General features: G+C 41.4%; 1 protein-coding gene across 2 annotated transcripts; it reads left to right on the top strand.

The window, feature by feature from the left end:
- Nucleotides 1–12,763: 12,763 nt before the first annotated feature.
- LOC126353181 (uncharacterized) lies at nucleotides 12,764–59,203 on the top strand. 2 transcript variants are annotated; one of them, XM_050002746.1, is made up of 7 exons: nucleotides 12,764–13,354; nucleotides 17,109–17,237; nucleotides 32,472–32,527; nucleotides 50,481–50,559; nucleotides 50,648–50,776; nucleotides 50,981–51,182; nucleotides 51,421–52,568. In XM_050002746.1, exons 1-6 carry the CDS (start codon nucleotides 13,127–13,129, stop codon nucleotides 51,176–51,178), a joined length of 819 nt encoding a protein of 272 aa, XP_049858703.1. In that variant the 5' UTR covers nucleotides 12,764–13,126; the 3' UTR covers nucleotides 51,179–51,182; nucleotides 51,421–52,568. The 2 variants fall into 2 exon arrangements, with proteins under 2 accessions (XP_049858703.1, XP_049858702.1); XM_050002745.1 differs by lacking the exon at nucleotides 51,421–52,568 and adding an exon at nucleotides 58,849–59,203 and having other exon boundaries at nucleotides 12,984–13,354.
- The last annotated feature ends 12,886 nt before the right edge of the window (nucleotides 59,204–72,089 follow it).

The following is a 72,089-nucleotide window of genomic DNA, read 5'->3' as shown; positions in this document are numbered from 1 at the left end:
TTATAAAAGAACTCTACTTCTTTGGCTGTACATGCCGTGGCCAAAATCGCAAACGTACTGTTATAATAATGCTATGTTCTTAATAGACAGAGGCAAATTTAATAAAACGTACCAATGTTTCCCCACTGGAGGGCACTCTTATCTACCATCTCATCATGCCTTAACTGTCCTGAAAAGGAAGTTACATATGGGTAACCGAGGACTTATTCCAGATCAGTATGTGTCACTTATCACCGAATCTCGCTGTCTTGGTCGCTTTAACGTTTATGTGGCACAAACAAGAGAAACAGAGAAATTTTATAACATGTCGCATCTTTTTATGTAATAAGGTCATCATCTTCCTCAAAACAATGGGAAGAGACACTAGAAAACAGGATGAAGTATCGTTTGCTTCTTATTAGCTTCTGTGCTATAAGTGCAGCTCAAAAAAGAAAAGGGGAGTAGTTGCTAGGTCCTATGCCAGAGGACTCAAATTCCATACATTTACACTAGTGAAAACCAAGAGGTATTTTGCCAACAATATTATCGGTCTTCCTCAAACAGAAGTATATGATGGGAAAGTTCCTATTAACAAGAAGAAGAGACTATGAAGTATATTGCAGTCTGACAGTATCAACTTCTTATAACAAGCTTAAGACATAGCTATAGGAGAAGTGAATAAAGATTAGTGAAAAGTGACTAGAATCAATCATTTCTGTAACATGTTTTGCACTGATTTTTCTATAAACTTAATATAATTTTCTGGACAAGTGGTCAGTCATCATTCATAAGATGTTTTATAATACCTTTTGTATGTGCTTCAAGCAGTTTTGTGAACACTTAGAGTTATGAAGATAGTGTTAACAATATTCTTTGATTTAGGTTCAAAAACATTCAGAAATTGTAATTTATTTGGTTATCGTCTAAATGTATTTCATATCATGGTTATGTATGGTAATTTTACTGTGGTAGTATGCTCCAGACAGATATATACATTTTACATTCAATTTATTGCACTCAAATACTATCATCCATTAAATAAATGTTTTTACTTTTCCTGTAATTTAAACATGTGCCTTAAATAAAGTTATTCCCTTATTTATTGCTACAACAGGTAACTCTGTAATAAAAATTACAATAGCAGCAACAAATATTTTTCAAACTAGTTAATATTAGCCTCATACATTCCAGCAAATGAATTGTTTCACATAGAAGAAAACGAGGTAGTGGGATATTTTTTCTTCTACCTGAATATTTTATCAAAGGTAAGTTTGTCCCCCATTAGAAATAAGCAATTCCAGACATACCACAGCCTAACGTAACAGTGGTTACACTTCACCTCAGTTTTGTTGCCTAGTGCCCCATCAGTGCGTCAAGCAGTCAATAAGTAAAACTATTGAGTTCGCTGCGATCGTGAAGTGAACAGTTGTTTATTTTTCTTTGTGCGATGGGTTTTACAAACGAAAGCGTCTGTAGCACAATAAATTGCAGCAACAACAAGAAGAAGACATCTCATCTGTCTTTCTGTGGGTTTCCTAAGGAAGCTTAGAGGTATACACCATCATGTTAATAAACTGTATCATCGGGATTCACTTGCAAACTGGAAATGTGTTAATGATTAATGTTTCGTTTTAGGAGAAGAAAATGGATAGTGAATAACGGATGAGAAGATCTTATAAGAAAAAGACCCTGCTTACCTTTATAATAATGTTAAGTTTTCTTCGCTACACTTCGATCAAAACCAGTTCATGTAATAAACTCGTGTGGAATGCAGTCACCCACACTTTTGACATCCCAAATAATCCACCTCAACTGGCGGTGAAGAGGAAACTGCCACAAAGGTTCGACAATTCGTCTAAAGCTGTAAAACAGTCCTATGGCATAGAAGCTGCCAGTTCAACTCTGCATACATCAGTGCCTGACTCATCTGAATCGTCAATATACAACTGCTTGGATGATGAAGTGGTTAAGTGCAGTTATTCATGTCTTACAAAATTGTGTGAAGTGTCAGGTCGTGCAAAACTATTACAGGACAAGGGAAGTGCCTATCATTTTAAGTGGAATAGAAACAGGAACTGTTGCAGAAAGATCAACTGAAAAGTGACAAACAAATTTGATCAGCCGCACGGGGTTGCCATGTGGTTTAGGGCATCTTGTCACGGTATGCACGGCTGCCCCTGTCAGAGATTCGAGTCCTCCCTTGGGCATGGGTGTGTTTGTTGTCTTTAGCGTACGTTAGTTTCAGTTAGGTTAAGTAGTGTGTAAGCTTAAGGACCGATGACCTCAGCAGTTTGATCCCATAATTTCCAATTTTCCAAATTTTGAAGACTATAGGAATCCAATATTTAAAAACAGATGCCCTTGACTTGGTGTTAAGCACATTAGCATGCATTTTAAAGAGAAACGTGCTGCAAGATGAGCTGACGAAAATAAGCTGTTTGCTGTAAATGTATTATATTACACCACTCAGGCATACAGGTTTCGTCATACAAATAAAATGTGGGATAAGTGATGAGATATTCCGCCTTTTAAAGTGGAAGATACAACACTTCTCCGAAACTGATAAACTAGTGAATATTTCATTGGACAAAATATCTCTAATGGAAAATTTAACATATGGCAGTGTTGTTGGCTTTGAGAACCTTGGGTTTACACGCACAGCATATTTCTCCCGCTATTTGGCAGTAACTTGTCCCACTTAGAATAATATAAAGATGAAGGTCGTACTTGTGGCAACAGGTGACAATAATTAAAACACAGTAGGGCTACATAGCGACAAATGGGGCGTTGATCCCTTTTTTATGTAGAGATACATGATGTGCTTCTTACGTGTGACTCTGTGTGTTTATATTCCTTTGATATCAACGTGGTAAGCTGCTGTTCTGTCCAACGACACCAGTGTTCTTTCACGAATGTGCTATAGCTTGCCACTGGATTGATGACTTTTATCCTAACTTGCGCTTATTTTAGAATCTTGTTAGAAATATCTCTGCCTTCTGATGTTACACAAACTCTTAGAGGCAAAAAAATAATTCAAATATTTCTTAAAACACGTAGGAAAGGGATGCAAAACCAACATTACACTTACGACGCAACTGATGATCTCCTTTTCGCCGCTTGGAGCGCTAGTGTCGCTCCAACTGTCAAACGGTAACAACTTTTACAGAAGTGAGTGTTGCGACTGTTAAGGCCGATTCACACTTAATAGAACGTCTCCGACACGTCTAAACATTTACCCCTGCGTTTCTAATGGCGCTGTCGACACTCGACGTCACCGGCCCGGAACGTCTCCGTAACGTCACCGTCACGCATTCTTTTGGAGAATGTTTCCCGTTCATGACGACAAGTGGACGTGATGTACATCTCTGGTTCTTGCAAAGGACCGCCTGCAAGTTTGCTCGAACCATGTAAATATTTGGAAAGAGTGAAGTTATAGAGAGGAGAAGTTCAAACGATTTGGTTATGTAAGAATCAATTTTTTATTGCTCAAATTTGCGCTTTGTTATTTATTCTAATTACATGTATCTTCCTGTGCTTGTTATTTGATTTTATTTCGTTTTTTGTTGAGAGAATGGACTTCGACGAGTATTTAATAGAATTAGTTCATTCACACTCAGAGCTGTACAACATGAGCGATCGTAGATACAGTGATTCCCTTAGGAAAGAATCACTGTGGAAGGAAATTGGATTAGAGATGGGGCGTCCAGGCAAATGAAACACTTTCTAGTAAGGAATTTTGAATGGTACTCACATGTATGTGCAAAAGTTTTCAGTACAACGATAAATATCTACGAGTGGACTATCGTATGCAATGTGCCATGCTAAAAACTTTATATACTACCTTTTTTTAAGCTTTACAAACGCCAGCAACATAAATACACAGTGCTAATTAACTGAATTTTTGTTGTATTGGCTTGAACCTAGCATTTCAGGACCTGTTAAATTGTGTACTGCACGTGGATCCTGTTTAGAACAGCAGATAGTTTGTCAGATTTTTTGTGCTGAATATTTCCAGTATTTTTCTTGCGCAGTATTCGGCAATTTAGCAGAAATTTTTATACTGTACAGTGTACAAATCCGAAAAGTAAAAGACGTGCTTCATAAAATGCAACACTGTTCCCGTAATTTCAAAACATTCCACTCTGTTAATATTTCTGTAAAGAACACTTCGTGTAGCAAAGCTGGAAATTTCCAGTGAATGAAAATGGACATGAGGCCACACATATGCGCATCTTTTCAATTACAAAAGTGTTATAGCTGTTTTCAACAGAAGGAAGCAACACTTGTAATGTATAAAAGGCACATTTCTGGGGCGTTATTTGTAATTTGAGACAGACACATTTCTGAAAGTCTTTATTATTTCCTGTTACTGGAAAGTTATCAAAAAAACCTTTAAAGGGATCACATAATGTACAGTCACTGACTGCATTAATTCATTTGTAAAAATGAAGCTATGTGACAATGAAATACATAGGCAATCATTCTGGTAGCTAGCTTTTAAAGAATCTCTGTTTGTCCTATTCCATTATATATTTGGAGCCAGAAATAGTCCACAGGATACAAATATGTTTGTTTGTAGTTTTATACATTACTACATTAAGCTTATAAAGTTTCTTGAGCTGTGTGTAGGCTACAATTGAAATTTTTGTAGTGTGTGTTTACACATGAAAAATTTTGAACAAAAATATGTTTTTATAGATACTTGCCAACTGCATTTCTTTGTTAGCAACAATACTATAAAATATAGCAAAAGTTATATTATGGTGTTGTTAGGAAATATCTCATTTCATTTGCAAAAGTGCTGCAGAAAATTAGCACAGTATAAGGCGATGTGCTGCTTAACAGTGTAGCAAATGAAAACTACCTCATACTCCTGGAAAGCTATAAAAATAAAAGAAAGCAAACCATAGTTCGTGTTCTCGTTAAATGTTTGGAGTGTCTCAAAGTCATTTTTTAAAAATCTTTTGACTACTCCATGCACTCTGTTAACGATTGTATATGTTCTCTGATTTCAGGCCCTGGATGCAAGCGACCATGGGTATCACTGAGAGACCAATTTTAAAAATGTGTTGATAAAAAGACAAAGAGTGGCCAAGGTGCCATACCCAAGAAGCCGTGGAAGTATAGGGAGGTTACGGCTTTCCTGCGCCCAGGAGCGGGAAATAGTTACTAATGTGACTGTTGACATCTGTTCAGACAAGGAAAAAAACAAGGATATGTCTTTATCGCTATTCTGGGCAGTGAAATTGACAGTGATTCTAGGCCAGAGACAATTAATGTGCAAAAACGTAATGCAAGAGGCATAAAGAGGAGAATTGCAGAATCTGCATCAGCTTCTCTGATTAATTATATTCTAACAACACAGACAAAGGAAAATCATATTGACAGTTTTCTTTCAGGGATAATTGCCTGTATAAAAACATTGTCCCCAATGTGACAGATAAAAGCTGAAGATGAAATTTATGGAAAGGGAGCATGTACTGGAACGTATAAATGATAATTCACCTTGAACAGTGTTATTTGTTACAACCTGTAATATTGATTGTATGTATAAATTGAATTAAATAAAAAATCTTTTGAAAATGTAATTCTGTCTTACCAACCAAATTTTTGACATGATCACCTTTCCTTAAACCCAAAGTATTTTCTGTTGTGTTTGACTTATTTATGCTGATGAGTAGTGTTTTAGAGAACCAAAAATCCTAGTCAATAGTCACTTAACATCATACTAAAAAGGGATTTTCTTTCAAGCTAGGCTAGGCTCTGTTTTGATAGACAGAGTTTGGGGAGGGTGGAATAGCTTGAGAGATGAAGACATACTTATTAATCATGTTAATCCCTTACAGTGACAACAAATTTTTTCTAGTGATATGAATTCCTTTTCATAGTGAGAATGTATATGCTCCTAATGATATTACTTTTTCACTCCAATTCAAAGCAAAACATATGTGGAAAATTGTATTGCCCAAGCCTAATTTCCAGGTTAGGGATGGGGAAGAATTGCATCTGGCCCTTAGTTATGAATAAATAATTATGAATAAAACACAAAACTGTACTATTTCAATTTCTTTATTGCTTCCCAATGAAGCAGGAACCTACCAGAGTATTAAATGGTTGAATACATGACACCCCTTTTCCCCAAACTTTAACTTCAATTACTCGCAGCTGAACACTTCAAGTGATCTGCTACTAGGAAAGAGTTCCAGAATAATTTACACACAAACATAGGCAGTCACTCACTGTAACATATAGTGGAATTACGTTCTTTTAAAAACAAAGAGAGGATATAAGAACTCTCAGCATTGCAGCGTGTCAGCAATCGTAAGTATCGAAATAGAATAATTTACACACAAACATAGGCAGTCACTCACTGTAACATATAGTGGAATTACGTTCTTTTAAAAACAAAGAGAGGATATAAGAACTCTCAGCATTGCAGCATGTCAGCAATCGTAAGTATCGAAATAATGATGAAAAATCCGCCTCGATTGCACAAACTACCTGGTGTTTACCTAGGTTTCAGAATGGGTAACCATACTTGAAGAAGGCGTGGTGCACACCAGGTAGTTTGAGCATTCAAGGCAGATTTTTCATAATTATTACAAAGAAAGGAAGTTGTTTGGAAACTTTTTGAGCACACATTTAAATTACTCCCATGGGAGTCCACCAGTAGGGGAATTAAAAAAAGTCTTTGAACTGTTCCCTCACAATAAAAGCAGATGATGTAGCAGAACCACCTCGTCCTGCAGCATGAGGGTCCCATCTGCCGCTTCAAGTTTTGCTGGAACATTCTCTTTAATGGAGTTATGTAAAATACATATCGTGTCGTTGTAACTATCCTGTCCACATTCTCTCACATTGCGTTAATTCTCCTAAAAAAATTCTAAATTTCTGTGCCAATTGCCCAAACGCATTTTCAGAGACTCGACGAGCTCTGGACAGCCTGACATTAAAAGCAGTCATGCTAATATCTCCACTTGCTTGATTTTCAGGTACAGTCTTAATATATAATGTTTTAATGGGAAGGCCTCATTACTGACAATCACATGTGGCACTACAACATCAGTAAGTCTCTTATCTTCTGGCACTAGCAATTTGCCAAGTTCCAAAGCTTTCCCCAACTTGGAATGGGCAAATATGCTCCCATCACTATTTTTACTGTAAGACCCACTTATAGTTGGCATCAACTAGTGCAAGAAGAACTATAGAATATATTTGTAATTAAAAACTGGGATCCACTGTTTGGAGGAGCCACAACCGCAATATGTTTCCCCATCAATTACACCTATACAACTGGGAAAATTCCAGACATCCCTAAACTGTTGTGCTATGCGTTTCCAGTCGTTTTCTGTTGGAGTTGGAATTACTTCAGGCAAAATTGTATCAATTATAGCCTGGCAGAAGTATTTCACTATATAATGGAGAGTTCAATGTCCAAGTTTGAAGCTGATCACCATTGTCAGAAAGGAGTCACCAGTTGCCAAGTACCTGAAAATATTAGTCATGAATAATCAGCCATATAGAAAACTTATCTAGTATAACTTACAATGTACACAACTTTTCACTATTTGCTATGTGACAGAACATGCATTTACATTAGTACACAAATTGAATTTGCAAAAGTTTTGACGTTCCATGGTTCCCATCTATCAGAGTTTATCTATACTGCAGAGAGAGAGAGAGAGAGAGAGACAGACAGACAGACAGAGACAGAGATACAGAGAGTGTGCAAACTCAGGCAAATTTCTTGTACAGATGGTGGAGCTTTAGCGAGTGTAATAGTGGCCTTGATAGAGTTAACAAGTATTACATCAAGTCCAATGTGGGACTTACCCAAGAAACTATCCCATATTGGTTCAAATGGCAAAAATTTATAAACTGACAACAAGAGGTATTTTACAAGCCACTTATTTTTCGCAAAGTACTTCTTGAGAACTAAAAATGAGTTAAAACATAGAGTGGGAAAAAAAGGAAACAGACGCAGTTACTTGTATTTTCCTCAAGTTTCACATGTGGAATAGCATTAACTAAAACTGTACAGTATCTTAAGTCTAGGTGGTTAGAAAATTTAAAAACATGTTTAATACAAGTAGTTTACGACAACCTGCGCATAACAGAAGTGACTCGAGGCCTTTTTTGTAATCGTGGACTGGATCTTATTTAGCAAGAAAAAAACTGCTGTTTCGACATTCTAAAATACTTGAAGAAGGACTGTTGCTCGTCTTCCAGCTGCTTGTATAGCGTATGGAACTCTCTGTCACTGTCTCTAAATTTCAACATATTTATAACCCACATCCTTCTCCACTGCATTTCTTTTTCTTCATCAAGTGCTATCGCGATCACTGCCAAACTTCTTAAATTTATTAGATATTGACTCTAATTAGTCCTCTGTGAGATTATAAAGCTGATCTTTCAATCAAATATGCAATACACCATATTGCCAGGAACACACATTTTAAGAGACCATTTATTCAACAATGTACATAACGAAGAACGAGGAGAAAACATAAACTACCCTACATATAACACATCAAAGAGTAAAATATGAATGTTCCCAACACCCCCACAAGTTCTTGAATTGTCAATTCGTGAACTATGAAAGTCCCACAACTTGACAGCACCACTGATGTTTACCTTTAGGCAGTGCCTTTGTCAAAAAAAATCAGCTTGCTGCTTATCGGTACTTACAGGTTCACACCGAATTTTCCTGTTTTATTTAAATCACGAATATAGTGGTGCCTCACGTCAATGTGTTTTGTTCGGGCGTGATGCACACCATTTTCACTCAGTGCACTGGCACCTCTATTATCACAGGATACACTTACTGGTTTTTTACTATGAGTAACACACAATTCACGAAGCAATCCTTGAAGGTATACCGCTTCTTGCGCTGCTGATGATAGAGCCATATACTCAGCTTCTGTAGTTGATAAAGCGACGGTTTGTTGTCGTTTTGGAGTCCAGGAAACTGCTGTCCCAGCTAACTTCTTCCACTTTTTTGGAAAGCTAGTCTTACATTGACTGTGCCTTTAATGTATCGGATAATTCGTTTGACCGCTTCCCAGTGGATTTTCCGATAATTAGAATCGAATCTGCTTGGAACCCCCACAGCATATGCAATGTCCTGTCTTGTGCTTTGAGCTAAATACAATAGTGATCCTATGGCTTTCTGATAAGGAATGTTATGTAACACAAGGTTTTCCCCATCTGTCAATTTATTTTCACGTTTTTGCAGCTTTGAACCAGGTTCAAATGGATATGCAACCAGATTACAATGTTCCATGCCAAATTTCTTGAGTATTTGCTGCATATCTGCTTTGATCAATACTAATCGTCCCTTGTTTCCTCTTTCGTTTTATTCTCATGCCAAGACACCAACTACGTTCACCAAGATCTCTCATCTGAAACTGATTCATTAATCCTTTCTTCAATTCCTTCTTTCATCTGTTATTTCTATTAGAGAAAATGATCGAGTCGTCTACATAAACCGCTATAATTAGTATATTTTGTTTCTCAATTCTGAAGTAAATGCAGGAATCATATTCTGACTTCTTTAGGTTCATTTTATCTAATGTCACATCTAATTTCATATTCCAAACGCGTGACGCCTGTTTTAGACCATAAATTGCTTTCTTCAGCTTGCAAACCTTCATCTCCTCCCCCTTCTTCACGTAGCCTTCAGGTTGACGAATGTAAACTTTTTCATCGAGATCATCATAAAGGAACGCTGTTTGAACATCCATATGTTGAATGTCAAGATCAAATTCAGCTGATAAAGCTAACAGGGTGCGAAGTGAAGATTGATGAACAACAGGCGAGTATGTTTCATTAAAGTCTATTCCTGGTATTTGGGGATAACCTTTCGCTACAAAACGAGCCTCATAACGTTCAATTTCACCATTCGACGTTTCTTTCACCTTGAACACCCATTTCGAATTAATTACCTTCCTGCCTGGTGGTAAATCAGTCAAAATCCATGTTTTATTTTCAAGTAAAGATTTATATTCATTATCTAAGGCTTCCTTCCATTTTTCCCAGTCATCACAATTCATTGCTTCTTCATACGAATTTGGTTCAGAAATACAAGCAAGACAAGCAAAACCATCATTAAAATATTTAGTATTTGGTTTTCTTTCACGTGATGATTTTCTAATTTCTGGCTGCGCAACTTCCGTGTGACAATGTACATTGCTATTTACTGTTTTCTCACAGTCACTTTGTGCTAATTCAAGATAAACGGCATTTCTGTCAACTTCAGCAGGTTGTGTCAATTCAGCTGCCTCTTCAGTGATGTTAGTTGGCTCTAGTTGGCGCTAGTTCACGACTGTCTATACAATTATCGTCAAATGGGTTACTGTTTGCAATACTGTTTCCACAAGTGCACTTTGAGTTTTCGATGAATTGCATGTCACAGGCTTTCACAACTGTCTTTGATGAATTTGGATCAATGAGACGATATGCTGTAGAATCTTCGCGATATCCAACAAAGATAAGTTCCTTAGATTTGTCTTCTAATTTCGTCCTTTTTTTCTTTTGGTATATGTACAAATGCTCGACATCCAAAGATTCGTAAATGAGTCAAAATTATCTGACGACCACTCCACAATTCCTCAGGAGTGACATTCTTAACAGCTTTTGTTGGAGATCGATTCTTCAAATACATTGCTGTGTTTACAGCTTCAGCCCAAAATTGTCTACTTAGACCTGCATCTGTTAACATTGATGTTGCTTTTTCAGTGATTGTCTGATCTAAGCGTTCTGCAACACCATTCTTTTCTAGCCTGTAAGGAGTTGTTGTTTCATGTTGAATTCCATTCGTCTTTAAAAATAACTTCATGCGCCGATTGACGAACTCTTTTTCATTGTCTGTTTAAAGTATTTTGATTTTTCGACCAGTTTCATTTTCTACTCGTGCTTTGAATTCGATGAATGTATCACAGACTTCCTATTAGATTTTGACTCTAATTAGTCCTCTGTGAGATTATAAAGTTGACCTTTTAACATATAACCAAAAGATTTTCTTGACAGATCATCCGTAAAAGTGAGAAGATATCGTGATCGTCCCCAAAAAGCCATACTCATTGGTCCCCAAACATCAGAATGCACAATGTCAAGTAGATCTTTTGCTCTTCTACCTTATGTTTTGGGAAAAGGTTGTCGATGCTGTTTACCTTTTATGCAGGGAATACATGGATCTAAATTGACGTTCGATCAGTTCAGTCCATCAGCCATTTTTTCTTTTAACAAATGTATGTTTACACGATTCAAATGTCCCAACCTAAGATGCCACAATTCATAACTGTCAATTTCTACAACATTTACGTAATGATGCACTTCATCTAATCGATAAATACGATTTATTTGAGTTGTAGTTGCTACTGGTGCTCCAGAAACAATTACATCACTTTTATTGTATACACCACACTGCACATTGTCAAACAATACACACAACAATCCACAGCTTGTCACCTGACTAACCGACAGTAGGTTGTAAGCAAGGCCTGGAACATACGCAACATCATTAGCAGCTATCTGTTTATTCTTGTCGGAACAAGTAACTCGAAGATGAACATCGCCTTCTCCAATAACCTGAAGATTGCTATTATCTGCTACTGTCACTTTGCAGCTGTGGTCGATTGGAAAGTGTTGAACGAGTCTCTTTGATTCGTCATGTGTCGTGAACACCCGGAATCCACATAACAGCCATCACTATGATGCGAAGATGCAGTTAGAGCCATTAACATAGTTTTGTTTTCAGTACTCACTACATTCGCAGAATTTGAAAATTTATTTGGTTTCTTCTTTGTTCTACACTCATTCGCCTTGTGACAAGATTTCTGACATTTATAACACTTAAAAGGCTTGATATTTAGAACATCACTGGTGTTTACTGTCCTGCTTACTAGCTACCAGCGCCGAATCTGTGGTCTCATTTGTGGATGCAAACTGACATTTCGTCGATTCTTGAATTAATCGCTGACTTACTAAGTCACTAGTAATCTTGAAACCCGAATTCTCAATTGCCATAGTCAAGGGTTGGAAACCTGCTGGGAGTCCACTTAGCACAATTACAGCTACGAAATCATCGTCGATTTTCTTACCAATGCTTCGAATTTGCTGAGCAAGTGACATAATTTTCGACAAATACGCCTCCACATTTTTCTCAGAAGCCAATCGTACATTCATTAAGCATTGTACAGCCCAATATAACTAGATAAACTCTTATCTTCAAATACAGATTGTAAATTTTCTCATGCTTCTTTAGCAGTCGTTGCTCCACGAAGTTTTGGATACACAGATGAATTTACAGATAAACATAATTTTGATAATGCTTCCTGTACATTCTTCGTCAGTGTCAGCAATTGTGTCCCATAGACCCTCATGTTTGAGGTACATTTCTAGTCGTTGTAGTTTGTCATACCGGTCAACTTTTCAAAGTTAAACAGAACACACGCGAAAATTATGTAACCTTGATTTGTCAGTTTACTTCTTTGGTATGGAAAGTGGAAATTTCACTAAACTTTCCTGGGCCCATAACTTATTAGATATTGACTCTAATTAGTCCTCTGTGACATTATAAAGTTGACCTTTTAATCAAATACGCAATACACCGTACTGCCAGGAACACACATTTTTGGAGACTATTTATTCAACGATGTACACAACGAAGATCAAGGAGAAAACATAAACTACCATACTTATAACACATCAAAGAGTAAAATATGAATGTTCCCAACAAAATTGAATTTAGGTATCTTCGAGCTTCCCGTAGTTCCTTCGTCAGTCGTCACACAAACTGCAAATAAATAAAGCTACACTGGTGAGAATCTTCTGTGACTTCACAGGACGTTACGTTGAATGCTCGGACGATCTTGTTGCAATTGACGTTCCGTAACGTGATGGAGACGTTACGTGTGAATCGACTTTTATGTTAATCTGTGGACGTACTTCAGTCACTTGCATAAGTGGAACATCTCAGGTAGTGTTGATGCGATAATCTTTGCCCAGATGCGTGCGCAGTTTGGAGCGTCTGCTTTCGACACATTCAGAAGTGACAGTTGGGAGGATAGCTTCATAATTAAGAACTGCGGAAGAGCATTTTTTTTTTTTGTATATAACTTTTTCAGACGTGCGTAAGACAGAAAAAATGGTCGTCGGCCATGGAACCGAATTGTGTTTTTTTATATCAGCATTTTTAGTAATAATGGCTATTAAACCATGCGATAGCATGACAACCTCGAAACCAGAAACTTGGACGGGACGGTGGCTGCCTGAAAGAACTACGGAAGCTGCTCATGATGTGAATCATAATTTAAAGGATGCTAAACATGGAGTTAAAATGGGCGTTGCTTCGAGGTTCTGTGATGATGCAGAGGTAAATATATTGTTAATTCTGGTTAACAGCTCGTTGTCGTCTGTTGCCATTGTATTGGTGTTCCTAAATTGTTGAGTGCAACTTGGAAGATAAATCCATTAGTACCACCTAGTCCTGATTATTACTGGATCTAGAAAGGACAACTTCTGCATCTATAGTCGGCAAACCACGATGAGGTGCGTGGCAGAGAGTAGGTCCTATGTGCCATCGTACCAGTTATTAGGGTTTCTTATTGTACCATTGACGTATGGAGCGGGAGAAGAAAGATTCGTTTGAATGCCTGTGTGCGTGCAGCAATTATCTTAATCTTATCCTCGTGATCCCTATGTGAGTGATAAAGGTTGTAGCGTATTCACAAAATAATACTTTAAAGCCGGTTTTTGAAACTTTGATAGACTTTCTCGTGATAGTTTACGTCTGTCTTTGAGAATTTTCGAGTTCAGTTCCTAAGTGTCTCTGTAATTCTCTCCCACAGATTAAATGAATCTGTACCATTAGTGCTGCCCTTCTCTGTATACGTTCAATATCCCCCGTTATTCCTTTCTTCTACGGATCCCACACACCGAAGCAGTTTTGTAGAACAGATCGCACGAACAGTTTTTAAACAATCTCCTTTGTAAAGTATTTGCACTGTGCCAATATTCTGCCAATAAAGCGAAGTCTATCACCTGCTTTACCCACAACTGTAACTACGCGATCATTCCATTTGATATCCCTGCGAAGTGTTACATCCAAGTGTTTGTACGGGTTCGCCGATTCCAACAGCGACGCACTAACTTTTTAGTCATAGGATACTACATTGTTTCGTTTTGTGAAGTTCAAATTTTTGCATTGCTAAACTATTAGGTAAAGTTGTCGATCTCCGCGTCATGTTGAAATCTTATGAAGATCTTACTGAATATTTATGCAGTTTCTTTCAGATAGTACTTCATTATAGTCAGCTGCATCACCTGCAAAAAGCTACTGTTTTACTATTAATATTGTGTGCAATGTAATTTATATATAGAGTGAATAGCAAGGGTCCCAACACACTTCCCTGGGATACACTTGATGTTACTTCTGTATCTGACGATAATTCAGAGATGATGATCTGACCCACAGTCCAGTGACTGGTTTGATGCAGCTCTCCATGCTACTCTATCCTGTGCAAGCTTCATCTCCACTGCAACCTACATCCTTCTGAATCTGCTTAGTGTATTAATCTCTTGGTCTATGACTTTACCCTCCTCTTTTGTTCTCTTTCCGCTGACACCATGTTAGTCATGTCACCTGAATTTTAATGTATAGTTGGGTGTAAAGATGCTACAGCAGATTTTGCTGACTGAGGGTTTTCAAGTTTTCTTCACTGTGCCTACAATGCTTGTGCCCATAAGTGTCACTTTCTGAAACGTATTTGGTTGTGAAAAAGACTACATGTGATATTTCTTTGTGTGGAAACAAAGGGCTGTATAAAGAACACCTTTGCAGTGTTGCTCATATTTGCCAGGATTCGCAGGCACCTAGAATTCATACCTACTGCAAGGCAAAACTTTATCCAAACTGGTCTGTTTTATTGTTCATACACTGAATTAAAGAGCAACTAGGCTGGAATGAAAACAGTTGCTCATCTACAGTGATATTTTCACATGGAATGTAACCCCATATTAGAAACAACATAATGAACCAACTAAAATTGGTGAGTAACAGAATGCATCACATGAGCATTTCCTTCCTTGTCGACAAATGGTCGGCTGAATAGGGGTGACAGAAATTGCTGGAACAACCGGTTCTCAATTATTTTTGTTTTTTTAATGTCAGTTTAACCTGAATGTTAAAAACCACTCAAAAGATCTGGTTTCTGAAATAACTGACTCCTGGTTTTTTATCACTATTCTTTCCTGTAATAAACATAGAAATTGAACAAAGATTGAAAAGTTTTGTCTCCTCCAATTTAAAGATACATAGAATCAAAGTATTAAATTAAAAAGTAAAATAAAAGAAAACTTGGTCTGCCATTTACTACTTTTCTCAAAGTGACAACTGAGGTTGGACAAAACAATTTTTCTTGTGAAGTAATTGGTTTTCAAAAGCTACAAGCAGACAAAGGCAAACTGTGTAGACACATGCAACAGATCAGCTATGTTCAGTTTTTGCTGGAAATTTTGAATGAAGCTTCCTGCTTACGGTGTCACAAATCGAGCATTGTACTTTGATACCTCACTTTGTAAAATACTTAGACTAGGGATGGCGCCATTCTGTATTGAATTGAATCAGAATTATTTGCCTTTAGACAAATTTTGTTATATAAGGCATCATTTGTTACATAATTCTACATCATTATAAAAGTGATTATATAAAAGGTTAGCATATAAAGATATTAAATAAATATTGCATGTCTTGTACACATCCATAATTTTTTTTTTCTAAATCAGTTGCACAGACAAATTTTGTTGTATATCATAAGTTACAATTTTGTTAGTTCACAATCACGTTTATGATAAAAGAGCATATTTTTTCATTATGTATTAGTTAGAATGCTGTCTCTTTCAGCCATGTCTCTACCACCATTTTAAATTTATTTTCATGGAATTCCCCTGTGCCATGTGATAGTGTTGTTTTGCCAGCATGCACAAAATTATTTTGGACTTTACTCAAGTGTACAAGGAATGTCTAATTCCCCCCTCCCGGGGGAAAGTTGCTTTCATAGTCTTTGATTTTCTTTGTGAATGTTCTTTTTCTCAAAACATATTCCCAAAGCCTAATGTTGATGCTTTAATATCCTCTTGTAACTCTGAAGTAACTTTCACAAGGTTCATTTCTTTCAGGGCATCTCGACGTGAAGCAAGTCTACAGGCATTTTCATCCACCGTGTTAGTTGTACATGCCTATTTATCGTTTTTATCTGCACAACTGACACGTCGGCACAACAAAAATGACACAATTTGTCGCAAAATTTGCACAGAATTCAGTTACGCACTGCCTAGTTTAACTTACACACTATATCAAGTAAAACATGACTTTTTCATCGAGCTGAAACACACTACCTCTCTACCTGGTGCCATGATGTGTAATACAAATAATATTGAACTACAGTGGGAAACTGCCTTATAGACACGATAGGGCAAGTCCAGCATACTTGCATGTACATGCTTATCATCAAACAGGCCATGACACTTAGTAACAGGTACTTTATTGTCCCAGCAGTGCTGTACCAATTCTTAGGCCTTGTGTTCATTTATCGTTTGTCAAATTAAAAACACCTACTACAACCAAGACCAAATAAATACTGAAAAATCACCAGTTATTAAGAACTAACATACTGGTATCAGTTTTAGATTGTCTTTTTTCCCTCATTACTTCTGCTGAATGCCATAAACCAACCAGGAAGGCAAATAATGTCTGTGGACAGGTCCGAATGCTGTTTTTCATGCTTCTGTACCAGTCAAAATGATAGATGGTGATCTTTCTAGTAGTTCATTGTGCCACTTCTCAGAAAGGCCCTAAATGCTTAATTCCTTGCAGACATGTACCTCACAAATATTAACTCATAAAGAAATGGGAAATGTAGAATAAAACATTTACAAAAACTGTCTGGTAGTCAAGCACCTGTCAAAATGACAGGTGCAATCCTTCTAGTGTTAATCTGTCTCTAATGAACTGCTTAATTACATATTAAATCTTAGTCTTTGCATCTTTTTTGACTTATTGTTGCGCACTAAACTTGTGTCCATGTAGTTTTATTTTATGTTAATGAGCTCCTCTTATTTATCTACAGACAAACCTGACAGTAGATTGGAATTACTCTCCAGTGAACTATACATGCTTCACTCCTAAAGACAGGTACATTCCAGATCCAACCTCTCCACCATTGATTGAAAAGGAAAACATTCCAAAGGCATATGTGGTAAGTATATCAGTACCAGTGTTTGGGTAATACTAAGATTGGTAGGATTTTACTGTTCCTGTTCGAAATTTATAGTAGTTAGTGACAGGAGGACTCAAAATGAACCCGTTTGTGAAAGTGAAGATAAGTGGCCTAAGAGGAGACCTTCATTTAATGCAGAGGACTAGCTCTAATAAAGACTCAAAAATGCTCTGTAAGCAGTCTCGGAAAATTCTTCAGTGTGTCAGCAAAACTCTTGTAGTAGGCCAAAATATTCAAAATTCCAAAAGCAATGCAAGAAAGATTTTGTGTGTTATTAGATCTGAAATACATTCAGTGAGGCCAATGGTGTCAATCATCTCAATGACAGTAGCAAGAAGGCAGACGATACAAAATTGAAATCGTTGGTTACTATATTCAATTAATCTTCATAAATATGGGGACAAAAATGGAGGCTCTAAAGCATGTCACCTAGATATAAACATTGTTATGCAACCAGAAGCTGTCAGTTTTGCCAAATTGTATGTTAGATATACCACAAAAATGTGATTAACTGAATTTTTAAATACTGCTCTGCAAACTCCTAATCAGTTAGTTACCTTTCAGTGCACCCTTGGCTTTGGACAATGCTGCAAACATGTACGTCACCACAATTAAGATTTCATATTCACACATTAGCTTTGCTGACACTTGAAACTAACTGTCCCCTTTCACCCTAATCTATAATGGGACTATACTAAGAATCAGTTTGTCACATTCAAAAGAATATTATAGACACACAAAAATTTGCCAGTATTCTGTTCTCCATTTGCGTGTACATGGTGTCATATCCCACAACTCCCTTATGTCAAAAAACATGGCCAACATAAAGTATCATTAGGTTCAGTCCAACCCGTGAAGACTATTTACAATTACAATACAATTGGTTTCCCTGTCGCCTGCCCTCACATTGCTCTATCCCCCATTTTTCTTTCTTCCTTTTTCTTCTTATCTTTTCCTCCCTGTGTGTGCCTGATGGCCACCCACGCGTTTGATGCATAGTAGGAGACTGGGTGACAGATAATTCCCAATGCTGGGTTGGCATGCAGGGCCTGCACGTACCCCCTAGTACAGTCCGGGCTCAGGGAGGGGTGATTGCCAGATCTTCCTACTCTGCTGATTGTCCTCTCCGTCTGTCGTTTGGGAGGTGTGACCTAAGGTAAGAACAATTACTTAAGGTGGGGAGGGTCGCTGGCTGGAAGGAGCGTATCATCGGAGATGCTGGCAATTGTGGGGGACTCCTTCCCAATGATTGATTTTCCTTCTTTTTCTTAAAGTGTTTCACATAAATGAAAGTGGAATGAGGCTCCTGCCTAAATGTCTCCTCCTATTGTGCATTGATATCTCGTAGTCTTAAGTTTAGACGAAAACCAGACTTTTGCTACTGTTAACCCCTTTGTTCTACAGAAAGGTGTGGATGGCATCTCCAGCCCCGTGAAGTCATGCTCTAGTCTCCACAATTTAACTCTGCTTTTGGAAGTTGATAGTGCTCTACAGGCCCAGAAACTACTAAAGGCCCAAATCCTCCATGAATATCCTATAAAAGTGGAGGCTCACAGGACATTGAACTCGTCCCACAGTGTTATCTACACCTGGCTGTTGGATGGTTTGACGGAGTATGAAATAACAAATTATCTATCAGATCAGGGCATTAGTGCTGTTTGAGTTATGAAGAAGGAAGCTGTCGATTTGGTGCCCACTTGCACATTGTTACTGACTTTCGATCAGTTAATGCTTCCTACCAAGATAAAGGCAGGCTATGAAGTCATCTCTTTGCACCCTTACATTCCCAATCCGTTGAGGTGTTATAGGTGCCACCAGTTCAGTCATACCAGCACATCGTGTAAAAACACAGCCAAATGTGTCACTTGTAGCAGAGATGCACATGAGGGCACCTGTCAACCTCCTTCCCCCCTGCTGCGTCAATTGTAATGGAGAACATGGTGCTTCCTCTAGTTCTTGTCCCATCTACCAAGACGAGCAGGCTGTTCAGGAGATAAGGGTGAAGGACAAGGTACCTTTTCCTGTTGCCCAGAAACTGTTGGTGAGCCATAAACAGAATATCCCTTCATCTGGAAGCTACAGCACTGTGTTAGCCCCTCCCTGTCTCAGTGTTTCTTATTCATTCTCCGGTGTTCCTAAATTTTATGGCCCTTTTACAGTGGAATATCCATGGCCTTAGGTCTAACAGTGTGGACCTCCAGCTCCTCCTGCGATTGCAATGTCCACTTGTAGTCTGTCTCCAAGAAACCATGCTACGTCCTCAAGACCATTTTGATCTGTCCCATTTTATGTCGCTACGGATGGACCTTCCCCTTATAGCAGGGATTCCTGCTCTTGGTGGGTCATACTGCTTCTACAAGATGTTTTTCATTGTCCTATCCCTTTGCACACCCACCTGCAAGCAGTTGTTGCCCGTGTTTTCCTTCCTGAATTTACCTTGTCGCTATGCACTATTTATATTCCTTTGTCTTCTGCTGTCATTAGGGTGGACCCAATGCAGCTCATTGCTCGGCTTCCTCCACCCTTTCTGCTCCTTGGTGACACCAATGCCAATCATCCTTTTTGGGGCTTGCCTCTTGCCTGCCTGAGAGGTTATCTTTTGGCAGATGCTCTTACTCATTTTAATCTTGTGCACCTTAACACTGGCAGACTTATTCCCACTTAGACCTCTCGATCTGCTCTGCCCAGCTCACTCGATGTCTAGAGTGGTGTGCTCTTTCCGATACTTACTCGAGTGACCACTTCCCTTGTGTGACTCGCCTGTATAGTGATACTCCACCACAGTGGCCAACTCATTGGAAATTCTCTTGCTGACTGGGAGCTCGATTCCTCCTTGGCAGGTCATGATCAGGTCGAGCACCTCGTGGACGTTATTCTCTCGGCTGCCGAATCGTCTATCCTTCGTATTATTACTTCTCTCTGTCAGGTCTCTGTCCCTTGGTGGACTGTGGAGTGCAGCAATGTGATTCGTGCCTGACTATGTGCACTTTGTGTCTTTCACTGTCACATACATTAACGAACTGCGTCCGCTACAAGCAACTACATGCGCAGTGCCATCGCACTATCAAGGAAAGCAAGAAAGCATGCAGGGTTTCCTTCACCAGCTCATTCAACAGTTCTACTTCATCCTCTCTCATTTGGGGTGGCCTGCACCGGCTTTGTGGGACTACCGCCAACTCCCCGATCCCTGGTCTGACTGTGGCGGGAAACATCATAGTCGACCCTGTAGATGTTTTCAATGCTTTGGGCTGGTACTTTGCGGAGGTTTCCAGCTCAACCCACTACCATCCTGCCTTCCTTTCTCGGAAAGAGGTGGAGGAGGCTCGTGCAATCTCTTTTATCTCTTTGAATCGAGAATGCTACAATACTCCTTTTACTATGAGGGAGTTAGTGTGCTCTCTCCGCATCCAGGTTTTCTGCTCCTGGGCCCAATACAATCCACATCCTCATGCTGCAGAATCTTCCTGTTGCGGGGAAAATGCTTACTCCTCGATACCTACAATCGTATTTGGACTGACGGTGTATTTCCCATACTTGGATGTGAAGCTACTATTGTTCCCCTACCTAAGCCTGGTAAATTTAATCTCTTCCTTCCAGCTATCCTCCAATTTCCTTTACCAGCAGTGTTTGTCAGGTGATGGAATGCATTATCAATGGTCGATTAGTGTGGTGGCTGGAGCCACACCATCTTCTCACTAATGCTCAGTGTGGGTTCCGAAAGTGCTGCTCAGCAGTTGATCATCTCGTCACCCTGTCAACGTTCATCATGAACAATTTTCTGCAAAAGTGTCAAACAGTGGCCGTGTTCTTTGATTTGGGGAAAGCCTATGATACCTGTTGATGGACAGGCATTCTACGTACTATGCACACATGGGCCCTTTGCGGTAGTCTTCCCACTTTCATCTGGGAATTTCGAACAGACTGAGTTTTCCAGATACGTGTGGGTTCCTCATTATCCCACACCTTTTCACAGGAGAACTGGGTGCCTCAGGGCTCCGTACTGAGTGTCGTCTAATTCGCCTTAGCCATCAACCCAATTATGGACTGCCTTCCAAATGGCATTTCTGGCTCTCTTTTCGTTGACGAATTTGATATTTATTGCAGCTCCCAGCGGACCCGTCTCGTGCAACGCTGTCTTGAACAGTGTCTCGACCATCTCTGTTCATGGAGTGTCACAAATGGTTTCCTCTTTTCTGCTACCAAATTAGTTTGCGTCAACTTCTGGCAGTACAAGACGTTTCTTCCACCATCCTTACAACTAGGCCAAAATGCTCTCCTGTTCATGGGTGCAACGAAGTTCTTAAGGCTTATGTTCGATAGGAAACTCAGTTGGCCTCCCCACATGTCCTACCTGGGTGCACGCTGCACCCGGTCCCTCAATTGTACTGAGTGGTACCTCTTGAGGAGCTGACAGGACTGCCCTCCTTCACCTCTATCGATCTCTTGTCTGCTCCCAGTTACATTATGTATGGATAATCTACTCCTCTGCATGGCCATCCATCTTATGCCGTCTAAACACAATCCACCATTTGGGGATCCATTTTGCTAGTGGTGCCTTCCATATTAGCCCAGTTGAGTCTCTATGCAGAAGCTGGTGAACTACCACTGTCATACCAGTGCAACATCCTACTCAGTAGGTATTCGTGTCGGCTTTCTTCCATGCCAGGCCACTCAACCTTTTACCCTTTTTTGATTACAGTCTTGACTGCCAATACGAGATGTACACTTCTTCTTTGCGGCCTTCTGGTATCCACTTTTGTCATCTGTTTCAGCAGTTGCAGTTCCTACTTCCTGCCACTTTCTGAATAGGTGAGAGCCCTTCACCACCTTGACTTCAAGCACAGGTTTGTGTTCTGTTTGACATCTGCTCGTTCCCAAAGGCTTCAACTCCCGAGCTGAACTGTCGCTGCAAATTTCTTGAACTTTGCTCACAACTTGCCGACAGCTTATTTTTGTACACTGATGGTTCCAAGGCCACCCATGGTGTTGGCTGTGCTTTTGTCGTTGGGATGGTAAGTTTCAATACCAGCTTCACAGCCAGCGCACAATTTTTACCGCAGAGCTTTTTGCCCTCTATCAGGCTGTTCACTACGTCTGGAGGCACCAGCTCTCTTGCTGTGTGATCTGCTCTGACTTCCTCAGTGCCGTCCAGAGTCTGGATGTTAGTGTTTGTTCCTGGCCATGATGCTGCTAATGCTGCAGACAAGGAAGCAGTCCATCTCGGTCGGCCCATCTCTTACTCTGTTCCCTCGCAAGATATTCATAGTTTTCTCTATCGGTGTATCACATAACTTTGACATGACCATTGATGCTCCCTTCATGGGAACAAACTCCGGGAAGTCAAACCTCTCCCAACAGCCTGGTCGACTTCGTCCTGACTGTCTTGCCATGAGGAAGTAATGTTAGCTCGGTTGCAAATAGGGCACTGCCACTTTAGTCACTGCCATTTGTTGAGTGGTGACCCTGCACCCAGCTGTCCTTTCTGTAGCCAGCTATTAAGTCAGACGTTTCCTGATCCACTGCCCCTATTTTAGCCATTTATGTCTCAGGGTCGGGCTGCTGCCTGTTTTGCGGACAATTTAGCAGATGATGTGAGAGCTGTGGCTTGGGTTTAAAGTTTTCTAAAAAGCAGTAATATGACAAGAGATTTTATTTCTACGTGGTGACTCTGGTGTCTTGTGTATGTCTTTTAGACACTCTTCTGTAGCATCTCGACATTTTAGATTTGTTTTTTCTTCCTTTCTGTATTGGACCTCGAAATGGTTTTTTACACTCGCAGTCCCAGCATTCTATGGTTCTATACTGCACGCTTATAACCTTAGATTTTTTGTGCCCTAAAACCCCAAAAAAACCATCTCAAGTAGACTAAAGCTGGCCACATTTGCAGCCACCCGTCGTACACAGTGATTCCTTGGATCTCCCTCAGTGGACTCTTACACTGATCTCATGGCCATTGTTGAATTTTTTGCAGTAACTGTCATCCTGATTTCCTGGCTTGGCGAGGTGTAGTGGAACAAAACTACTTATCCTTCCATACACAAACCTGGAATTGTACTTTGTTCCATTTAGTGATTGGGAGTTTCACAGCAGTTCAACATTGTTTAGAGACGTAGCCCCTGGACCTGAAAAAAATCCCCAATCAAATGCTTACACTTTCAGCTACAGCAGCATAACACACATCCTCACATTTTTCTGTTGTGTTTAGTGGGAAGGGATGTTTTCCTCTGAATGGCAGGAGGGTATTATTATTCCTATCCTCAAACTGGGGAGAAGCTCTCAAAAGTTGACTAATTATCAACCAGTCTCTTTAATATACAAGCTGTGTTAATTAATTGAAAGAATGGTCAACTGCTGATTATGTTGGTGCCTGGAAGCCAGATGATGTTTATCACAATTTCGAAGTGGTTTCAGGCTGTCTTTTCTGCCACATATTACCAGTTGACTCGCCTGGAATCTGCAGTGTGCAATGTTTTTGTGCTTTGCCAGCACGTGATAACTGCCCCCTGCGGGTTCGGGGGTAAGAATAGGCCCGCGGTATTCCTGCCTGTCGTAAGAAGCGACTAAAAGGAGTCTCCCAAGTTTCGGCCTTATGTGATGGTCCCCACTTGGGTTTGACCTGCCATTTTCAAAATTTCCGTTGTTAGTGCGTGCCATTTGGGGAAGGGCGCCTTACGTGGTGTTTTTCTGTTGGTCCATCTGCACCTCCATCTTGCATGCTATCTATTGTCGTGTGGAGGGATTTACACCCCATGTCTTCTGGGTTGCCTCCTTGTCTTGTGCGCAATCCCCTTCTTAGCGCCTACGACAACTGTGGACCCTTTCAACACCTAAAATCCAGCACGGTAGCCAGTCCGTTGTGGTGGGGTCGTCATGTACCCTCTTGGTGGTAGCCCCCTGACCACGCAGGGATCGCACTACAGATGCCAGAGCTGTTTCCTCCCCATGCATGCCAAGGAGTATGTGCCCATCTTGTCTGGGGCACGGGGACTCCGGGCAATGGGATATCGGCCAGGTACCCGTTGCTTTGGCTGGGTGGCGCCCTTGGGGAGAGCCCTCGTTCGGAGTAGGTGGCATCTGGGCGGATGTGGCGCAATGAAGCGCAATAAATCTCACCAAGCTGGTGGTCGCACTGCCACCAGCGTCTCTAAGCGAGGCAAAATTGAATTTGATGCTGCACAATATGATCCTCAGTCGTTCCCCTCATTGGCTGCGCCATGGGAGGGACGCAGATCTAGTGCCAAGCAGGAGCCTTATGTACCACAATACCTTGTCTGCAGCAGGACTGATGGTGACTCCTTTCTTTCGACAAAGCCTATGTTTTGTGTGGATCACCTGGAGGATAAGTTTGGGGAAGTGGCGGGGTTGTCTAAAATGAGGAATGGGTCCATCATCCTCAAGACATCCTCCCCAGCCCAGTCACGGGCGTTGCTCTTGTGTGATAAGCTGGGAGATGTCCCTGTTACTGTCACTCCCCACAGTAGCTTAAATATGGTCCAGGGGATTATTTACCATCGCGACCTCTTGTTACAGTCAGATGACGAGCTGAGAGCTGATTTGGAACGACATGGTGTGCATTTTGTCCGTCGTGTGCACAGAGGACCCAAGACCAACAGGGTAGCCACCGGTGCCTTTATCTTGGCCTTCGAGGGTGCTGTATTGCCTGAGAAGGTCAAGGTAATGGTTTACCGTTGTGACGTCAAGCCATACGTCCCTCCCCCGATGCGGTGCTTCCAGTGCTGGAAGTTTGGGCATGTGTCCTCCCGTTGCCCATCCAGCGCCACATGCCGAGATTGCGGACACCCCTCTCATCCCGATTCTCCATGTGCGCCTACGCCTGTCTGTCAACTGTGGGGAACACCACTCTCCATGCTCGCCGGACTGCCCCGTTCTTCATAAGGAGCGGAAGATTATGGAATTTAAGACCCTGGACCGGCTTACTTATCGCGAGGCAAAACTGAAATTTGAAAGGTTGCATCCTGTCCCTCTTCAAACTTCTTATGCTGCAGCCACGTTATCGTCGCCTCGCGGGCGGCAGTTGTCGCCTCCTCTGTGCCGCCTTCAGTGGGCCCTCAGGGCTGTACATCTCTGTCTGCCCCCCTCGTGTCTGGGGGCAAGCGTTCCTCTGTTGCCCCCTTAGCAGTTGGGGGCAAACCCCCTTCTGTCACTCCCCCCGCACATGCTTTGGGAGTGACTTCTGCTCCAAAACCAGGGGGCTCAATCCCTCCCCCTCCTTCTCCGCCGGCGTCGTCTCTGCCGGCTCCTCTCTCGCGGAAGGGGTCCCTCGGGGCCCTCCCTTCTTCCGTTTCTTCTGCTACCCCGCCGGATGTCAGCCAGTGGCTGAAGGTTCCTCCACCAGCTGGTCGTAGGGCTTCTGCATCGTCGTCAGCCTCCGGCGCTCCTTCAGAGAAACTCTCCCAGCCCTCTAAGCCAAAGGACAGACGCGAGAAGAAAGAACGGAACGTGTCCAAGAAGGAGGAGGCTCCGGCAGTTTCAGTACCGCCTGCTGTCAATAGTTCTGGCTCTGGGATGCGGTGGAGATCCTCGCCTCTGCCACGGATCTCGCCCTCACGGAACCCTCGGGGGCCTCTCCTATGGACACAGCTGACTCTCGCCCAGTGGCGGCTGTTGACTCTGCAGCACCATCTGCCTCTTAGTCGCCTTCACGCCCTCCCAGTCCCTTCCTGCTTCCATTCTCCAGTGGAATTGCGGCGGTTCTTTCCGTCACCTGCCTGAGCTCCGGATGCTTCTGAGTGTTTCCCCTGTTCTCTGCATTGCTATTCAGGAAACTTGGTTTCCAGCAATGCGGACCCCTGCCCTTCGCAGTTATCGGGGATACTATAAGAACCGCGTTGACTGTCAACGAGCTTCAGGTGGAGTTTGCCTCTTTGTTCACCACTCTGTCTGTAGCTCGCCAGTACCCCTTCTGACGCCTTTAGAGGCAGTCGCTGTCAGGATTGAGCTCTCGCCGGCTATTACTGTTTGCTCTGTTTACGTTCCTCCGTATGGGCAGCTCCCCCGACATGTCTTGGCTGCGCTGCTGGCTCAACTCCCGCCGCCATTGCTGCTTCTGGGAGATTTCAATGCCCACAACCCTCTATGGGGTGGGACTGTCTCCGATGACTGCGGTCGCGCTGTGGAGCATGTGTTGGCTCAGCTCGACCTTAGCCTCTTGAACACCGGTGCTCCCATGCATTTCAGTGTGGCCCATGGCTCGTTCTCGGCCATCGATCTCTCTCTTTGCAGCCCCGGACTTGTCCCATCCCTTCACTGGAGAGTGCATCCTGACCTGTGTGGTAGTGACCATTTTCCCATCTATTTGTCACTGCCCCAGTGTCATTCTTCTGGGCGCCTGCCCCGCTGGGCTCTCAACAGGGCTGACTGGCCGGCTTTTACTTCCGCTGCCACCATTGCTTCTCCCCCACAGGGTGACATTGACGAGGTGGTCCATGTCTTGACCTCGTCAATTATTTCTGCGCCCAAGACTGCCATCCCCCGCTCTTCTGGACTCCCTCGGAGGAACACAGTCGGCTGGTGGTCGCCGGAGATTGCTGAGGCTATTCGCGACCGTAGGTGGGCTCTCCAGCGTCATAAGCGGCACCCGTCTCTGGAGACCCTCATCGCCTTTAAGAAGCTCCGTGCCTTGGCCCGTCGTTTTATTGCACGGCGTAAGCAGGAGTGCTGGAAGAGGTACATTTCATCCTTGGGCTCCCGTGTCTCCCCGTCGCTCGTGTGGTCCCGCATCCGGCGGATTTATGGATACCAGACCCCTATGGGTGTCCTTGGAATCTCCCTGGACGGCGCTGTCTGCACTGACGCTGCCACCATTGCTGACCACCTTGCCACGCACTTTGCTAAGAGTTCTGCGACTGCAACTTACCCTCCTGCCTTTAGCTCTCTAAAGGAGCGCGCCGAGCGGACGCCGTTATCATTCCACACACGTCGTTCTGAAAAATACAATGCTCCTTTCAGCGAGAGGGAATTCCTCGCTGCCCTCGCCGATTGCCCTGATACAGCGCCAGGACCGGACTGCATCCACGCGCAGATGCTGAAGCATCTTTTCGGGGACTGCCAGAGACACATCCTCACTATCTTTAACCGCATTTGGAGCGAGGGCGTGTTCCCGTCGCAATGGCAAGAGGGTGTTATCGTCCCCATCTTGAAGTCCGGTGCGGACCCTCTCGTGGTGGACAGCTATCGTCCCATTACCCTCACCAACATTTTGTGCAAATTGCTCAAACGTATGGTGGGGCGGCGTTTGTGTTGGGTCCTTGAGTCGCGCGGTCTCCTCGCTCCATCCCAGGGTGGCTTCCGTCAGGGCCGGTCTGCTGCGGACAATTTGGTGCACCTGGAATCTGCTATCCGTACGGCCTTTTCCCGTCGTCAGCATCTCGTTGCTGTATTTTTTGATCTGCGGAAGGCATATGACACAACATGGAGGCATCACATCCTTGGTACGTTGCGCGAGTGGGGTTTTCGTGGTCAGCTCCCAGCTTTCCTTCAAAACTTTTTATTGCGCCGCTCTTTCCGGGTGCAAGTCGGTGCCGCCTCTAGTTCATCTTAAATACAGGAAAATGGGGTCCCGCAGGGTTCGGTGTTGAGCGTTTCCTTAATTCTAGTGGCCATTAATGGTCTGGCTGCAGCCGTGGGGTCATCGATGTCTCCTTCTTTGTATGCCGACGACTTCTGCATCTCATTCAGCTCAACGACTACAGGAGTCGCCGAACGCAGGCTGCAAGCAGCCATTTGCAAGGCGGCATCATGGGCTCTGACTCATGGATTTCAGTTCTCTGCGGCCAAGACTCGAGTTATGCACTTCCGCAGGCGTCGGACGGTCCACCCTCATCCGGAACTTTACCTCGACGGTCACCTACTTGAAGTGGTGGACACTAGCCGCTTCTTAGGACTCGTATTTGATGCCCGGCTCACATGGGTTCCTCATAGTACTCAGCTGAAGCAAAAGTGCTGGCGGCACCTCAACGCCCTCCGCTGCCTGAGCCATGCGTCTTGGGGTGCAGATCGCAGCACGCTGTTGAGATTGTGCAGAGCCCTTGTGCAGTTCAGGCTTGATTATGGGAGCCTGGCCTATGGGTCTGCATCACCCTCAGTGTTGACGCTGTTGGACCCCATACACCACTGTGCGGTTCGGCTTGCAACTGGCGCTTTCCGTACGAGCCCGTGGATAGTCTGCTGGTGGAGGCCGGGGTTCCCCCGCTGCGGATTCGCCGCCACCGACTATGCTGTCCACGTGCATTGCTCACCGGGCCATCGCCTGCTTTTCCCTGCCAGGGTCCTCCCTCTGCTCGACCGGTGACCTAGGTCTGGGCTTTCCATTGCTGTCTGCGTCCAGTCCCTGCTGTCTGAACTGGGGTCGTTCCCTCTTCCGCCGCCCTTCCGGGCCTGTGCACCCACGCCTCCCTGGTGTATGACCCGTCCGTCCGTCCGCCTGGACTTGGCACGGGAACCCAAGGACTCGGTTCCGCATGTGGCCCTCCGTCAGCGTTTTCTTGCGCTCGTCGCCTCATTTTCAGGCTGTGAGCCTGTCTACACTGATGGTTCCCTGGTGGATGGTCGTCCTGCCTACGCTTTTGCTCACGCTGCCCATGTTGAACAGCGCTCCTTGCCGGCTGGCTGCAGTATTTTTACTGCAGAGCTGGTGGCCATATTGCGCGCTCTTGAGCATATGCGTTCCTGCTCAGGTACGTCCATCGTCATCTGCAGTGACTCCCTGAGCAGCCTCCAGGCTATCGACCGCTGCTATACCTCTTCTCCTCTGGTATCCTTTATTCAGGAGTCTGTTTTTGCCATTACCCGCTCTGGTCGTTCGGTGGTCTTTGTTTGGACGCCAGGTCACGTTGGCATCCCGGGGAATGAACGTGTCGACAGGCTGGCCAAAGGGGCGGTCGACGCCCCCACTTTGGCGATCGGCCTCCCGGCTCGTGATTTGCAGCTGGCGTTGCGCCGTAAGGTGCTTCAGATGTGGCGTGACGAGTGGCGTAGCCTGACTTCTCCGAATAAACTGTGGGCTGTCAAGGAGACGACCGATGTGTGGCAGTCCTCCCTGCGGGCTTCTCGCAGGGACTCTGTCATCCTGTGTCGGCTCCGCATCGGCCATACCTACCTGATGCACGGACATCTTTTGCGTCAGGAGGATCCCCCCGTGTCAGTGTGGGTCCCGGTTGACAGTCGCCCACATTTTGTTGGAGTGTCCCCGCCTGCGCACCCTCCTGCAGACTTTTAATCTCCCGGGCACGTTGCCTTTGGTTTTATGCGACGATGCCTCCATGGCTGACGATGTTTTAAATTTTATCCGTGGTAGTCCTTTTTATGGTTCCATTTAGGGGGGACCTGTCCCTTTCCCTTTCTGTGTATCTTGTCCTCGAGTGTCTCATTGGTTGCAGATTTTAATGTGTGTATTCGGATGGTTGACTCTTTCCCAATTTTTGTTCCCATGGTCAGTCAACCAGTCTCCAGCCCTCTTCTTTTCTTCCGTTGCTTTCTGTCCAGTGTTCGTCTGTACTCTTTTTGTCTCTAGTGTTCGCTGCCACATTGGTGTTCTTTCAGTGACTGGGGGGAGGGGCGTCTCCTCCCTTCTTGGGGTTTTACTTGTTCCGGAAATTTTGTCTCGCCTGTTTTTGGAATGGGGGACTGATGACCTTAGCTGTTTAGTCCCCCTTAAACATCCCAACAACAACAACAACAACACCTGATAACTATGTTTTGTGATCTGAAAAAGTTGAGAAATACCACCTGGCAGTGCCACATCCTGTCTACACTGCATGAGTCGAGCTTTTGGGTCTGCTTACTCATTTTTATCCAGAATTTCCTATCCCTTTGATTGTTCTGGGTCTGGATAGATTCAACCCTCAGCAACCAAACTGTAAAAGAAATTGGGGGTTCCTTGGAGATCGTTTGAGTGTGACACTCATTGCCATCGCAATCAATGGTATCAGGACTGCAGTGAGACACACATTTTCAACGTTAATGTATGTGGATGAACTGTGCCTGTATTAGAGCCTTACTTACTTATGCACTGAAGAGTTCCAACTGTAGAGTGCCATATAGAAAGTATGCTATAGTATGTTATTACGTCGTGAATAGTGGATATTGGTTTTCTTCCACAGAAATTTGTCCTGCACATTTGTCAACTTAGGACTGTGTGTCTGTGCCTGCAACTCCATACTGGTAACAAGTTACGTGAAGTTCTTGAAACTTTCAAATGTTTTAGATCTTTTGGCAAAAGTTAACATGGTTACTACATGTAAGCCCACTCAAGTCAACTTCTATGAGGAAACTTTAAACCCTCAGTTTTCTTAGCAGTACCTCATGGGGTGTAGGCTGCACAGTTCTTCAGTAGTTCTACAAAGCTTTTATTTTATACCACATGGACTAATGACATGTTTCCTATGGGTTAGCAGCTGTACTGTGCTTTTTAGACCTTGCCCACTATTGATGTGATGTGTGATTAGCAGCTGGAGGCTTCTATGAGCCTCACAGGTAGTCTTGTGAAGGAAGCTGGTATCCCACCACAGAGGGTCATGTGCCAGCAACTCTTGACAAATATATGGTTACAATCTGTCTGGCGCCTATCCGTCTGTTAATTTATCCTGTTTTACAACTGATGTCACTGTTTACGAATTGCTGAGTCTGGGGTATGGGAGACTGTGCAAAGACCTCAAACAACCCCTTCTTGGCTGTGTAGCGAGAGTTTCCTTTTGGCACCTTTTGTTATGTGTACCCTGTACTAAGATTCAGGTGGACCTCTTCCATGCCCTTAAGGAAAATAGTGACAATCTGTTCTTGGACACTTACTCCATTTGTTTCTCCACGACTACCCCAATTCAACAAGCATCTACACTGAAAGCAAATGACAGGGTTGATTATGCTTTTGCTGAAACAAGAGGGCATGAGAGGTATTCTGTGCTGAGTGCATGCAGTGTATATGCTGCAGAGTTGGTTGTCATACCACAGACTCTACAATACATTAAAACTCTCACAAGGGACTACCTGGTTTTGCAGCCCAACCTTCGAGCTGCTCAAAAGGCATATCTGAGTAGTACCCCAAAAGCATTTTGTTCTCTAATGCCAAAGATCTTTTATTTGACCTCCACAGCTGTAAATTGCTGTAACATTTGTCTGGACATGGAACCTTGTAGGCAGTCCAGGAAATGAACTTACCTTTCAAATTAACTAAAGAAGCAACCACAGGAGACAAACTTGAGACTCAGAATACTAGGCACAGACCTTAGATTGCAACATTGGCACCCAGTTTTGAAAACGTGGGATGTGAAATGGCCAACCACCACAACCTGCGATTAGTTGAGGGCAATCAAAGGGACCACCAAGATGTGGTGTACTTCTACCCAATCATCTTGGAATGATGCTGTGCTGACTATGTATCAGCCATACCAGACTTACCCATGGGCTTATTTTACATCAAGAGGGCTCCTCCCAATACAGCTGTGCATACCTCATGATACCCATATTCTCAGTGTTGTCTGCTGACTGATACAAGTCATGAACCTGTCTACCTTCCTGCCCCAAGATACTTGAGGGTGATAAGGCAGCTAATACTAGTGCATTTCCTGAGGGGTAAGCAGTTATTGTAACAAAATGTGATGCATCTAAACATTAGGTGTCAAGGTTCGATGTGGGGAGTACACCTTGCTACAGTGTTTGCCCCAAGTGGCTTCAAGCTACTTTCTTCCACTGCTACAGTGTATGTCCCAAGTGGATTGAAGCTACTTTCTTTCTACCTTGTCATGCATTTTAAATTTTTATGTACATATTTTATTTATTGAACAACTTAATCCAAAGCTATCTGGTTCCATACAGTTTCCATTTCCTCACAACAGTTCAAATGTACTGATCATGACCATTCTTGGTGTATCCTTCAGTGGCTGGCTACAATTTTAGCTGCTTGGGTTTCCTCACTTCTGATCGTCTGACAATCTACCCAAATTTTCAACTGTGGTGAGGTCAGACTCCTGAGCAGACAGTTCTCTTGTTTTGCATTATGTGAATTTCCAGTGAAGCAAGGGACTGATGCCTAGTGTGTTTACTATCTTTAAACACACAATCATCAGTCACAACTCAGCTTTCCATCTGTGTACTTCATCATACTTCCTATAACTTCGTGGTAATGTGCACACTTTACAAACTTATGACAATCTTATTTTTAATTGCATAGCATAACAAGAATTCTATTTGTTGTAGGCACAGCATTATTGCATGGATAAACACCTGGAGTATGACAGAGACCTGCCTACATTGTAAGTATATATCTTATTTTTCTGTATGAAGGAGTGATATGTTTAAAATCTGGTCTGTGTAAAAGGTGGTGCAGAAAGTTTAAATTTTTCATCTGCTACTGCAGTTATGGTTTCCAATGAATTTGTTTCAGTTAATCATTTTACATAATGACATATGTGCAGCTTCTTTATATCCAGATTTCATAGCTTGAAGTAACTTAACAAGTCTACCTACTTAGACCCCACACATTGTATGTTTAAATACTGTCAGCAGAAGTGTCCCCCCCATGAACCATGGACCTTGCCGTTGGTGGGGAGGCTTGCGTGCCTCAGCGATACAGATGGCCGTACCGTAGGTGCAACCACAACGGAGGGGTATGTGTTGAGAGGCCAGACAAATGTGTGGTTCCTGAAGAGGGGCAGCAGCCTTTTCAGTAGTTGCAGGGGCAACAGTCTGGATGATTCACTGATCTGGCCTTGCAACATTAACCAAAACGGCCTTGCTGTGCTGGTACTGCGAACGGCTGAAAGCAAGGGGAAACTACAGTCGTAATTTTTCCCGAGGACAAACAGCTTTACTGTATGATTAAATGATGATGTCATCCTCTTGGGTAAAATATTCCGGAGGTAAAATAGTCCCCCATTCGGATCTCCGGGTGGGGACTACTCAGGAGGATGTCGTTATCAGGAGAAAGAAAACTGGGGTTATACGGATCGGAGCGTGGAATGTCAGATCCCTTAATCGGGCAGGTAGGTTAGAAAATTTAAAAAGGGAAATGGATAGGTTAAAGTTAGATATAGTGGGATATGTGAAGTTCGGTGGCAGGAGGAACAAGACTTCTGGTCAGGTGACTACAGGGTTATAAACACAAAATCAAATAGGGGTAATGCAGGAGTAGGTTTAATAATGAATAGGAAAATAGGAATGCGGGTAAGCTACTACAAACAGCATAGTGAACGCATTATTGTGGCCAAGATAGATACGAAGCCCACACCTACTACAGTAGTACAAGTTTATATGCCAACTAGCTCTGCAGATGATGAAGAAATTGAAGAAATGTACGATGAAATAAAAGAAATTATTCAGATAGTGAAGGGAGACGAAAATTTAATAGTAATGGGTGACTGGAATTCGAGTGTAGGAAAAGGGAGAGAAGGAAACATAGTAGGTGAATATGGATTGGGGCTAAGAAATGAAAGAGGAAGCCGCCTAGTAGAATTTTGCACAGAGCACAACTTAATCATAGCTAACACTTGGTTTAAGAATCATGAAAGAAGGTTGTATACGTGGAAGAACCCTGGAGATACTAAAAGGTATCAGATAGATTATATAATGGTAAGACAGAGATTTAGGAACCAGGTTTTAAGTTGTAAGACATTTCCAGGGGCAGATGTGGACTCTGACCACAATCTATTGGTTATGACCTGTAGATTAAAACTGAAGAAACTGCAAAAATGTGGGAAATTAAGGAGATGGGACCTGGATAAACTGAAAGAACCAGAGGTTGTACAGAGTTTCAGGGAGAGCATAAGGGAACAATTGACAGGAATAGGGGAAAGAAATACAGTAGAAGAATGGGTAGCTCTGAGGGATGTAGTAGTGAAGGCAGCAGAGGATAAAGTAGGTACAAAGACGAGGGCTGCTAGAAATCCTTGGGTAACAGAAGACATATTGAATTTAATTGATGAAAGGAGAAAATATAAAAATGCAGTAAATGAAGCAGGCAAAAAGGAATACAAACGTCTCAAAAATGAGATCGACAGGAAGTGCAAAATGGCTAAACAGGGATGGCTAGAGGACAAATGTAAGGATGTAGAAGCTTATCTCACTATGGGTAAGATAGATACTGCCTACAGGAAAATTAAAGAGACCTTTGGAGAGAAGAGAACCACGTGTATGAATATCAAGAGCTCAGATGGCAGCCCAGTTCTAAGCAAAGAAGGGAAGGCAGAAAGGTGGAAGGAGTATATAGAAGGTTTATACAAGGGCGATGTACTTGAGGACAATATTATGGAAATGGAAGAGGATGTAGATGAAGACGAAATGGGAGATACGATACTGCGTGAAGAGTTTGACAGAGCACTGAAAGACCTGAGTCGAAACAAGGCCCCCGGAGTAGACAACATTCCATTAGAACTACTGACGGCCTTGGGACAACCAGTCGTGAGAAAACTCTACCAGCTGGTGAGCAAGATGTATGAGACAGGCGAAATACCCTCAGACTTCAAGAAGAATATAATAATTCCAATCCCAAAGAAAGCAGGTGCTGACAGATGTGAAAATTACCGAATTATCAGTTTAATAAGCCACGGCTGCAAAATACTAACTCGAATTCTTTACAGACGAATGGAGAAACTGGTAGATGCAGACTTCGGGGAGGATCAGTTTGGATTCCGTAGAAATACTGGAACACGTGAGGCAATACTGACCATACGACTTATCTTAGAAGAAAGATTAAGAAAAGGCAAACCTACGTTTCTAGCATTTGTAGACTTAGAGAAAGCTTTTGACAATGTTGACTGGAATACTCTCTTTCAAATTCTAAAGGTGGCAGGGGTAAAATACAGGGAGTGAAAGGCTATTTACAATTTGTACAGAAACCAGATGGCAGTTATAAGAGTCGAGGGACATGAAAGGGAAGCAGTTGTTGGGAAGGGAGTGAGACAGGGTTGTAGCCTGTTCCCAATGATATTCAATCTGTATATTGAGCAAGCAGTAAAGGAAACAAAAGAAAAATTTGGAGTAGGTATTAAAATTCATGGAGACGAAGTAAAAACTTTGAGGTTCGCCAATGACATTGTAATTCTGTCAGAGACGGCAAAGGACTTGGAAGAGCAGTTGAACGGAATGGACAGTGTCATGAAAGGAGGATATAAGATGAACATTAACAAAAGCAAAACGAGGATAATGGAATGTAGTCAAATTAAATCGGGTGATGCTGAGGGAATTAGATTAGGAAATGAGACACTTAAAGTAGTAAAGGAGTTTTGCTATTTAGGAAGTAAAATAACTGATGATGGTCGAAGTAGAGAGGATATAAAATGTAGACTGGCAATGGCAAGGAAAGCGTTTCTGAAGAAGAGAAATTTGTTAACATCGAATATAGATTTATGTATCAGGAAGTCGTTTCTGAAAGTATTTGTTTGGAGTGTAGCCATGTATGGAAGTGAAACATGGACGATAACTAGTTTGGACAAGAAGAGAATCGAAGCTTTTGAAATGTGGTGCTACAGAAGAATGCTGAAGAGTAGATGGGTACATCACATAACTAATGACGAGGTATTAAATAAAATTGGGGAAAAGAGGAATTTGTGGCACAACTTGACTAGAAGAAGGGATGGGTTGGTAGGACATGTTTTGAGGCATCAAGGGATCACAAATTTAGCATTGGAGGGCAGCGTGGAGGGTAAAAATCGTAGAGGGAGACTGAGAGATGAGTACACTAAGCAGATTCAGAAGGATGTAGGTTGCAGTAGGTACTGGGAGATGAAGCAGCTTGCACAGTATAGAGTAGCATGGAGAGCTGCATCAGACCAGTCTCAGGACTGAAGACAACAACAACAACAACAACAACAGCAGAAGTGTAGAGCTACTTATATTACTTCAATTTATTTGTCTGTACATTAAAATCCATATTGTGAGATATAAAACTGCTTTTCGGCAGTTCCATTTATATGTTGACTGTCAAATATTTCCAATCTTAATTTTTATGCAAAATTAAGAATTTCATAATAGTACACTCCTGGAAATTGAAATAAGAACACCGTGAATTCATTGTCCCAGGAAGGGGAAACTTTATTGACACATTCCTGGGGTCAGATACATCACATGATCACACTGACAGAACCACAGGCAACAGAGCATGCACAATGTTGGCACTAGTACAGGGTATATCCACCTTTCGCAGCAATGCAGGCTGCTATTCTCCCATGGAGACGATCGTAGAGATGCTGGATGTAGTCCTGTGAAACGGCTTGCCATGCCATTTCCACCTGGCGCCTCAGTTGGACCAGGGTTCGTGCTGGACGTGCAGACCGCGTGAGGCGACGCTTCATCCAGTCCCAAACCTGCTCAATGGGGGACAAGATCCGGAGATCTAGCTGGCCAGGGTAGTTGACTTAAACCTTCTAGAGCACGTTGGGTGGCACGGGATACATGCGGACGTGCATTGTCCTGTTGCAACAGCAAGTTCCCTTGCCAGTCTAGGAATGGTAGAACGATGGGTTCGATGACAGTTTGGATGTACCGTGCACTATTCAGTGTCCACTCGACGATCACCAGAGGTGTACGGCCAATGTAGGAGATCGCTCCCCACACCATGACGCCGGGTGTTGGCCCTGTGTGCCTCGGTCGTATGCAGTCCTGATTGTGGCGCTCACCTGCACGGCGCCAAACACGCATACGACCATCATTGGCACCAAGGCAGAAGCGACTCTCATCGCTGAAGACGACACGTCTCCATTCGTCCCTCCATTCACGCCTGTCGCGACACCACTGGAGGCGGGCTGCACGATGTTGGGGCGTGAGCGGAAGACGGCCTAACGGTGTGCGGGACCGTAGCCCAGCTACATGGAGACGGTTGCGAATGGTACTCGCCGATGCCCCAGAAGCAACAGTGTCCCTAATTTGCTGGGAAGTGGCGGTGCGGTCCCCTACGCCACTGCGTAGGATCCTACGGTCTTGGCTTGCATCTGTGTGTCGCTGCAGTCCGGTCCCAGGTTGACAGGAACGTGCACCTTCCGCCGACCACTGGCGACAACATCGATGTACTGTGGAGACCTCACGCCCCACGTGTTGAGCAATTCAGCGGTACGTCCACCCGGCCTCCCGCATGCCCACTATACGCCCTCGCTCAAAGTCCGTCAACTGCACATACGGTTCACGTCCACGCTGTCGCGGCATGCTACCAGTGTTAAAGACTGCGATGGAGCTCCGTATGCCACGGCAAACTGGCTGACACTGACGGCGGCGGTGCACAAATGCTGCGCAGCAAACACCATTCGACGGCCAACACTGCGGTTCCTGGTGTGTCCGCTGTGCCGTGCGTGTGATCATTGCTTGTACAGCCCTCTCGCAGTGTCCGGAGCAAGTATGGTGGGTATGACACAACGGTGTCAATGTGTTCTTTTTTTCCATTTCCAGGAGTGTATTTTAAGATCTCCACATGTTTCATCTTGTGGCAGGGCGGTAACAGATTATATTTTTGTCACTCACAATTAAGAGGTGATAACTGAATGAGAGTCCCTGTAACCTCACTAATATATAGGAAGCAGTCACCTTCTGTAATTTACAATGTCAAATTTATTTTTCATTATATCATTACATGGTTTGATTCTGATTTCCATCTTTCGTGGCAATCTTCACTGGCACGTGGCTTTCGGATGTCGGCTACACTGTGTTATCAAATGTATCTGGACACCCTAACAAACATAAGTTTTTCCTATTAGGTGCATTGTGCTGCCACTTACGGCCAGGTACTCCATGTCAGTGACCTCAGTAGTCATAGAAACTGTGAGAGCAGAGTGGGGTGCTCCACGTAACTCATGGAATTCAAACATGGTCAGGTGTTTGGGTGTCGCTTAGGTCATACATCTGTACATGAAATTTCCACACTCCCAAACATCCCTAGGTCCACTGTTTCAGATGTGATAGTGAAGTGGAAACGTAAAGACACATGCACAGCACAAAAGCATACAGGCCGACCTCATCTGTTGACTAACAGTCTGCCAACAGTTGAAGAGGTTCATAATGTGTAATAGGCAGACATCTATCCAGATTCACACACATGAATTCCAAGCTGCATCAGGATCCTCTGCAAGTACTATGACAGTTGGGCAGGAGGTGAGAAAACTAGAATTTCACGGTAGATGGCTGCTCATAAGCCACACATCGCACCGGTAAATGCCAAACAGTCTCGCTTGGTGTAAGGAGCATTAACATTGGACGATTGAACAGTGGAGAAATGTTGTGTGGAGTGACAAATCACGGTACACACTGCAGCGATCAGATGGCAGGGTGATGGGTATGGCAAATGTGCAGGGGGTGGGTATGGCAAATGCCCGGTGAAGATCTGCTAGCATGTGTAGTGCCAACAGTAAAATTCGGAGGCAGTAATGTTATGATTGTTTTTTTCATGGAGAGGGCCTGCACCCCTTGTTTTGTGTGGAACTATCACAGTACAGGCCTACATTGATGTTTTAAGCACCTTGCTCCCCACTGTTGAAGACCAATTTGGGGATGGTGATTGCATCTTTGAACACAATAAAGCAACTGTTCATAATGATGGAGTGGTTACATAACATCCCTGTAATGGACTGTCCTGCACAGAATCCTGACCTGAATCCTATAGAACACCTTTGGGGTGTTTTGGAATGCCGACTTTGTGCCAGGCCTCACTGACCAACATCGATACCTCTCCTCATGCAGCACTCTTGGGGAATGGTAGCCCATTCTTCTAAGAAACCTTCCAGCACATGATTGAATGTATGCCTACTGGAGTGGATGTTGTCATCAAGGCTAAGGGTGGGCCAACACCATATTGAATTCCAGCATTATCGGTGGAGGGCACCACAAACTTGTCATTTTCAGCCAGTGTCTGGGTACTTTTGATCACATAGTGTATTTAGATGACTTTGTGTTGCTCTCTTTAGGAGTAGTGAAAGTTTAATGTGGTAGGATTAATTGCTCCTCCGTATATCAAGTGCAGTTAAAAATATGTTGGGGTTTCTTTGAAACATCAGCATAAAACTACATTATTGCAGTTATCATTTGTCCTTTCAAGTCAGTGACAGTTTGCAGAATATTTCACAGCTGTTATGTTGCATCAAATAAGTTTGAATAACAGTAAATCATAGTAATAGTAAAGAAAATTGCTGATTGCTTGTGAGAAAAACTTACTCATGTACAAAATATATAAGAATATGGCAGACTGACTGTCAGACTCATAATTTTAAATGATGTCCATTACTTGATGTATCTTCTTAAAACAAACTTGTTACTAAAAATGTTTTTTAGGTCATCTGGGTAGCAAAAAATCATCTTGAAATCTTGCTTTAACCATAAATTAAACAGCATTAACGTGTATAGATATTCTTACAGTCTCTTTTTCGTGTGATGAACAAATTCACCTTATACCTGACACCAATACTGCATTTTTCCATTGGTTACAGAAGTGTATGAAGAGTTGAAGGATGACTGGCTCTTCATGGAAAGCGTGCTTTTCTTCTTACCCATTACGCAACAAGTTAATTTACTTGAAGACAAGCAATTATTGGTCATCGGTTGTGCATAAACACAGACAGTTGAATCTGTCTTTCTGAATTTTCACTATTTAGACCATGCTCTGTGTTTTTCCTAGCTGACAATGTTGAAATTTCCATTCAGTAAAACACAATCTCTAAGAGGAGTGTTTTGCTCACATAGTGTAGTCTTTGTGTTTGTTATGGGCAACCAAAAATAGATTTTTCTCAATGTTTTGCACCAACTGAAGTTGTAGTCAATAAAGTTGAGTCGGTTTACGTGGGATTAATTACTTCTTAATGTTTATCTTGAAACTGGTGCAAGTTTTAAATTATGTAACTGCCTACAACATACACTTATTGCTCTCCCATTTTACATTCAGAATGTTTCTTTTTTGTAGGGAAATGTTAGAGCTACACAGTTGGCATAGAATTTTGGACATTATTTTGCCATAAATTCCAAAGAAATTTTGAAGTAGTAGCAGGGTAGAAGATAATGATTCTTGCTAAATTCAAATGCCAAATATGCTTGATCTTGTGGACACCATTGTTTGTACAGAAGTACTCCTCTTTCATATGCACCACTTTCAAATCTAGTTCAGAATGAATAGTTTGAATTCATTGTCTGGCTGTAGAAGGCAGAACTGTAGAGCTTACTAGTCTTGAAATAATGCTCTATTTTATTTGGTGCTTCAAACTGCCTGGTTTTAATAACTCTTTAAGCTGGACCAGTTGATACTGGTTGACACAGCAACCTGCGAATACTCAGGAGAGAGTCCAAACCATCCAGGACCATCTTCTGCTTCATTCAGTGAGAAGTATTCATTGTGATACATGCTAGTGTGCACTCAAATCAGGTAAAGGGCAAGTTGATGTAGCAACAAGGAGACCTGCAGGGTACTCCTAGGCCCAGTGTACCTTTGCTGGCAGTGTTGCCAGTAAAGAAACTGGCTGGGGGTTATGGCTGATTGTGGCTGTTAAATAAAAAAAATCTAACATTGTTTCACTACTTTGTCACAGATGAAATGGACTAGACCAGGCTAGATGTAAGAATTAGGCTTTTGAATTGCTTAGGTTTTTATTCCTGATGGTGAATTAATCAGCTAGCACAGTAGCCGTATAGCAGCAGCAGCAGTAACAGTATTTTTTCGTAGGTTATTTTACAATAATTTTACAAAATGTTGTAGGACACTTTGCTTTACAGAAATTTAAAATTATAGTAAAACAGGATTACTTACCACTATCAAGAGCCATTTAATGTCAGTTGCCGTATAGAGGCCACCTTTAAACTGTCACGCAAGTTTCCCAATGTAATTTACCCACCTTTCATTAGGTCAAAATTTTGGGTGCTTCTTATGATGTCTTGCTACCTGCATTTCATTTTTATAGTACCTTAATTATATCTTCTTTATTGTTCCCTGGTAAATTTTTCTTGTCCTGCCTCTCATAGTAATTCCTAATGTTTTGTTACTGACCATCCCTCAGTTTTTGATTTAGAAAACCATGTTTCACTGCCACAGGATACACAGATTCCAAACATGCTTTTCAGGCATATTAGAAGCTACATTTTAAATCTCCATTTAGTTTCTATAATGTTGTTTAGATGACATTCTTTCCTTGTCTGCCTAGTTGCCCTCTTAAATTGTACTATGTAAAAAAAATCTACTACACTGGTTCTATAACTTGTTAATTTTTGCTATTTTCCTTTTGATATATTGTTTGTATTATGTTTGATTTCCAGGCCTCCTTTAAATTGAACTGTTTTTCCTTTGTTGCTGTATTTGTCTCCACTAGATGCAAATGCCATATTTTATGTACTACAATGTTATGGACTAAGAGATGCATCTTAATTTTTAAGCATTTTTTAGGAAAATCTTTTTACCATTTATTAGATTGCAAAGCCAGAATAAAAAAAAATTGGTTTGCAAAACCAAACTGATGCCACACTTCTTGAAAGGTTTAAGAATGTCTTCTCTCACTCTAGACCATGGCGGTTTTATTTAGTGACACACTTGTTTGACGGTAGGTCTCTTTAAATTTCCCTTCAGCTTGCATTCATGTTCAGTTTCATCCATTTGTTCCATTCTTCTCATATACACTGTACATGGTTTATTTATCAAGACAGCAAGAGGTTGCAGTTTTGAAGCAAGTCATCCTGGAATAACAGCGAGTTCTGTATTTCCCTGTCTCTCTTTTTTCTTTCATGGAATTTTTCAAGTTGCTACTGAATTACACAAGAAGATAACTCTTCTTTATTAAAGCACCTTTCCTTGTCTCCTACATCCCTTAATCTAAAATTTCATACCAGCATTGTCTGTCAAACCCTTGTCATGTACAAATACCACCACCTGGCAGTATTTAAAGAGGATTCGGCATATTTAGCACTTGAAAGTTACCAGTGAATTATGTTTAGTACTGTCAGCACAATATGGAAGGACAACAGTGTAGTATGTATTTTCATGCCCCCCTCGTTCTGATGGTTTTAGCAGCTTTCAGGGCATCAGTTCTGTTACTTGGTACATCAAATGTCAGAGGAGTTACATCTATATTTGCTATTTGGCTTAGTTCCATACTGTTTTTCGTTTGATGTTGAATAATAAAGCAATGGAAAGATATTTTCTTTGTCTTGTGGCATTTTATAAGATATTTTGGTTTTGGTTCACATTCTAAGACTCTGAGGCTTCATAAACCTGTAGCACCAACCAACTCCACCCAGTCTGTCAAGTTGCAATGTGGTGCTAGCCTATGAGCATGCGTTTGAGTCATTTTTGTATTAATTCCAATGCATTTTTGACAGTGTTCCTAAATCCATTTCAGTAGGTCATCTTGTAGTTTCGGCCATTTTGCACTCAGTCCTCTATTTGCAGATTTAGTTTTTCTCATTGTTTCCAGTACTTTACTAGTCTGCCAATTGCGAATGGTTTCTTTGGTAGGTGGAGGGCCGAAATGTCGCTCATCTGCTCTTTCCATGTTCTGCATATGCTATTACTTTTGGAAATATATAACCCACATCATATGAATATCTATTTTTTTTCCCATTACATAACTAGCTACTAACAAAAATATTGCACTGTTAACACAAATCACTTTAAATTCAAGTTCACTGGCACTCTAGACTGCAGTGATACATCGTAGACTGGACAGTGGTCTAGGTTTATGATGGCAGGGTGGGAGGAAGACAGGGTTAGAAAGATTGTAAATTCCCACAATGCATGTTAGTCACAATGGATTCAACTGGCAGAAGCAGCGTACCAATGTTGCCAGATATTGATAGGTTTCATGCAGCATCAAATATATGGCCATTTTTAAGACTGGTGGGAATTTTAAATCAAACATTGGAACTTTTTATATTAATTCAGAGTGAAAGAAAATATAGCAGGGGGTAAGAGCAGGGCTTCTTGGAGGCCAGTGATGAAGTGCTCTGTCACGGGCTGCCTGGTGGCCGATCCATCGTCTCGGGTAGTTGATGTTCAGGTAGTTACGGACAGATAAGTGCCAATGTGGTGGTGCTCCATCCTGCTGAAATATGAATTGTTGTGCTTCTTGTTTGAGCTGAGGGAACAGCCAATTCTCTAACATCTCCAGATACTGTAGTCCAGTTACAGTAGCACCTTCGAAGAAAAAGAGACCAGAAACTTTATTGGCTGAAATGGCACAGAAAACGTTCACCTTAGGCGAGTCACGTTCATACTGAGTTGTTTCCCGCTGATTCTCAGTGCCCCATATACAGACATTGTGACGGTTGACTTTCCCGTTAGTGTGGAAAGTTGCTTCATCACTAAACACAATCTTTGAAACGAAAGATTAATCTGTTTCCATTTGAGCAAGGATAAAATCGCAGAAATCGATTCTTTTAATCTTATCAGCTGCAGACAGTGCTTGAACCAATTTCAGACGATAAGATTTCATAACTAACCTTTTTTGTAGGACTCTCCATGCAGTTGATTGTGGAATTTGCAGCTCTCTGCTAGCTCTGTGAGTCGATTTTCCTGGGCTGCGAACAAATGCTTGCTGGATGCGTGCTACATTTTCATCACTCGTTCTCGGCCATCCAGAACTTTTCCCTTTGCACAAACACCCATTCTCTGTAAACTGTTTATACCAACGTTTAATACACCACCTATCAGGAGGTTTAACACCATACTTCGTTCGAAATGCATGCTGAACAACTGTCGTCGATTCACTTCTGCCGTACTCAATAACACAAAAAGCTTTCTGTTGAGCGGTCGCCATCTTAGCATCAACTGACGCTGACGGCTAGTCAACAGCGCCTCAAGGGAACAAATGTACAACTAAATGAAACTTTATAGCTCCCTTAATTCGCCGACAGATAGTGCTTAGCTCTGCCTTTTGTTGTTGCAGAGTTTTAAATTCCTAAAGTTGCGGTATTCTTTTTGAATCACCCTGTATATTCCAATAACATATATTCCACCTTCATTCTTCCAGAATGAGTATCCGAAAACTTCATCTGGGACTGCTTTCAGTTTGGAATTTCTTGCTACCCTGTTGAAGCCCAATGAAAGCTTAGCATTCACACACACACATTCTTCATTATATTAACATATGTTGGAAAAGGCCTGTCAGACTTGCTGGAGAACACACGTGTCACATAGTGAACAGATGTGGCTTCAGAGGCAGGATGTCCCACTTCATTCTAGAGTTTTTTAAAAAACACATTTCTAATGCACACTTTTGTTGGCTCTATTGAACACTTTTTCAGAACAATGTAGCTCAAGATGTGGTGCTGACCATACCTTACTTCTTACAGCATACTACCCCATTGTTGATCTTCTGCCACCAGGCCTCTCTAGCACTCTGTTCACTCAGGGAGTGAATTGAGAACTGTCTCGACTCATTTGCCCATAGAGAATAAAAATAGCTTCCATATTTACTGTGAAAAATCTATCTGTAAAACTGTCTTGTCATGAAATGAGTTTCTTTCACAATCCTCACATATGATCCAACGCTCTTTTGTATCTTGAAACTGCAAAATTGTGGGAGTTAACATTTGAAAAAGTATGTATTTATTCTCATGAGGTCTGCTCAAAAAATTCCAGAACTTTGTCCACAAAATTTTTTTCTATCCTTACCTTTACTTATTGTGTGTGGTCTCCTCCGAAATACTCTCCTTCACAACTGATACCACTCCCAACATGTCTGGAAGCAGTCTTGGTATGTCTCCTGCTGGGACATGTAAGATGCCATATGCAAATTTTCTATTGTCTCATCTGCCATTACAAATCTTCATCCTTTCAACAGGTTATGAGCTTTGGAAATAAAAAAAGTCTCCAAGAGACCCATCTAATCTTCAGCATTCTTCTGTAGAACCACATTTCGAAAGCTTCTATTCTCTTCTTGCCCAAACTATTTATTGTCCATGTTTCTGTAAAGTATTCACATTAGTATTTTGCAGCTGTGGCTTATTAAACTGATTGTTCGGTAATTTTCACATCTGTCAACACCTGCTTTCTTTGGGATAGGAAACTATGGAGGATGAGGCAGCACAGTGATTTCATTTTTTGTGCAATAGTCATGCAGCAACATGGATGAATGCGCATATGCATTATTTTGTTGCAAGGACCTGGAATTGTCTCACCACATTCCTTCGTACATTTTCTCGCAGGTGTTGCAACACGGACTGATTGTACTATCGATTAATGGCTCATCCCTGCAGCACAAATGCTTGATGAATTAATCCTTCAAAATCAAAGAAAACTATCGGCATGGCTTTCACCTGACCTGATGAGCTTTTTTTGGTCTTCGAAAATCTTTCCCGACTCATTGTGAAGATAGAACGTCGGTCTCAATATCATAACCATAGACCTACATATCATCACCAGTTACTATTCCCTTAAGGAACATCCCATTCTCATTCATGTGATCCAAAAACTTTTCAGATTGAGAGACGAAGGTCTTCCTGGTCTGGACTTATGAGCCATGGGACAACTTGGCTGAAACACAATCATTCAAAGATGCTGTGTCAAGATTTCATAAAATTATGAAATGTTACATTCTTCAGCAATCTCTGTTAGTCTGTCTTAGATTGGCATGCACAATTTCATTGACATTCCTGACATCAGTAGATATCCAAGGGTATCCTGAATATTGAGGTTCACACAAAATTTAATGCAGATCTGTTGCTCTTCTAAATTCACCATCTTGAAATTCACAAACTTTTTGATACAACATTCTTCGTATATAGTGCTGAACAATAACTGACATACAACAGTGAAACTTCTGGCAATTACACATTAAACACAGGTGTGTGCAGGGATGCAAACTGCATTTTGTTCCAACACACCATTGGCACAAAATTATAAATGTTCCAGAATATTTTGAGCAGACCTTGTATACCCTACCTGACAGATTGCTGTGTCCAGTTCCTGAATGTCCCACAGCTTCCATGTGGCATAATGCTTAGTATACTTGAAACTAGGTGACAGGTATATCCTATATTCATCTGCACAACTGTCCAACTTAAATCACCATAACAAGATTTGTGGTCGTGGGATCAGTTTGTCCAACAGTGCCTTTCCCACCAGTCTGTTTTTGAGTCTCTATGCGGAAGCTGACAGACTACTGCTGTCATTCTGGAGTGATGTTCTCCTTTTCAGATACACTTGGCAATTGTACCCTGTCCAGCTACCCATCTTGAGCTTACCCGATAACTCCGTCGACTGCCAGTATGAGGTAAGTCCTGCTTCTTTGTTGCCTTCTGGAGTTCACTTTCATATTCTGCCTTGAAAGTTTCACCTCGTGTTACTGGCTACTTTCCTGATTGAGAGTTGTACCCCTCCCCCCTGCTATTTCAGCAGATGTCTGTGCCCCTTGTGGTTTACCCCACATTCCAATGACACTACTTTGGCTTCCATCACTCACTTGGTATTTCTGGAGCTTCACATGCAGCTTGAGAGATACCACATTCATTCACACTGAGTGGATCTACAAATAGCCACGCTGTAGGATGTACATTTGCTAGTGAAGAGCATTTTGTGTATTGCCTTTTAGACCAGTATTCAATTTTTACTGCGGGGCTTGTTACCCATTATCATTGCACCCTGTACATCGGGCGACACAGATTCTTTAAATGTATGTACCGATTCCCTCAGTGCTCTTGAGCCTCTTTGCTCTGTATAATTATCAGCAGTAGACACACACACATGCCCAAACACACATTTATGTAAAACACTCCTTTCTCAAGAGCACTGATAAAATTTCAGCAATATTATGTTGAAACAACAAATGTATTACTATGCAGAATGTAGGATTGAATGTCAAAAGCATGTTGTTGTTGTGGTCTTAAGTCCAGAGACTGGTTTCATGCTGCTCTCCATGCTACTGTATCCTGTGCAAGCTTCTTTATCTCCCAGTACCTACTGCAACCTACATCCTTCTGAATCTGCTTAGTGTATTCATCTCTTGGTCTCCCTCTACAATTTTTACCCTCCACACTGCCCTCCAATACTAAATTGGTGATCCCTTGATGCCTCAGAACATGTCCTACCAACCGATCCCTTCTTCTGGTCAAGTTGTGCCACAAACTTCTCTTCTTCCCAATCCTATTCAATACTTCCTCATTAGTTATGTGATCTACCCATCTAATCTTCAGCATTCTTCTGTAGCACCACATTTCAGTTTCAAAAGCTTCTATTCTCTTCTTGTCCAAACTATTTATCGTCCATGTTTCTCTTTCATACACAGCTACTCTCAATGCAAATACTTTCAGAAATGACTTCCGGACACTTAAATCTGTACTCGATGTTAACAAATTTCTCTTTTTCAGAAACGCTTTCCTTGCCATTGCCAGTCTACATTTATATCCTCTCTACTTCGACCATCAGTTATTTTGCTACCCAAACAGCAAAACTCCTTTACTACTTTAAGTGTCTCACTTCCCAATCTAATTCCCTCAGCATCACCTGACTTACAGTATATTCCATTATCCTCATTTTGCTTTTGTTGATGTTCATCTTATATCATTCTTTCAAGACACTGTCCATTACGTTCAACTGCTCTTCAAAGTCCTTTGCTGTGTCTGACAGAATTACAGTGTCATTGGCGAACCTCAACATTATTATTTCTTCTTCATGGATTTTAATACCTACTCCGAATTTTTCTTTTGTTTCCTTTACTGCTTGCTCAATATACAGATCGAATATCATTGGGAACAGGCTACAACCCTGTCTCACTCCCTTCCCAACAACTGCTCCCCTTTCATGTCCCTCGACTCTTATAACTGCCATCTGGTTTCTGAACAAATTGTAAATAGCCTTTCACTCCCTGTATTTTACCCCTGCTACCTTCAGAATTTGAAAGAGAGTATTCCAGTCAACATTGTCAAAAGTTTTCTCTAGGTCTACAAATGCTATAAATGTAGGTTTGCGTTTCCTTAATCTTTCTTCTAAGATAAGTCGTAAGGTCCGTATGGCCTCACGTGTTCCAGTATTTCTACGGAATCCAAACTGATCTTCCCCGAGGTCGGCTTCTACTAGTTTTTCCATTCTTCTTCTGTAAAGAATTCGAGTTAGTATTTTGCAGCTGTGGCTTATTAAACTGATTGTTCGGTAATTTTCACATCTGTCAACATCTGCTTTCTTTGGGATAGGAATTATTATATTCTTCTTGAAGTTCGAGGGTATTTCACGTGTCTCATACATCTTACTCACCAGATGGTAGACTGTTGTCAGGACTGGCTCTCCCAAGGCCGTCAGTAGTTCCAATGGAATGTTGTCTACTCCCGGGGCCTTGTTGGGACTCAGGTTTTTCAGCGCTCTGTCACTCTTCTCGCAGTATCGTACCTACCATTTCATCTTCATCTACATCCTCTTCCATTTCCATAATATTGTCCTCAAGTCCGTCGCCCTTGTATAGACCCCGCTATATACTCCTTCCACCTTCCACCTTTCTGCTTTCCCTTCTTTGCTTAGAACTGGGTTTCCATCTGAGCTCTTGATGTTCATACAAGTGGTTCTCTTATCTCTAAAGGTCTCTTTAATTTTCCTGTAGGAAGTATCTCTCTTACCCCTAGTGAAATAAGCCTCTACATCCTTACATTTGTCCTCTAGCCATGTCTGCTCAGCCGTTTTGCACTTCCTGTCGATCTCATTTTTGAGACGTTTGTATTCCTTTTTGCCTGCTTCATTTACTGCATTTTTATATTTTCTCCTTTCATCAATTAAATTTAATATTTCTTGTTACCCAAGGATTTCTACTAGCCCTCATCTTTTTACCTACTTGATCCTCTGCTGCCTTCACTACTTCATCCCTCAAAGCTACCCATTCTTCTTCTACTGTATTTCTTTTCCCCATTCCTGTCAATTGTTCGCTTATGCTGTCCCTGAAGCTCTGTACAACCTCTGGTTCTTTCAGTTTATCCAGGTCCCATCTCCTTAATTTCCCACCTTTTTGCAGTTTCTTCAGTTTTACTCTATAGTTCATAACCAATAGATTGTGGTCAGTCCACATCTGCCCCTGGAAATGTCTTACAATTTAAAACCTGGTTCCTAAATCTGTCTTACCATTATATAATCTATCTGATACCTACTAGTATCTCCAGGGTTCTTTCATGTCTGCAACCTTCTTTCACGATTCTTAAACTAAGTGTTAGCTATGATTAAGTTGTGCTCTGTGCAAAATTCTACCAGGCGGCTTCCTCTTTCATTTCTTAGCCCCAATCCATATTCACCTACTACGTTTCCTACTCTCCTTTTTCCTACTACCGAATCCGTCACCCATGACTATTAAATTTTCATCACCCTTCACTATCTGAATAATTTCTTTCATTTCATCATATATTTCTTCAATTTCTTCGTCATCTGCAGAGCTCGTTGACATATAAACTTGTATTACTGTGGTAGCCATGGGCTTCGTGTCTATCTTGGCCACAATAATGAGTTCACTATGCTGTTGATAGTAGCTTACCCACACCCCTATTTTTCTATTCACTATTAAACCTACTCCTGCATTACCCCTATTTGATTTTGTATTTATAACCCTGTATTCACCTGACCAAAAGTCTTGTTCCTCCTGCCACCGAACTTCACTAATTCCCACTATATCGAACTTTAACCTATCCATTTCCCTTCTTAAATTTTCTAACCTACCTGCCCGATTAAGGGATCTGACATTCCACGCTCCGATCCGTAGAATGCCAGTTTTCTTTCTCCTGATAACGACATCCTCTTGAGTACTCCCCGCCCGGAGATCCGAATGGGTTACTATTTTACCTTGGGAATATTTTACCCAAGAGAACGCCGTCATCATTTAATCATACAGTAAGTTGCATGCCCTCGGAAAAAATTACGGCCCTAGTTTCCCCTTGCTTTCAGCTGTTCACAATACCAGCACAGCAAGGCTGTTTTGGTTATTGTTACAAGGCCAGATCAATCATCCAGACTGTTGCCCTTGCAACTACTGAAAAGGGTGCTGCCCCTCTTCAGGAACCACACGTTTGTCTGGCCTCTCAACAGATACCTCTCCGTTGTGGTTGCACCTATGGTTTGGTTATCTGTATCGCTGAGGCATGCAAGCCTCCCCACCAACGGCAAGGTGCATGGTTCATGGGGGGGTCAAAAGCATAGTAATTAAATTTAACTCATGTGTTCTGGTTATTAAGAGCAGTAATAGTATGCATCATTTTTTTAAAATTGAAATGTATATTGTATAAAGTGTATTGTTAGTAGTACATAATAATGAAAACCCTTCAATCAGTATCCTTCTTGTTCTAACTTATCAGTGGTCCACATCGTCCACTGTGGCCGATATATGGAGAATATAAGTTTGTTCCAAGGCAGAGGTGGCTGCATAGCTTGGAGGTAAATATGCTACCAAGATAGTGGTTCTATCCAGCAATTAACATTTTTTGTTGTTGTTGTTATAATTGGCTTATTGCTTTCTTGTCAGCATGGTGGCATTGTAATGCTTTACCACCCTTGTGCTGATCCATCAGAGGTAGAAGCACTTAAACAGTTGGTAAAGAACTGTCTTCGAAGGCATATTATTTCTCCATATAATTTGTTGGATTCCAAACGTGTAAGTACATAACTCTGACTTAACTTAAATTCACCAATTTTCGGTCATTAGTAGTAATTGTTAAAGGAATAAAATATGTTGCATAGTTGGGTAATAATCCGTATGCTTCTGTTGATTACTGTTAAATTTGTTTACACTGTATTTAAACATATGATACTGATTACATATATGTATAATTCATTTGTGTCTTTAAAATGTTTATAGCCATTGGCTTTACTTGCTTGGGGATGGCGAATGACGTTTTCTGCAGTGCAACCACAAATTGTTCAAAGATTCATTAAAATGCACGCTCTCAAAGGTCCTGAACGTATTGCTACAGAAGGCCAGTATGATGCACTTTTGGAAAACATGGCAGAAGTTGTATCAGATTTTGAAGACAGTGATCTGTGCCCGAATCAGTGAGATGGTAGGTAGAAATACTGCAGTAAGTTTTATCAGTATTCTGTTAGGTTTTATGAAAAATGTTACATATTCATTTACACACTAAAAATTTTTTATGGCTTAAAATTATGTTGCTCGCATTTGAGATTTTGTCTTTCCCCAGTCTAGAAATTTCCATTTTGTTGATCTCAAGGTTTATTGTTAAATGTGATGTGTTGTACTGATATTGCTTACTGTAAAAACTGTAACTTTTTATTTTTCAGGACTGCTCCTCTGTTTCTGCAGATTTGACAATTTGTGCTAGTCAGCTTATATAAAGCATCACTTTTGAGTTGATATGCTTTGTAACTAGGTGCCCCATACTTTAAAGAAGAGTCTTAAAGAAATTTGATCTCCTAAATGAGATGAAAAAAATATAAACAGGGTGTTCCATAATTCCTATTAAATAATGCTATGGGTTGATGTAGGTGTTACATTTAAGCATAGGAACTATTCTGTAATTAGTAACTGACCTGTGTGGTTTTAACCCTTGCACTGTTACTGATATTTTTTTAGGTAGTTGACTACAAAAACTTCTAAATATGACCTCCATGTTTGCTGCCCAAATAAAATACGCACAAAGTTCTACTACAGTCAGGTGTAAAGTGAATCATTTCTGCCATATTGAAAGCCTGTCCAGCTACTTTCAGTTGACTACGAGTTTTTGTTAAACATTTGCTTATGTACCCATACACAAAAAAAGACGAAATCAAAAGCGCATTCCATGGTGGCCAAGCATGAACTTGGTTTCCCTTGAACACAGCATAGATCTTTTTTGCACAGGTTCTGCAAAATATATGTGCATACTTCAAAGTTGAATATTCAGTGATGCCATCCAAGAGCTCTACTACAACTTCCTGCAGGAGAATAAAGTGCTTTTGGATCATTAGATGGAGAGATCTATGGCCCATACACTCATTGAAGATACTTGTCCATACATTGACACTGAAAGTGTGCTGAAATCTGTCTGACACTTCATGTGAGTCCAGGGAGTCTTCAGATGTTACATCAACAATAACAATGATCAAAATGGCATCTACATACAAACTAAGGCACTATCACTGGACATATTGTTGGAAATTTCACACGTCACTGGAAAACATTTTATATGCAATGTCCCCTCTGAAAGTTCTAAATGTGTAAAATTGGAAATATGGTACACCCTGTCTTTTCTGTGATGTGTTCCTGTATCGTACTGTTTTACTTTCATCCTGATATATTTGTGAATAGTCAGTGTTATAGCATATTATTTACTGGAACATAAGCAACAATTTTTTTATGGCAAATCATTCCATGTACATTTTGTTCTGTATGTCTGTACTTCATTTATGTGGTCTGTGCTTTTATCATTAAACATGTTACTAATCTAGAATTTGGAACTTAATCTGATTAATAGCATTTTTTATTTGCCAATTTCCCTTCTATAAACTAATACTTGCTATACCAGGTAATCTTCTACACATCACATTATAAAAGCGAAAGAATTGGCCATGGACATGAGCAGTATTGCTTTAAAGGAGAGAGAACCATCTGAACAGCTTAGTGATATCACAGTTAATGGAACAAGATTCTTATTTGAGAGCTATGTTGTTACTTACATTCTCTATTCAGTTACCTTTATTTATGATTTCTTTGCCATCCCAAAATCATTTAAGATGACTGCCAGAACAGTTGCAGTTTAGTACCTTCAAAATCAGTCCAGTCCAGGATTTTCTCTAGTGATCTCAGTGGCAGTGTCATGTTAAAATTAAACCTTCATTCTTGAAGTCTAATAATCAGTATTTAATAAAATAACAGAGAACTGGTAGACTATGTTATGAGCAAGGGCACTGCTTAACTGAATTGAGAGTAACAAATGTGTGCACAACTAAGGCAGAAACTACTCTGGTAGTTAAGTTTTTAACCTTTTGTTCATCAGATAACCTGCCCATCTAATACACTTTGCAACACTCGAACACCACTTCAAAAGCTAGCCACATTGTCTGTTTGCCCACTGCAACCCTTTCTTTCGTATTCAGTCCCCCCCCCCCCCTCTCTCTCTCTCTCTCTCTCTCTCTCTCTCTCTCTCTCTCTCTCTCTCTCTCTCTCTGTGTGTGTGTGTGTGTGTGTGTGTGTGTGTGTGTGTGTGTGTGTGTGTGTGTGTGTGTGTGTGTGTGTTTTGTTGGCATAAGACTGGACATAGGGTTGCTTATTTTACACATTTTTACACCAGTTACTCTGGGCCAGTGCACATAAAACATATATGCAGCAGGAGTGAATAGGAAGAATGTTGTGGGAAGCAAAGAACAGCATATTTTGCAGAAGGCTCTTAGGATCTGGGAATTATTGCTCATGTTATTACACATTTAGCACATAATGGTACTCCTTAAATCTGATTTGATTGCAATTCAGGAAACAAAGAATTTTCATGTAAAGTGCCTCCATGTCTGGGCTTAATAGTGGCTGTATATATCCCAGTGCAAAGGCATTCAAGCATCCCTTTAACAAAATAAACATTAGCTTATCCTACAATTTACTTACCTAGTTTCAAGGATTGAAAATTCTTTATAGCCACTTGTAATGGTGTAAAACACCTGGGCATTTATAAGTAGGGGCAAATGCTCAAAGTTCCCAGGCTTTTACGCATTTTAGAGATTTGAAAAAATTGCTTAAGATTTAGGTGAGAGTTATTGGGAGTAATAAAGTGGATTCTTACATATTTAATCAGGTAAATTCTTGGGGTAGTGCATAAGAAGACACTACAGTATAAAAGTAATTTTTGAAATAAATTATACTTTGTTAAATAGTTAGTCTCCAGGTAGTACTTTTACTTACACTATAGCACTGCAAAAAACTGAAAGGTTGTTCTCAATCACTGTACCTAACTCGAGCACTTGAGGGCTCTTTAAATACTTTTCATATGCTTTTCCATGTTGTTTGAATGTGAATGTATTCCTTAAAACAATATTTACAAGATACTCGTTTCCCATGTAAACTAAAAAATCTCCAAACAGGTCCCTTTCTCTTAACCTTCTTGCAGCTGTTCAGTAGCCTATAGTCTATAAAACTGTAAATAACACAGACAAGGTTATGTTGCGGCTCACTCATCCACATAAACATGAAAGATGGGCAATTCCGGTTAACTAAATAACCCACTGAATTGCATGATGTACCTGAAATTGCCAGCAACTCGCTCGAAAATTTCATCTCCTACCCATTTGCAATAGTAGCAGTAGTATTAATATTCACTTACAATAACTGGACCCAAGAGTAAAAATGGGTATGCATAATGACTTTATTTAAGATTGTCAATTAGATTCCAATTCCAGCAATTGTGGATTCTCTAGGAATTGACTAGTATTGGAATCGAACAATTCCAGCATCTTACGAATCAATTCTTTGTTACTAAATCTTTTTTATGTTAGTGTTCTTATTTTATGTTCACAGCAGTGCAACCATATGAAAGAGGATAAAGAAAGGAGCAGAATAGAAAATTAGTTGGTCTCAATGTCATTACATCTGACAAATTTTCATTTTTTCACTGAAAAAGGTTTCACATTTAAGATTACACTTACCAAGAAACAAATGCCAACTGTTGAATACATGTCGTAATTTTTTATCAATAATCATTCTTCAATCATATTTAGAGATTTGACATGGATTATAAAGTGTAACATTAAAGGACAATGTTTTTAAACCGTATTATCACTACACAGCTGTTCAGTGCTCTCTCTCTCTCTCTCTCTCTCTCTCTCTCTCTCTCTCTCTCTCTCTCTCTCTCTCTCTCTCTCTCTCTCTCTCCCCCCCCCCCCCCCTCCCTCTCCCCTGCCTCCCTCCGTGCATGCATGCATGCATGCGCACCCACATGTGCACGTGGGTGTGGGCGTGTGTTTGGAGGGGGGGAAGTTGTAGAGGGTGCCACCCACTCAGTTGTCAGCTGCAGCACTTAAGAGTATGTGACAATGGAATAAGACTTCTGATTTTAAGTATGTGACATAAAAGGTGATTGTGTCTAGGAAACCTGCAGACTCAGATCGTTAGGCAGTCAAGCCAGTTGTATTAATGAGTTTTATTACAAACAGAAAATTGCAATTTTTAACTACGGCAATTGCACAGTTGTGCCGCAAGCAAAGGGCGACATACAAAATAATCATTCTTCTTCTGTATAGGCAATCCAAGTCTGTGCTACAGAGAGCACAACTGAAGTAACTAGCGTGGACATTGCTGTCGAAATCACTAATCTCGAAGTTAATATTGAACTGGCCACTGTCGCATTGTCCTGGAAAGAGGTCAGGTCAGTGTGTGATTGGCTGACCTGTTCTCACAGCACTCTCGTCTGTCATTTCTGACTGGTGTGCTGGCACTTGACTTTATGCCATAACATTCCTCCCCCCAACCCCCCACCCAAATTGGACCGTCGTGTAAGAAGCACGACAACATGAGGGGAGGCAAGGGCGTGTACACTCTGAGGGACTGGAAGCTGTGGCTGCTGGGGCATCAGATTTCCGGTTGTACCCAGTCATCTGGTCTTCACTCTTGAAACGTACACTGGAAAATGCCCAGAAGCATACGTGTTGTGCTCCTGAGGCCCATAACAAGATGTAAAAGGTGTCAGCGCTAGTGGTGTGGGCGTGTCCACCTCCATCAGTAGGACGAGAGGAGGCGAAGGCTCAGTCTCCGTGGGGCCGTCCCAAGGTGTCGTGATGACACCCTCTGGCAGCTGCTGTGGCTGCACTGTCCTCTAGACAAGTGAATCTGGGAGAAGACAGATCATCATGCACATGACAGGCAAACTTGATATTGATGTCAGCGCTGCAAGCCATCTGGACCTGAAATAACATACATGCAAGTGCCAAGTCTACGGACTCTCTCACATTGAGCCCGCTGCCACTGAAAACCTTGTAAAAGAAAATATGGTTTGAAGTGATACTTGAGAGCCTTCCTTCGGCACCGGATGCTGAGGAGAGTGGAACAGTGTCTGGTTGCAGTGGCCGTGAATTAATTCCTCTGTCGGTGGTCCATTTTGTGGATACGAATGATCGGTGAGAAGCAGTTGCAATGCTTTATCTGTGGTGTGTGCGGTGCGAAGTTTGGCCATCTGTTGCTTGAAGGTTCTGACAAAACGTTCAGCTTTGCCATTTGACTGTGTATGGAACGGTGCATTAGTTAGATGCTGTATGCCATCACAGAATGTTTCAAATTCATTGGATGTGAACTGAGGGCCATTGTCAGATACTATGACTTCAGGCAAACCATGTTGTTGTGGTCTTCAGTCCAGAGACTGGTTTGATGCAGCTCTCCATGCTACTCTATCCTGTGCAAGCTTCTTTATCTCCCAGTACTTACTGCAACCTACATCCTTCTGAATCTGCTTAGTGTACTCATCTCTTGATCTCCCTCTACGATTTTTACCCTCCACGCAGCCCTCCAATGCTAAATTTGTGATCCCTTGATGCCTCAGAACATGTCCTACCAACCGGTCCCCTCTTCTTGTCAAGTAGTGCCACAAACTCCTCCACTTCTCAATTTGATTCAATACCTCCTCACTAGTTATGTGATCTACCCATCTAATCTTCAGCATTCTTCTGTAGGACCATATTTCGAAAGCTTCTATTCGCTTCTTGTCCAAACTATTCATCGTCCATGTTTCACTTCCATACATGGCTACACTCCATACAAATACTTTCAGAATTGACTTCCTGACACTTAAATCTGTACTCGATGTTAACAAATTTCTCTTTTTCAGAAACGCTTTCCTTGCCGTTGCCATTCTACATTTTATATCCTTTACTTAGACAATCATCAGTTATTTTGCTCCCCAAATAGCAAAACGCATTTACAACTTTAAGTGTCTCATTTCCCACTCTAATTCCCTCAGCATCACCCGACTTATTCGACTACATTCCATTTCGCTTCTGTTGATGTTCATCTTATATCTTTCTTTCAAGACACTGTCCATTCCGTTAAACTGTTCTTCAAAGTCCTTTGCTGTCTGACAGAATTAAAATGTCATTGGCGAACCTCAAAGTTTTTTTCTTCTCCATGGATTTTAACATCTACTCCGAATTTTTCTTTTGTTTCCTTTACTGCTTGCTCAATATAAAGACTGAATAACATCGGGGACAGGCTACAACTCTGCCTCACTCCCTTCCCAACCGCTGCTTTCCTGTCATGCCCCTAGACTCTTATAACTGCCATCTGGTTTCTGTACAAATTGTAAATAGCCTTTCACTCCCTGTATTTTACCCCTGCTACCTTCAGAATTTGAAAGAGAGTATTGCAGTCAACATTGTCAAAAGCTTTCTCTAAGTCTACAAATGCTAGAAATGTAGGTTTGCCTTTCATTAATCTTTCTTCTAAGATAAGTCGTAAGGTCAGTATCGCCTCACGTGTTCCATTATTTCTACGGAATCCAAACTGATCTTCCCCGAGGTCGGCTTCTACCAGTTTTTCCATTCGTCTGTAAAGAATTCGTGTTAGTATTTTGCGGCTGTGGCTTATTAAACTGATTGTCGGTAATTTTCACATCTGTCAACACCTGCTTTCTTTGGGATTGGAATTGTTATATTCTTCATGAAGTCTGAGGGTATTTCACCTGCCTCATATATCTTGCTCACCAGACGGTACAGTTTTGTCAGGACTGGCTCTCCCAAGGCAGTCAGTAGTTCAAATGGAATGTTGTCTACTCCGGGGGCCTTGTTTTGACTCAGGTTTTTCAGTGCTCTGTCAAACTCTTCACGCAGTATCGTACCTACCATTTCATCTTCATCTTCATCCTCTTCCATTTCCATAATATTGCCCTCAAGTACATCGCTCTTGTATAGACCCTCTATATACTCCTTCCACTTTTCTGCTTTCACTTCTTTGCTTAGAACTGGGTTTCCATCTGAGTTCTTGATATTCATACAAGTATCTATCTTACCCTAGCGAGATAAGCCTCTACATCCTTAAATTTGTCCTGTAGCCATCCCTGCTTAGCCATTTTGCACTTCCTGTTGATCTCATTTTTGAGACGTTTGTATTCCCTTTTGCGTGCTTCATTTGCTGTGTTTTTATGTTTTCTCCTTTCATCAATTAAATTCAATATTTCTTCTGTTACCCAAGGATTTCTACTAGCCCTCATCTTTTTACCTACTTTAATCTTTTGCTGCCTTCACTACTTCATCCCTCAGAGCTACCCATTCTTCTACTGCATTTCTTTCCCCAATTCCTGTCAGTTGTTCCCTTATGCCCTCTCTGAAACTCTGTACAACATCTGGTTTAGTCATTTCATCCAGGTCCCATCTCCTTAAGTTCCCACCTTTTTGCAGTTTCTTCAGTTTTACTCTACAGTTCATAACCAATAGATTATGGTCAGTCCACATCTGCCCCTGGAAATGTCTTAAAACTTAAAACCTGGTTCCTAAATCTCTGTCTTACCATTATATAATCTATCTGATACCTTCTAGTATCTCCAGGATTCTTCCATGTATACAACCTTTTTATGATTCTTGAACCAAATGTTCACTATTATTAAGTTATGCTCTGTGCAAAATTCTACCAGACGGCTTCCTCTTTCATTTCTCTCCCCCAATCCATATTCACCCACTACGTTTCCTTCTCTCATTTCCCTAGTCACCTGTGGCTATTAAATTTTTATCTCCCTTCACTACCTGAATAATTTCTTTTTATAGGCAAACCATAGAGGCAAAAAACAGTGGACAATGCTTGAACTGTGCTACATGACATTGTCGAATTCATTAGCACAGCAAAAGGAAACTTGCTATAAGAGTCTACCATAATCAACCAATGAATGTTCCAAAAAGGTCCCACAAATTTTGTGCACACATCGCCAGGGTGATTGCGACTTAGGGCAAGCAGAGAATTTTTGTAGTGGAGCAGACTGATTTTCCACACGTGTGTGACACGGTGATGTCATCTGTGCAGCTTGTGTTTGGAAACATAATTAGACGAATTGAATTGTGTGTTCAACATTTCATCTGAAAATTTGTAAGTAAAAATGAATATTCAATAAATTAATAACTTGTATTTTAGAGTTTTATTTAGGTATATTCACTGCGTCATACAGCACGTGTGGCTAACAATCGTACAGCACTGCGGAGAGACTTTTTGAGTACCCCATATGTGCAACAAAATTGTTAGCCTTCCTGAACCTTCAGAAAAGATTGCGAGGAATTCTTTCAACAAGTTAGCTACACTGTCTTTGGCACTGATTGCAGTCACTGACAACACATTGTCCTGAATTTGAAAGCCAAACAAATCGAGGCCAATTATGTTCTCACAATCACAAGATTGTAGCACCGTAAAAGTCACTGCATATGTGAGTGATACAGGCAGGCAAAGTGCATTTTCTGAGAATGGGAACAAGCAGTCTGGTGTGTCCTAGTTTGAAGGGTGGGGAGTCTTAACAGTTCATATGTATTAAGATTCAGTAATGTAACTGATTCACCTGTGTCCAACTGAAATTTCACACATTTTCCACTAATATGCAAATGAACCAGAAGTCTGTTGGACTGGCATAACACTGAAGAAACTGTTTGCTTGCTAGTTTTGCCAATGCCTGCAGCACACTTTGAGTACACTGCATTAATTACATGGGCCTTGTGACTAGAGTCTTTTGATTGGGCAGAATTATGTTTGTTCCATTGCAAACACGCAGATTGTATGTGACCTTTCTTGCCACAAGCGTAATGCTGTGCTTGCTGGATGGGCAGTCTCGGCATTTGTGCCGTGAATAGCACTGAGGGCAGGACTGAGAACTGTTTTCGCAGCTTGGCGTGCACAAAATAGCACTGAGGGCAGGACTGAGAACTGTTTTCGCAGCTTGGCGTGCACAAAATAGCACTGAGGGCAGGACTGAGAACTGTTTTCGCAGCTTGGCGTGCACAAAATAGCACTGAGGGCAGGACTGAGAACTGTTTTCGCAGCTTGGCGTGCACAGTCTGTTGTTGCCTAGTGGGCCGGTCGTCAGCAAGGGACGAATCAAGCTGACAAATTGGTGACTGGTCAAGTTTGTTGGCCGCTACAGCACTTGCACCTGCACCTTACTAATTTAGATCAGAACTTGCACTGCATGGTGAAATGGTGGATCAGACTGCTTAAAAATCTGTTGTCCAAGTGCCACAAGCACATTTGAATTTGCATTTACTCATCATACCCTGCAAATGTGTTACCCACACATGCAAAGTTTGTTCTGACTTTCTTGCAATTAAAGAATTGGTACCCAGCTTCTATTGCATTCAATTGTTGGTCATAATAATTAGTTACAGAACCGACAACTTGATCATTGGGAAGTTCATTCGAAGTGGTATTAGGGAACAATTTCTGAATGAGGTGAAGGACTGCACTTCCTACTGCTGACGAAAAGTAATGTAGCTTCACAGCACCTGACACTTTGTGAGCAATGATGTGGGCTTCATACTGTTGCAATCACTTGAGCCATTCCTCTTCTTTTTCGTTAACCAGCGAAAAGGCAGTATGGCACTCGAAGCTACAGTTGTTGGAAGTTGTGCAGCATTAGTGGTTTGTTAGTAACTGCTATACCGTATTGAGAAGGGAGGCAATAAGCTGCGTTTTAAATTGAAACATCTGTGTTAGCTGCATTGCATCTATTGCTTGCAGCTGTGGTACCAGAGCAGGGGTCAGAGATGTTGGGTTGCTCATTTTGGAATAGGCAAATGCTATAAATAGACAATGCAAGCAATAAAAATAAGTACACAAGGAAACACTGCTTAGAAGAAGCACTATAAGTGAAACTGTGAAAACATGTAAACACCGCTACAAAATAAAGGCTAGGTCAAATTAAGGTGCTGGCAAAACACACAAGCCCATGACAAAACAAAAGTTGTGACAGCCAGGCTCTGGTTTGTCTCTGTGGTATTTGTTCACCCTGTCGCCAAATATGTAGTGTGTAGGAAGCCTGCTTATTCGGATCACTAAATAATCAAACCAGCCATATTAATGAGTTCCAATTACAAAAAAAAATTGCAATACCATACTTTGGCAATTGCACAGATGTGTCGCAGGCAAAGGACGGCATACAAAATAATAAATCTTGGGTATAGACAATCCCAAGTCTGTTCTACATAGAGTACAAGTTAAATAACCAGTGTTGACACTGCTGTCAATGTCTCTAATCTTGAAGCTGCTATTGAACTGGCAGTCACCAGTTGGTCACGGCTCTTATGTCCTCTTCACATAGGGAGGCTGCTGTCTCGTTATCATCCTGGAGGGAGGTCCAGTCAGCATGTGATTCGCTGATCTCTTCTCGCAGGCTTCTCTTCGTCATTCCCAACTGGTGCACCAGCACTTGACTTTACACCATAACAGGTGATGAGCATGATAAGTAATACATGACATAGCAGATGGCCAAAATTAATAAATATCACAATTTTAATAGAGCGCATTGCTGTTTACAAAGTATTGTTTTACTCATCATTTGGCTGTGGAGGAAGTCATTTCTGGAAACATAGGGTGATAACTGCATGACAGTGTGGTGTTCAAATCGTCACAAAAGTTCAAAATGCAGCACTTATGAAAAAATAACAGCTATCTTTTGGGATCAAGGAAAATGTTTTCAGAGCACCAAATATAGCATGACACTTGGTATCTCATTAGCCGATTTAAAATGAAGGCACATTTATTTAAGAGGGTGGCTCTGCACCACATGATACACAAAACAGTTGAGTTCGACAGTTGTTACTGGGTGTGTTGACCCATGCTGGCATTACTCAAAGGACTAGGGCAGAGGTGTTCGCTGCAGGCATGCATAGGTTTCTACTCTAGCTAATCTAACCCTTTGAACATAATGATAGCGATAGGGGGGAGGAGGAGGAAGAATAATAGTATGCCTACCTAAAATTCTAAGTCTTATGAAATCAATGCATTGTTACTTGTTTTTAATTTTGTTATAATGCTGTTCTCCAAACAAGGTTCATAAATTTGAAAGAAAATAATACCAAATACCAAACTGTTAATTTCATAATTGAATTTGAAGCATGTAATTTTTGTTATTTTTGGTGATAAAGTTGCATAATGTGTGTCGATTCAGATTACGAACTCTGCAGCTCTACAATTCTGAACTTCTGCTTCTTAATTCAACATTAAGACAAACTACACATTTATTTTTAAAGTGCACTGTTGCAACTATATTTATGCTCTGGAACTTTGAAAGCCCTTATCTGTCTTCTACTGGTTTAAAACATTTCTTCCAAAATATTATATTGGTCCATCAGTTACAGTAAGTTGTGCAAGGTAACTAGTCACATAAGATACGCAAACATACAGTGATTGGACGTTACATTAAATCTGTAAGACATTCACAAATTACAGCTCTGAACCATCTAACTGCTAAGCTTCCTGGGTGATATCACTCCCATTGTCACAGTATGCATTGTTCCATGGTGCACGTCTCTTCTTAAAGCCAGGACGTAGCCACTGGGAGTAACTGCCCAATTGGTAGGTAGTAAAAACTGCCAACGCCATCCCGTCCATCCAAGCCAGAAGACGTGCACAAATAAATGCCCCAACCATACATAATTTGAAATTTGTGAGCAAATAAAAATAGTTTCATCTGCTGTGATCATACAGATTTTGGTAGAAAATATATGCCCTTCGTTAATCCAGTTCTATAAAAGTGGCTATAGTATTTTGCTTCCCTGTGAATGACAAGAATGAAGTTCACATAGAAATGAGCAGAATATCAAATAAAAAGGTTACAGAGGCTGAATAATGGGTGGCATGATGAAAATGTGTTGTCAACATTAAAGGATCAAAGAGGGGCCAAACTTTTTAAAAAAAATTCTATAATCCTTTTGGAGGGTTGGTAAAGCAACACTTTCTACTTTTTGATGTCTCTCTTCTCCCCCCCCCCCCCCCCCCCCTCCCTCCCCTTGACATGAAAGCTTGCCTTTTGCCACTTCTTTAGTGTTCTGTTTCTTATGTCCAATCTAGTTTGTACACTTTTGTATATACAGGGTGCATCTGTATGAATGTAGAAAGTGAGAGGGCTGGTAGACCAGATAATAACAAGCATATTTCACATCCCTTGTTCACATTGCTTAGCTTACAGTGCTAAGCGTCATTTAAGTTTTGTGTGTCACCAAGATGGTAGACGTGCAACATATCATCCAAGCTTTAATGGTATTAGGTAGTAGGCTGTTGAACATACCCTCTTGTGTAAAAAGTGCCTCATTCATAAAAAATCCACAGCTCAGAAAGTCTGATTAATGGCACACATATGCAAAAACCACAGGCAGAATTAAATGTGGAAAATAGCATGGGTTAAGGGTGTGAATCATGTTCAACACACACACACACACACACACACACACACACACACACACACACACACACACACACACACACACACATATCAAATTTTGGAATATCTTGTGCCCATTTCCCATGCAACATGGTAAGAGGTTGTTGAGGGTTTATTTTCCAGCAGTGCTACTGCATCCTCTTCAAGCCCTGGTGTAAACACGGTGTGTTAAGGACCATGTCCATCAGGCCTTCACACCTGTAACATAAAATGAATTCACTGGGTTTAAAAGTAGGCCTTAAATGCACGTGCTATTAGGAAATGTACCTCAAGTGAACCTGTCTCTCATAGTGACCTGTGGATGGCAGTTAATGTGCGTGAATCTGGCACTTGATGTTTTGGAAACTGCCAAATGTACAAACATTAGGCAGCATGGGTGTTTCCACCCTCCACCCCCATGAGCACAGTGTATATCTGCACTTTCATCTCAAGAAAAGCATGCCATTTCCTGTCTCCTACACATTGTAAAACACACAAGCTGATGCATGGGGAACCAGACCTGTCAGTGTGCACAGGTGCTGCCCCTTAAGGAACACCTATCAAACAGGCATTTGCACAGCCAAAATCAATGCATTCATATGCAAGTAATAGGCGGAAAACCCATACTTGTCTCACCAGGAATATTCGCAACGATGTCCACTACAGTGTTTGCAAATGAAGGTCGTAAAACTTCAACCTGGCATCTGTCTTACCTTGATATCACAAATACATTGAAATTGTTGTCCTGCAGGCCTGCTGCCATGATGGCCCAGATGGTATGTTGTGTGCCTACTCTTGACAGCACGTAACACTATTCAACAAGGCCTAGTGCCGCATGCTAAGGGAAGCAGAGGTAGGTTGTTGTGTGATATATGCTTGTTGCAAACCACTCTACCAGCTCTCTCATTTTGTACATCCATTCCAGAGACACCCTGTACCTACCTACCTACCTACCTACCTACTTCTTTCAGCAATGTGATTTTGGATTCATAATTGTGTAGTACATCAAAGATATTAAGTTATTCTGCAGTTATTCATCCTACATGTCTGACAATTGAATTTTAATCTTCTTTTCCTCATTACATGTATTACCTTTTTCATTTTCAGATATAATTCTGTATTAGATATTGCTCTGTATTCTGATTCCTGCTGCTTCTGGGTCCTAGTTTTTCTTCTTCTGTTTGTTCACTCTCCATGCAAAGTCAGTTAAAGAGTTGCTATTGTATAGAGTATTTCTTTTCTGATCTCCATTTTGTAGTATTCCAAAATAGTGAGTTTTTAGTATAAATGTTTCTTGTTGTTTGAAATGCCCTGTGCATTTCATGTACCCTATTCATCGCTGCTGTCTTTTCCTTCATTGCTCCTGGATATCCGTTCTCCTAGATATTTAAGGCAATGTTAGATATTGTGTTTGTCATGAACTTTGTTTTTTGCTGTTGAACATAGTAGACTTGATCTCTTCTTGGGCACTTGAACTGAGTTTCTAATAAGTTCCAGGTCATCTGCAAATGCTAGAAAATGTACAGTGACCATTTATAGTGTCCTTCCTAGTTGTATGTCCTTAGTATTTATGGCACTCTTCCATTTCCTAATACTTTCTCTAATGTACAGTTAAAAAGTAGGGATGATGGACCACCCCTTGTCTTATTCCTGATTTTATTTAAAAATTTCCTGACAGTTTACACACAAATTTTACTTTCGATGCTGTCGATATTGTGACAAGGAAAAATTGCTGCTCACTATATAGCAGAGATGCTGAGTCACAGGTAAGCCAGGCCTTGGCAGACAATGTTACAATGGTGCAATTACTTCAGTAGGTTAGAAACATAGTTCATTTTGTATACATACAGAAAATACTTTTCACAATGAAACACATCACAGAATTTTAAGCACGATACATATTTCATACAATTTATTTGCTTAGATTTAATGATTATTTCACAGATTCTTATTGAGATGTATGATAAATTTTATCGAGCAAGGTTTCACACTCTGTACTTACATTTGTGAGGACGACGGTTCAAATATGTGACTGGCTATCCTGATTTACATTTTTTGTGATTTCTCTAAATCACTTAAGGCAAATACTGCGCTGTATCTTTTGAAAGGCCACGGCTGCTTTTTCTCCATCATTCTGTAATAACAGCTTATGCTCTGTTTCTAATGACCTTGCTGTCAACGGGATGGTAAACACTAATCTCCTCCTCCACATCTAATAAATTTTAATTTTTTTTTTACTGCTGTTGTAGCATGTGACACACGTGTGAATATCTTTTGCAGTGTAGGTTGTCATGACAGATGGATCTGTAGCCCATCCCAAGATGTAATTTAGGTTGAAAAGTGACATTTGGTTGAGTTGTTGAAGCAATATAAAAAGCATCAGTTAATCTAGATTTTTGCAGGGTGATTCAAGAGGATTGTCACATAATTAGTGATGTGATTCTACATGTGAAAATCGAGCAAAAAAGTCCTATGAACATCTGTCCAATTTTCGATTGTTATGGAACTGGGGACTACACACAACTGTGAATTGGGTGTGAATATTACTTACCGTCAATGCTGTGTAGGCACTGTGGTGGACAGAATAATGGTGGGACAGATGTCGAATCTGTTCTGCCAGAGGTGTGCAAAATGTCCCCCCTGCATCTCAGTACACTTGTCAACACATTGGACAATGTGTTGTTCCACATCGATCATCTCTGTGGAAGACACGATTGGTGATGTGATAAACAAGTTATTCATGTGTAGCCACCTTCATAGCATAACATCCCTCTATAAACAGCACAAGAAACAGAAGTCTAATGGGATTAGGTCACGTAATCTTGCAGGCCAATTAATGGGTCTGCCAAGGCCAATCCACCATTGAGAAAATGTGTTGTTCAGATACCGGGATACTCATCTGGTGCAGTGAATCAGTGATAAATCATGTTGCAGATACGCTTGCTGACATTGCTGTACTGTCACTTAGGTTTTCTATCAGGAAATCTGCAAATGCTGTGGTTGGCATGAGATTTAGCAGGAACAGTGGTCCTCTCATCGGGTCATCAATTGCACCACATGATGTTTACTGAGAACCTAACTTGGAATCTTGTTTCTCTAGTGTCCTATGGGTTCTCTATTGCCCATGTATGAGAATTGTGTGTGTTCATGATACCATTGTGTGTAAATGTAGCATTATCTGTAAATAAAGTGTTCTGCATGACGTCTCTGTGTACAGCCAACCATTCACAAAATTGTCTGGTTGCTGTGTCACCTGGATGCAGAAGCATGTGGAATGGGTACAAGCCATCGGAATGTAACATACACCAAACTCGCATTTGTGGAATATTAAGCTGATGGCTAATGCGCTGTATACTGGTTTTGAGACTCTGTTGTACCATTGCAATAATGTCATCCCTTTCCTCAGATGATTGGATGGCCTCATGCTCTGATGTTACGTGTCCACTGGATAGTATTTTGGATTCGTGTAATGTTTGAAAAACCCTAGCACGGGGTACATTGATCAGGGAAACATTTCTGGCATTATATCACAGCTGCATGGGCACTGCTGTTACAGTACCCAAATATGCAAACATGTCTGCCTATTCTGCATGGGCATCTACATCTACATCATACTCCACAAGACACCTAATGGTGTGTGCAGAGGATACTTTTGGTACCACTATGTGATCCCTCCAATACTGTTCCACTCATGAATAATGCGTGGGAAGAATGATTGTCGGTAAGCCTCTGTATTGGCTCTAATTTCTCAAATTTTCTCCTTGTGGTCAATACATGAGACGTGTGTGGGGGATGTAATATGTTGTTTGACTCCTCCCGAAAAGTGCTGTTTCGAAATTTCAATAGTGTATCTCTCTGTGATGCACAATGTCTCTCTTGTAACGTCTGTCAGTGGAGTTTGTTTAGCATCTCCATAACACACTCTCGTCGGCTAAATGAGCCCATAACGAAACACGCCGCTCTTTGTTGGATCTTCTCTATCCTCTATCAGCCCTACCTGATAGGGATCCCAGATAGATGAACAATACTCAAGAATCAGGCAAAAAAGTGCCTTATAAGCAATTTCCTTTGTGGATGAGTTAAATTTCCTTAATATTCTTCTGATGAGTCTTGTGTCTACTTTTCCCACTATCTGTTTTATATGGTCATTCCACTTAAGTCACTCTGGATAGTTACGCCTAGATATTTTATGGCAGACGCTGTCTCCTGCTGTTAGCCATCAATAGTGTAGTTGTACAGTAGTGGATTTCTTTTCCTATGTATGCGCAGTATGTTACATTTATTTACGTTCAGAGTCAACTGCCAGAGTCTGCACCATTTATCAATTCTCTGCAGGTCGTTCTTCTGGCATTGCTACTTTGGTATAAACAACTGCATCATCTGTGAATAGCCTTAAATAGCACATTCATCTTCACTGACAGAGTGGACTTGCTGAATCGAACAATACTAGAGTACAACATGCACACGGTCTCACGAGTGCTCACTTATCAGCCCACATCTGTACACTGGATACCTCGCAGCTGTTGCCTTGGTGCAATTTCATGCTCCTGTCGTCTGCTGGAGAACTCTTATACCTCTTCTAGGATTTATCAGGCATCTGTCCCACCACAGTCCTGCACAGCATTTCACCTAAGTAATATGCACACTTGTCTTCATATTCATTCCTTCAATCCACTCCAGTTCTGTAATGATCAAAAATAGGACACATGTACATAGGACCTCTTGGTTTATATTCATGTATACAATCACCTCACAAATTGTGCAATTACTCAAGAATCACCCTGTATAAAAAAGAAGTAAGTTTCTAGATTATTGTAGCTAAACTCTTCGCCATCAACAATAACCTAATTACTTCTGTTAGGACAAGGACACTGAAGGAAACTTTGATGTGTCCTCAAAGGAGCCATCCTAGTGTTCACCTTAATTTAGGAAATCCATGGAAAACCTAATGTAAGATTAAACCTTAAAGTGTCTGAAAGAGAGCACTTTGTCAAGTGAAAAATATTGCAAACTATATCCTAATAATATTATTGCATTTGAAGTGTGCAGAACATAGCACTGGACAAAATATTATATAAAACCCCCAACCGCTTAAGAGTGCACTGTCACTTTGGAGCATTGTAGACAGTCTTCCGCACTGCTGTTAGTAATGGCAGTGAAGTGGTGCTTGTGTACTAGTTGGTCACATCAAATCAGCACAGTAAGATATGGCAGAAAGAAGCTGTCGTTTTTGGTGTAGGTCTTAACAGTGCCAGCAACCTTCTTCGATGGGGAGCGAGTAACTATTTCAGATGGGATTAATAATTTTTGACTGCACGTTTAAATGAATGCAAGCTCTTGATAGCACATGACAAAGTTAAGACCTTTAGTGGATACATATTCAATTATGTAATGCTATTGCATGGCCCCTGCATGGAGCTGAGCATTTGTGAAGTGCAGCTGACAGGCAGACTGATGTGGCATCACATGTTCATTCCAAGGCCCGTATTTCTCATTTGCCCCCTGTACGTGCCACACCTTGAAGGAAGTTGTAAAATTCATTGGTGAATCAAGACATTGTCCAGCATGTCTCAAAGAATGTTATACTTGCAGCCATGTGAAGTGGTCCAAAACTGCTACATAAAGAAAGTCCCAAGTGACAGGGACCAGTATGTGTAAAATTGTCAGTAAGAACCATTTCAAACCCAACACACACTGCTGCACTTCGTGATTGCATGTCCATCTCAACCAGTTTAAGTGAACACTGCAAAAGGAACTGCATGCAGTGGACAATTGGTAGCAGGTACCTTGCAAAAGGCCATTGCTCACAGAAGCACAGAAAGATGCACCTTTTCAGTGGGTCAAACACAGTAGCTGACATAAAGATGTTTTATGTGGCTGAATGAATTGTAATTTTTGCCTCTTTTTTTCAAATGATGCAAAACACTGACAGCCAAGTGAAACATTTAACTTAGTGAGAGTGGAGGATGTGGTTCAGGCCCGAGGTGTTTCTGTGTTTGGGCTGTGTACGTCATACCATGACTTACTCATTCATTCGGGTTACTATGTATATGAACCAGGATGGTTATTTCAGTATTCAGTGGTCCAGTGTTACCATTCTTTCTATTTTTCCATGATGAATAAGCTTGCAAAATAACAGCTACGTTCAAAGGGCTGCAAGCATACATTCCCAGTTTAACACACACTTGGGCACTCTAATAAGCCTTAGTTGTTAAGAACTATTTTGAACCGCGAGTGAAAAGTAGCAATCGATATCCATGCAATTATTAGTTCTGTGGTGTCAGTAGGTATATTGACCACGATTAACACCATCTTTGGATTCTCATTGCTCTGCCAAGCCTCCATGTTAGTTTGTAGTTCTGTTCTGTATCTCATGCTGTGTACACGTTTATGACTAATATATCTCTCTATGGAATTTAATGGGGATAGTTACTGCATTCGACCGATAATCGTATCCTGTTCCCATAGTTCCATGGGATCTAATGATAAAGTAGTAGCTGTATCTGAACATGGGATCCCTGAAGAAATTTATGGACACTGTCCGAGTTGAGCTCAGCGCATATAGAGGTAGTGTCACACAGTAGTACTGTGATGCATCCTGCAGGTAGCCACTTTTTTTGCTGAAGAGGAAAATGCTCAATGAGGGCTGTGCATGCTTTTGAAACTAGAACTTGAGAACGATGACAAAAATTACGTGGTTAAAAGGAAATAAGCTTGTTAATTGATCAGATGAATGTTGGACATTTTCAAAAAAAGGCCAAAACAACAGAAGACAATGACTGACATTTAGAAGATTGGTGAGATACACATTAAATGATAAGAAGAAAAACTAAAGTATTGTACAAGAATCAAAAATATTTAAATGAATGAGGCAAAAATGAGTAAGACCAGAATACCAAAGATATTATGAAGTAAAAACAAACATGACAGTAATGAAAATTATTCAAAGTTTCAGTTCTTCAAGAGTAACAGAGACCACTCACCACATTGCACAATACATCATTGCATACTCTCTCGAAAAAAGATCTATTCTGAAAACTAGCAAGTTTTGCGTATGCTTATCAATGACTCAACATTTCTGTTATTCGTTGAGTGGTCTCCTTTACTCCTAAAATATTTACATTCTGCCAGAATGTTCGTTATTGTGTTGTTCAGCGTTTAACTTTCTTTCAAGGTCATTAAAGATGGTAGGTGTGTAAGAACATAGAATATGAATTAACTAAGTATTATCCCCATGGTGAAGCAAAATAAATTTCCCTACCCCCCCCCAGAATTATAGGCAAGGCAGTCTGTACAAACTGGTAGCACTGCTGACTGTGACAGTTTGTAGAGGAAAAGTTCTATTTTCCTTGAGCAATCTTTTGCCGTATTTGCAAGTGATCTAGAGGTAAGTGTCCTGAGTGTAAAGACAAGTGCAGCATTCAAGGATACTCGTCCTGTAATTTTTAATTATATTAAAATGTGTGTAAAATTTATGTAAGCAAAATCACTTTATGCCAATGACAGCATTTTTGTTCAAAATATTACAATAGTGTGCTTCATTGCCACCCACTAAGAGACTTGGTTTGAAGTAACTTTGTATTTTCGAAGCAGAGCCTAGGATTAATGCTATGAGGTACTGATTGATTTTTAATAGGGACGCTAAAACAGCTTAGGTCTGACCTGCTACTGCCCGCACCGAAACTAGGTTTATTGTGCGGCATCACTCCCAGTATATCTAGTAAAGCCAACCAGTAGCCTTAAATAGTGCAAGGAGTCCCTCTACCAGTTTTTTGTTAGACACAATTTCTTCAGGTCTAGTTGTCCCAAAGATTCTGTATCTTTTACTCTCCAATGTCATGCTTTCGAAGATTATGTGTGATGCAGTTTCTTCACCCTCATCACAGATTCTACATATAGGGTCCTCTTCCGTTACAACTATGTAGGTGTTTCTGAAATTCCCATGGCCAGTCATGAGTTTCATCTCTTTCCTGTTCAATCCCAGGATTACAGAGCTTCTTTTAAAACACGGCCCAGGCATCATTACCTTACCATGTTTTTGTTTATAGTATTCTACGTGATGTTTCCTAAGCAAGTTTCATAGTTCTAGTTTCATCATAGCCTTGGCAATTGTCATGGTCTGGTGTGTTATTGCCACAGATCCCTGAGTGGCCAGGGACCCACACTAGGTTTACCCTATTGCTTCCCCCTAGCTCCACCAGAGCCCTGTGGCAATCTGCAACAATCTTAGGTCTAGTTGCAGGAGCTTTCAAGGATTTCAGGGCTGCCTGGCTGTCTGAATAGACATAGATGCTAAGGGCATTGTAGCACCTATTCATATTCTCCTCCTCTCATGCCCTGATTGCAGTAACTTCAGCTTGGAATACAGAGGCCTGTTTTCCTAGTGAGATTATGCTCTCCAGTCTTGCCTGAACCCCGTACACCCCTGCCCCAACGCCTTGGTCAGTTTTCGACCCATCAGTGAATCACACAATGTCCCCCGTACAGTGTCAAACTGTTTTCCAGTTATTATGTTGTAAGGCTTGTCAAAGCACTTGGGAGTTGTTATATAGTCGGCAGGTATTTCCCCAGCCATTCCTATATTTACCTTAGTGTGTCATTCTGGATATCCAA

The sequence above is a fragment of the Schistocerca gregaria genome, chromosome 1 (assembly GCF_023897955.1).
Source record: "Schistocerca gregaria isolate iqSchGreg1 chromosome 1, iqSchGreg1.2, whole genome shotgun sequence".
In the NCBI taxonomy this organism is placed as follows: Eukaryota; Metazoa; Arthropoda; class Insecta; order Orthoptera; family Acrididae; genus Schistocerca; species Schistocerca gregaria.
Note: the sequence above shows the minus strand (reverse complement) of the source record. Positions and strands in the feature narration are given on the sequence as shown.

Bases quoted from the DNA above. Each gene is read 5' to 3' on its own strand.
- LOC126353181 (XM_050002745.1), top strand. From the start codon at position 13,127: ATGGTCGTCGGCCATGGAACCGAATTGTGTTTTTTTATATCAGCATTT. The intron at 13,355-17,108 runs GTAAATATATTG...ATTTATCTACAG, and splicing joins GGTTCTGTGATGATGCAGAG to ACAAACCTGACAGTAGATTG. The intron at 50,560-50,647 runs GTAAATATGCTA...CTTTCTTGTCAG, and splicing joins GGTGGCTGCATAGCTTGGAG to CATGGTGGCATTGTAATGCT.